The following is a 60,948-nucleotide window of genomic DNA, read 5'->3' on the forward strand; positions in this document are numbered from 1 at the left end:
CCCCCCCCTGTTGACTGTGGGCCTATCTGGGGACGTCTGGGATCCGTCCTTTGAGGGGGGGGGGGTTAGGAGTAGCTGTGCAGCTAAGACACAGCTACTCCTCACACAAGTGGGTCTACAACAGACGCAACCACCATTTCCGGTGGGTCTGCAACAGACTGCGCCATCATCTCCGGTGGGTATGAAACCTACGGCGCCACCACGCACTCAGGTGGGTCTGCAACCTATGACGCCACCACAAACTCCGGGGGGCCAGCAGACGCCACCACGCACTCCAGTGGGCCAGCAGACGCCACCACGCACTCCGGTGGGCCAGCAGACGTCACCACGCACTCCGGTGAGCCAGCAGACGCCACCCCGCACTCCTGTAGGCCAGCAGACGCCCCACCACACACTCCGGTGCGCCAGCAGACGCCCCACCACACACTCCGGTGGGCCAGCAGACTCCACCACGCACTCCGGTGGGCCAGCAGGCGCCACCTCGCACTCCGGTGGGCCAGCAGCAGGGAGCGCCACCATCTTCTCCGGTGGGCCAGCAGCAGGGGGCGCCACCATCTTCTCCGGTGGCCCCAGCAACAGGGGGCGCCACCATCCTCTCCGGTGGGCCAGGAGCAGGGGGCGCCACCATCCTCTCCGGTGGGCCAGGAGCAGGGGGCGCCACCATCCTCTCCGGTGGGCCAGCAGCAGGGGGCGCCACCATCCTCTCCGGTGGGCCAGGAGCAGGGGGCACCACCATCCTCTCCGATGGGCCAGCAGCAGGGGGCGCCACCACCATTCTGTCTGGTGGGCCAAGGGGAGGGGGCGCCACCACCATTCTGTCCGGTGGGCCAACAGGAGGGGGCGCCACTACCATTCTGTCCGGTGGGCCAGCAGGAGGTGGTGCCACCACCATCCTGTCCGGTGGGCCAGCAGAGGGCGCCACCATACTCTTGTCAGCCACAGAGGTGGTCGTTTCATGGGTGACCGCTTCGCAAATGGCAGCGGCGTTCTATTCGCCGTCGCCACCTGACTCTTCCCCGCTGGGTGCGGGGACACTTGGCCTGGCGGCCCACCGCCTTGTCCTCCCTCCACCCTCCCTTGACTTTGGACTGTTTTTTGGGGGGGAGGGGGGTTGTTTTCTAGAATGTCTGGTATCCGCTATGGGAGGGAGGGCTACTGTCAGGCTGGCCCCTGACAGTTTGTGTGTGTTTTAGTTTCTCCTCTGTGTGTAGTATTTCCTGTCTTTTTTTCCTTTCAGCGCTCTTATTTTGTCTGTTTCCTGTCAGCGCTCTTATTTTGTCTGTTTCTTGTTTTTTTCCCTGAGTGCTGTTTACCCTCAGCTGCGACTGATTGGCACTTGGCCACACCTGGAATCAATCAGCCCGCTCCTATTTTTACCTGCTTTTGTCCTCCAGTCAGTGCTGGATTATTGTCATGTTTCGTCGCTCCTGTCGTGTCATTGCAGCGTAGCGGTAAGCTATATTTTGGTAGCAGTTTGTAGCTTACTGTCTTTTGTTCCCTGCTTTCAGTTTGTCTTTGTACAACACGTAACGACTTCTGTTTTCCTGCTCACTACCCGCTAGCTTCCACGCTAGGTCATTTTTGTTTTTGCTAGCTTCCATGCTAAGCTCCTTTTGTTTTCTAGCTCACATGCTAGCTCTTTAAGTTTGTTATCCGCCTCGTGCACGCTTTTTGTTAGTACCCTTTTGTTTGTTCTTGTTCTTGCATTTTAATTAAATCATGTTTTCCCATTCAATGCCTGCCTCCTTCTCTGCATCTTGGGGTTTGTCACAAGCCAACTCTGACAAAATTAACACCTCGTTTTAACTTCAAATGCGTTTCTCTGGTAAGGGGGTACTTGGTTGGAAAAAGTATTTGACAGGAAGTACTTCACTGAAAGACAGTTTCGATAGTCAGAGAGGGGAGATGGCAAAAGAGTTGAATTTGGCTTTAAAGAAAGGTATTGCATCCCAAATTTCATAAAAAAATAATGACAAGTGAAAGGATGTAACTGATATGTAACTGATAAAGATGTAACTACCTAAAACAGAGCTGTGGGGAACACCATTATTAACAATTCCCCTATTTAGCTCAAACCAGAAAATAAGTTGTTTCACAAAAATTCGGAGTATTATAACCTTTTTTAGACAAGGATGATAATCATTTTAGAGACGGTCGTCTGCAGTCAGCTACAAGGCATATGTACTAAATACTCTTAACAACCATTCACATTCACACACTGCCTCTGACAGGGAATCAGTTTCATGCTGGCTGTGTGAAGGTCAGCTGTATCAACCAAAGCGCCATCAGTGACCTAGTTTGCCTTGATCCACACACACATTATTGGAATATGACAACATATTATCCTGCTATATTGTTTTAAAATGATTAGTGATGTTGCATTTCTTGTTAAAAGGTGCTTCCAGACCGTGACGGTAAAAGATGCATGTTTTGTCTAAAAACCCTCTCTAAAACTTACGAGATGAGTGCATCAGACACCAAGCAGAGGCAAGAATGGACAACAGGTCAGAAGAAATTAAATGATCAACCACAAAAGTGTAAAAACAAAACAAAAACAAACACTTAGGTTTATATGTTATCTTCCCACAGCCATCCAGACAGCAATCAGGCTTCATGTGGAGGGGAAGAAGTCCCTCCATAAAGATTTGAAGCTGAAGAGGCGTGAGCAGCGGGAGCAGCGAGAGAAGAGAAGGCAGGCCAAAGAGGAGGAACTGCAGAGATTGCGGGCCCTTCAGGAGGAACGCGAGCGTAAGCTGGAGGAGCTGGAGCTCCTGAGGGAGGCGCATAGGCAGACACAGGCCCTCCTCGAGCAGGACGAAGAGAGGAGGCGGCGGCAGCATGAGCAGCTCCAACAGGCCTTGGAAGTCCAGCTCCGGGAGGCTGAGGAGGTGAGAGTGGAGGTGAAAGCAGCATCCATGAAAAGAAGAAGACTTATTGTTGGTTGTGTATAAAGGCGCGAGTCAGCATGCAGGCAGAGATGGCTCTGAAAGAGGAGGAGGCAGAAAGGCAGAGGAAGAGGATCCACGAGCTGGAGGAGATGCAGAAGTGTTTGGAGGAGGCGCTGCAGCAGGAGATTAAAGCCAGGATGGATGAAGAGGCTTTCCGCTACGCTCAGGCTGGGTAAAGTTACCATTGATACACAGCAGCACCCATTAGGCCAAATTATTTAAAACAGAAAGTATGTTCAATTGTGATGCTCTGTGTGACACACTGTTGTCCATTTTGTGCTGACGTGTTTGCTGGGCAGCAAATGTTTCAAATGAGAAGAGATCATGTTGCGTTATCTTCCTGAGGAAGCAGACCTGCTAGCAGAGGAAGTCACCGCCATTCAGATCTTTTGTGTGCACAGCCAATCATGCAGTGATAAAACACACGGACCTGAATCGGTCCCTCGTCCAATCCTTCTTAAAGATCTGTCTTTAAGCTCAACCATGTGCCTTAAAAGATTTGGAATGTTCTACGCTGGGTGCAGGCTTCTTGCAGACGAAGAGGAGAAAATGAAGGCGCTGATGAACCTACGTGAGGAGCAGGAAGAATATATTCTGAAGACTCAGAGGGAGAAGCAGGAGCTCAAGCAGGAAATGGAAGCCAAGTCGCAGGCCCTGGAGGAGGCCCAGAGACAGTTGGAGGAGGTCAGAGCCAACCGGCACAGGGTAGACCAGGATGTGGTGGTAAGCAAAAAATGTCTTCATAAATAAGAAAATGCAATCATCTATTTTACCTCAATATAAAAGCTAAAAAATATTTTATAATAAACTCGCGTAGTTTGATATAATGTTACAAATCCTCTGTCGCTGCTATGACGACTCAACTTAGTGGACCTGCCTGGACATCTTCCGTGTTTTCTTAATATTGTACAATCTGTGTCAATGTTACTGTTCAGAGCTGTGTGCAAGCATGTCAAACAATGTTTATATTAAGAGATGATTTAGCATTTCCAACATACCTTAAACATTTTGAAATACATACACTGTAACCAAAAAATTGGTATTAATGTATAAACCCCGTTTCCATATGAGTTGGGAAATTGTGTTAGATGTAAATATAAACGGAATACATCCATCCATCCATCCATTTTCTACCGCTTATTCCCTTTCGGGGTCGCGGGGGGTGCTGGCGCCTATGATTTGCAAATCCTTTCCAACCCATATTCAGTTGAATGCACTACAACGACAAGATATTTGATGTTCAAACTCATAATCTTTTTTTTTTTGCAAATAATAATTAACTTAGAATTTTATGGCTGCAACATGTGCCAAAGTAGTTGGGAAAGAGCATGTTCACCACTGTGTTGCATCACCTTTTCTTTTAACAACACTCCATAAACGTTTGGGAACTGAGAAAACTAATTGTTGAAGCTTTGAAAGTGGAATTATTTCTCATTCTTGTTTTATGTAGAGCTTTAGTCGTTCAACAGTCCGGGGTCTCCGCTGTCGTATTTTACGCTTCATAATGCGCCACACATTTTCGATGGGAGACAGGTCTGGACTGCAGGCGGGCCAGGAAAGTACCCGCACTCTTTTACTACGAAACCACGTTGTTGTAACACATGGCTAGGCATTGTCTTGCTGAAATAAGCAGGGGCGCCATGATAACGTTGCTTGGATGACAACATATGTTGCTCCAAAACCTGTATGGACCATTCAGCATTAATGGTGCCTTCACAGATGTGTAAGTTACCCATGCCTTGAGCACTAATACACTCCCATACCATCACAGATGCTGGCTTTTCAACTTTGCGCCTATAACAATCCAGATGGTTCTTTTCCTCTTTGCTCCGGAGGACACCACGTCCACAGTTTCCAAATATAATGTAAAATGTGGACTCGTCAGACCACAGAACACTTTTCCACTTTGCATCAGTCCATCTTAGATGAGCTCGGGCCCAGCGAAACCAGCGGCGTTTCTGGATGTTGTTGATAAATGGGTTTTGCTTTGCATAGTAGAGTTTTAACTTGCACTTACAGATGTAGCAACCAACTGTAGTTACTGACAGTGGTTTTATGAAGTGTTCCTGAGCCCATGTAGTGATATCCTTTACACACTGATGTGGGTTTTTGATGCAGTACCGCCTGAGGGATCAAAGGTCCGTAATATTATCGCTTACGTGTAGTGATTTCTCCAGATTCTCTGAACGTTTTGATGTTTTTACGGACCGTAGATGGTAAAATCCCTAAATTCCTTGCAATAGCTCGTTGAGAAATGTTGTTCTAAAACTGTTTGACAATTTGCTTACAAATTGGTGACCCTCGCCCCATCCTTGTTTGTGAATTACTTAGCATTTCATGGAAGCTGCTTTTATACCCAATCATGGCACCCACCTGATCCCAATTAACCTGCACACCTGAGGGATGTTCCAAATAAGAAATGATGAGCATTCCTCAACTTTATTTGTATTTATTGCCACCTTTCCAAACTTCTTTGTCACGTGTTGCTTGCATCAAACGTTAATCAGTTTTAACATTAAATATGTTGTCTTTGTAGCATATTCAACTGAATATGGGTTGAAAATGATTTGCAAATCATAGTATTATGTTTATATTTACATCTACCACAATTTCCCAACTCATATGGAAACGGGGTTTGAAAAATATATAACTATTTTCCAAAGTTGACAATGTAAGCATTTAGATTGTACGAAACAGTTTCAAATGATGAAAAAAAGACTTTTCAAACAATAACATACGTTTAAAAGTAATACATTAATTTAATGACATAACTACAATATAAGACGACATAAATAATCAATTACTCCTGTTGGAATGCAGTGTTGATTTTATCCATCAACCACCTCAATATTTTTTTTGTTGACTACCTTTTTTGTATGTTGAACAGTTTTACCTTAAAATAGCAAAATTTTAGTCTTTGGCTGCAGGGGCACTGATGGGAATTTGTGAACCAGGGGTACCAACCTGTCAGCAAAATATTTCAACTCATTGAGTTCTTTCCGACGAGACAATGAGATGTGGCCTGCGTTAGCTCCTGTTGAATGTGTTAATAACCAAATGTTGTTGGAGCTAAAACAATTGAACGTGTTACAGTGGCTGTATTTCCTTGTCTACAAATGGGAGAGTTGTAGAATTACATGGTGATCACTTGTTTATTTTCTTTTAATTCTCACCCTGTAGCAGTAGTATTAGTAGTGGTAGTAGTAATTGTGTGACTGTCATAGTAGTCAGTTTTCTGATCACTTCTACAGGCACAGAGGGACCTACCAGTTTGGAAAGTTGCCTGTCGTTCATAATCATTATTAAAGGAAATAAAACAAATTAATTTTTTTTCTATGCATTCTTACTTGTAAATAATCTGAAATTAAAGTCTGCTTACAATGGAGTCAATGGGAGGTCCTCTACTCCTCCCATAAAGACCTCTAAATAACATCCAACAATACAACATTTACATTTTGTGACTTGAATATAAACCAGTGATATTGTTATTATAAGCGTGACCACAGACTAACTATTTTTAGCGGCGTATTGTCACAGACAGCCCACTTTTAATGGCTGCTGTATTGACGTCATGAACTGGTAAGCTGTTTTCTTGACTCAGGGCTGGTGAAAGTTTATTCTAGATCATAAATAATGCCTCTCACCTTGATACAGTAGTGAAAGGATGAGGACATAATCCCGACAAGTTAATGATTTTTGGCATCCAACTTAGACCCGGCAATGGCAAAAAGGACAAGAAAAAACGTTCAGTTTCAACCTCTTGTTTTATTTGCGAGGATTATGAGTAATTTTTCATCTAAATGGGAATATATCAACATCTCATCAATCGGTATCTTAGTGACAGCAGAAATTGTACAGTAGGCGGTGTTTTATTATGTTTGTTGGCTCTCATGATGTATGTAGTGAGCACTGAGTAGTAATCGGTGATGTTGTCGAAGGAAAAAGTGAACGTAAATTGCTTAAATTGAGCAAAATACGTACTGTAAATAATATATGATACTGTGAACGTGCCGCTCACTGCATTACATATATACTGACAGTGTGTATACGAAACCTTGATAGAGGATGGACAGATCTGTATCCCTGTGAATCTGAAGGGGACATGTCCCCCTTTTCCCAATGCCATTTGCGGCCATGGTTGGTTGACAAACTACCAAGGTTTGCTTTGACCCTCTCACAGGCTGCTCAGAAGAAACTTCGCCAAGCGAGCACCAACGTCAAACACTGGAATGTCCAGATGAACAGACTGATGCGACCTATTGGACCAGGCGGTAAATCTCCCACAATGCATTCCTACATGCAATCAGTGCCTTTTTCAAGATGTACAAAATGTGTTGATCCACGGTTTTATTTTGGTTTCTGGATGAAAAAAAAATTCATGTGTTGTTGTTTGTCAAGCAACTTTCCTCCGTGAGTGTTTTGCAGATAATTTGAAAGATAAAATTTGTCAGCTATTTTCCAAGCATGTACATCTTGACTCACCTAAGAAGTAGGGGTGTCCTGATCCAATATTGGTATCTGACTTTTTTACCGATACCAGTTGATATCAGCTTTCAGCTAAAATCTACCATGTAAGTGCTCCAATACAAACAGTCCTGCATTGTGTGTTCTTGTGCAAAGCTGGACAGCCTGTTAATATCTAAATGTCCTCCAATAAGCACACAAGGATGGTCTTTTCTTGTATTTTGGTAAAGTATTTTAAAAAAGGTAAACATGGTAGACTATAGGCTACTAGAGGTAGCTACACAACAGCTAAGCACACAGTAACACACAAGGTATATGTAATACGGGTCCTGAATTGAACAATATTGCAGTCTAAATGACCACATTTTTTAATATAAAAAAGTATCAAATATTGTAAGTTGCATATTACTTACAGATACAAAGTCTCCAAGATAAAAGCTTATCAGAAAGTATCCAGTAACAAATGTGTCTGCGTCATTCAACTTACTGTGTCATAAGTTTATCTTGATGAATTATTGTGGCCAAACAGTGACACGAAAGTAAAATGACCCCTTCTCTTCAACTTAAACACTACATAAGACAATTCCATCCTTAATATTCAATAGGCTAGTGTTTTTATTACCTACCGTTGTTCCCAAAGTAGTTATACTTTATTAGGCCTTTTCTAACATTTCACACTACAAAATGATAGAATAATGTATGATTTGTGCTGATATAGTAGTATTGAATCAATTTCTATATTGGCCAATACTCAAGAGTGTAATATTGATATTGTATTTGAAGTGACAAAGTTGTATCAGGACACCCTTAATTAGAAGTGTCATTATTTCTTGCAGGTGATATAAACATTACATTCTGTGTCATTGTCCCTAGAAAAAAGACCATTGTTGGGAAGTTCCTTGTCAACTTTCCAGATTCCAACCCAGAGAGACCCGGGACTGCATCTCAGAAGGATATCCGGTTCGGAGGATCGAGACGAGGAGTGTAAAGAAAATGTGGACGGACCCGGGTGTGATTTAAAGAGACACAACTCCCACACTTCTAATGGAAAAATGGATATCCCTTAAGAGAACAACTCATACTAGACAGTGTCATCTCAAATTTCCAATTCCGATGTAGAAACTAAAATGACTGTAATAGATTGCTCACCAATTGTAAAAATATACTGACCTCTTTTTTTTTTTTGGGGAAAGTGTTTTAAAATGTTTTAACAATAAACTGCGTTTGTTTGACCACCGATGTTTGACTGTGTGGGACAGGAAACGCCTCAGTGCCTTGTACAAATGAAATGGTGAGCAATTTATCTGTGATGTAAAAATGCTGACATGTACAACTGAAGCCAATTATGCATATCAATATTTCCTATTGAATGTATGTGTGGTGTTTGATTTAACATGTAAAATAAAAAATGAGGAGATGTTTGATTTTAAGTCGTGGACAACACAGTCATTATTTTCACTTTTACGTCAACATGACAAAAATATGTGGAAAAGCAGAGCTGGGATATATGTTAAAATAGTGAAACAATAATAGTTGGATTAACATAAAATATCTTATTGGATGTCATCGACAGTATCTTTATGCATCAAGTGATACCATTTAATTACTTTTTTGATTCCGTGGGGTATGTGTGTGCAACAAAACATGAATGTATACCTTTATTTAAACACAAATATTATAACACCATCAAAAAACAATCAATAATACAATATAACTGTGTATAATAGTCGATTCTGGACATTCCCACATATTGTTTCATTTGGAAGATTAATAGTTTCCTGTTCGCTGTGGTGTAGGTTATAGAATGAATGGATGGTCATTCATCCTTTTTGTAGTTCAGTGGCACAGTTAGACAATGCTTCCATTAATCATTCTTTATCATGCTATTCATTAGTGGCCTAAATGTGTACTGCAGTAGGTTTAGTACGTCAACTGTTAGTAATACTCCTGAGGCTAAGCAAAATAAAAGTTGCATTTTTTTTTTTAAATAAATATTGTTTTTGTAATGTCCTTTTCAGTATCTATTATCTTATTTTCTGTTATGATAAGAAGAACAAAGATGTTTTTGTAATTATTAAATAAACTAAACAAATAACTAAAAATAAGATTATTTTCAACAATAAAGCAGTTATTTGTAACTAAGTAACAAAGGACTGACAAACCAATGGGAAAAATCACATAACCTTTTGGCAGTGGCAATGATGATGCATGACACAATATGCTTTTTTGCATCTTGATCACTGGGGGCCACATTGCAGTTATGGCTGCTCTCAGAGGGCCGCTTGTAAATGACTATAGATGTACCAGGATTCACCTCATGATATTATTACACATTTGCATATGCATTGGATCATGGAATATACTTTCAAACATTCTCTGTAGCTCACTCACCAGAATTTTACCGTATAATTTACTGTGTTTTTAATTTTTACATTTTTTACAGCTTATTACTATAAATGGTACCATAAAAATGTACTAATCAATCAAAGCAACTGAGCGTTCAGTTTGTTACTGTTTATTGTTGTTTTTACAGTGTATTACTCCATGTGGTAAAACAGTACCACCATTTTTACAGTAAAATTCCCGTGACCGAGCATTTTTTTTTTTTTTACCATAAAACGTATTGTTATTTTTACAGTGCACAGTTTATTGGATAACTCGCTCTGGCATCACAAGTGATTTTTTATTTTGACAAAAAAATTTTTGGAATACATGACAATATATTGTTAGAACTACTTTCCAACCTACATTACTTTATTGACATTAACAACATTATCATTACAGAGTCATACATACGTACTTCCAACCTAAATGAAAATAGGTAAGTGCCCATGTTCACCACTGAAGACATTGGAAATATTTGTTGTTTTAAATATATTCATATAATAACTGTATGTTACCAAAACCACCCCAACTACCCTGCTCAGTTGCGTTGTGCTTAGAATGTCCGCCCTGAGATCGGTAGTTTGTGAGTTCAAACTCCGGCTGAGTCATACCAAAGACTCGGCAAAAATTATAAAAAAGATAAAAATGGGACCCATTACCTGCTTGGCACTCAGCATCAAGGGTTGGAATTGGGGGTTAAATCACCAAAATGATTCCCGAGCACGGCCACCGCTGCTGCTCACTGCTCTCCTCACCTCCCAGGGGATGGAACAAGTGGATGAGCTAAAAGCAAAGGGTAATTTCAACACACTTTAACTGTAACTAATGAGTTAACACATGAAATAAATCCGGCAATAATGCACAGAACTGTAGAAGTCGCATTAAACTTAACATTTTCTGATAGAAACACTCAAAAAAATTAGATATAATATTATTTATGTATTTAATATTTTTTTACTTACTTATGGTATATTTGCTTATTTATGATCAATTTATTCACTGTTATGTTAGAAACAGAGATCAAGGAAGAAGGAAAAAGGAAATGGAATAAGACTTCTATGATATGAAAAGGGGGAGGATTATGATTCCTGAGCGCAACCACCACTGCTGCTCACAACTCCCCTCACCCCCCAGGGGGTGGAACAAGGGGATGGGTCAAATGCAGAAAGTAATTTCACCACACCTTGTGTGTGTGTGCCTATCAGTGGTACTTTAACTTTAACTTCAACTAATTAAATACATCTGGCAATAATGCACAGAACTGTAGAAGTCGCATTAGACTTTACATTTTCTGAGAGAAACATTCAAAAAAATTAGATAATGATTATTTATGTATTTAGTATTTGTTTACTTACTTATGGTAAATGTGTTCATATATTTTTTTATGTATTCACTGTTCTGTTACAAACAGAAAACAAAAAACAAGGAAAAACGGAAAACTTATTTGATATTAAAAGGGGTAGGATTAAATTCCCCGAGCACGGCCACCGCTGCTGCTCACTGCTCCCCTCACTTCAAAGGGGGTGGAACAAGGGGATGTGTCAAATGCAGAGAGTAATTTCACCACACCTCGTGTGAATGTGACCATCAGTGATACTTTAACTTTAACAAAATATCGATTAAACTCTTGTGTTCAGACAAGGGAGGTTTTTAGGGCACGTCTGACCTGTAGGAGGCCACGGCTTTCCCGCTTAGGCTGCTGCCCCCGCGACCTGTCCTCGGCTAAGCGGAAGAAGATGGATGGATGGATGGACCCCCAATCTCTATGTTCAAAAACTTGTGCCCAAACATATGCTGGGAGACATATATTTTATTAGATTGGGCAAACATTACATACTCTACGGTACAAACATTCACATACTGTACATATACATTCACTGTACAAACAAACATACATATACTGTACATATACATTTTCTGTACAAACATTCATATACACATTCTGTTCATATACAAGTACATATTTATACATAAACTCATGCACATAATAACGTTTCATCAAACATATATCAACGTTGTTGCCCTAGAGTAAACTGCGTAACACATGGCATATTGACAAAGCTTAACCCATTGTTACTATAACAATCTACAAGATTAATATAGGTTGCCTCTCTCTCTTCCCCTCCATCTTTCGGTATTCCTTTTTTTATTTTTTTATTATTTCATTTTTTTTTTTATATTATCTCTCTAGCTATCATTATGTATATGTATTGTTGCATTTGAACAACTGTATTTTTGAAAATAGAGGTAAACTATTGGTATTGTTCATGATCAATAGCGCTTTTTCTACTGGTATTTGTATTGCTCCAGTTTTGGTGTAAAAATGCTCATTGTCATATTTCATTAACTGCTTATTTGCTATCACTTTTACGATCATATTTGTACATATCGTATGTGCTGGTGTTGTTCTATTGTTGTTGTTGTTGTTTTTGTTGTTATTGTTGTTTTTGCTGTTGTTGTTTTTGTCTCTCTGTCTAATCCCCCTCTTATCCCCACAATTTCCCCCTCTGTCTTCCTTTTTTTCTCTTTCTATCCCCTCTTGCTCCGGCCCGGCTGCACCAAATGATAATATAAATACATTTATAAAGTTAAATTCAAATAAGGCAACAAGAGAAGTATCCTACTCTTTTGTAAAGTAAATCTGAACAGCCGATATGGGCATCTACATCAACTATATGATTTGCCTGAGAAGCTGGACAGGACAAAAAAAAAAAAAAAAAGATTGGACAAAGTAATTCCCATCACTCCGCCTTGGGGAGCAGGCTGGAGTTGTTACTGTTGTAAAGTGATTTGTTTTTTTAAATAAAGCTTTGTTCTTTTTCCATCCATCCATCCATCCATTTCCTACCGCTTATTCCCTTTTGGGGTCGCGGGGGGCGCTGGCGCCTATCTCAGCTACAATCGGGCGGAAGGCGGGGTACATCCTGGACAAGTCGCCACCTGTTCTTTTTCCACAAATGGCAAATGCATTGCAGTATCTCAAGGGGGTATTGAACGTTTAAATGTAGTATCACCGCATATGTGTGACAATTTCTCAGCGCCAAATAAGTGCGTGTTTATTTGCTGGGTTGTTGCAGCAGCGGTGTGCTGACATGTGACGTCACGTGGTGGGTGGGATTTAAACATGGGGGGTACACCGAGCAAAACTGGGAAACAACAAGAAGTCAGTCGGTTCGGGATTATCGGTAAACTCAGTTGACCGACACGGACGAAAATGCGTACCTTGGAAGGTGTACGCGCGCTCGTTTCTCCCCTCTTTCGACTCTATGCGGCCCTTTTCAGCACGGAGGCCCGAGTCCATGTTGAGTTTGTGCGAGCCCTGTGACGTTAGCTTGTGCGGCTAGCTGGCGACTTCAAACAACTTGTCAACAGCGGATCGATCGGCGGTGCAACTCTGGGACTGTTTTCGACACTTGCTCGCTGGAGCACGGCCACGCTTTGTCGGTGCGTCTACGGATTGTGAACCTCCAGCACTTTTTTTTCCCCGGCGAGGTAAAGTGGCGTCGGTGTGTTTGTTAAAGGCACACACACACACACATCTATAGGGGAATGTGGGTCAGCCAGGCTAACATAGTTGTGTCCATCAAGGTTAGGCGCTAACTAGCTTAGTTAGCATGTCGTGCCAATCCTCTTCGACGGCCTCTTGACAGACCCTAAAGCCCTCGTACCTGCTCCTACCATTGTTTATTTTTTTGATTACTATTGCTTTAACTTATTATCCCCCGTAAAAATGTGCTCGCCCAAAGGCAATACCTATAGGTATACAATCTGATACAGATACAGTCTGGTGTGCAGAGATTATGTAATTTCACCTATTTGTGTTAAAAATATTTGATGCAAACCAGTAATTATAATCTGCAAATAAAGTGCTGGTGCTGTCTAGAGCTCGGCAGAGTAACCGTGTAATACTCTTCCATATCAGTAGGTGTCAGCAGGTAGGTAATTGCTTTGTAAACTTCGTATCTACTGTATTTTTCGGACTATAAATCGCAGTTTTTTTTCATAGTTTGGCCGGGGGTGCAATTTATACTCAGGAGCGACTTATGTGTGAAATTATTAACACATTACCGTAAAATATCAAATAATATTATTTAGCTCATTCACGTAAGAGACTAGACGTATAATATTTCATCGGATTTAGCGATTAGAAGTGACAGATTGTTTGGTAAATGTATAGCATGTTCTATATGTTATAGTTATTTGAATGACTCTTACCATAATATGTTACGTTAACATACCAGGCACCTTCTCAGTTGGTTATTTATGCGTCATATAACGTACATTTATTCAGCCTGTTGTTCACTATTCTTAATTATTTTAAATTGCCTTTCAAATGTCTATTCTTTGTGTTGGGTTTAATCAAATACATTTCCCCCAAAAATGCGACTTAATCTCCAGTGCGACTTATATATGTTTTTTTCCTTTTTCATTATGCATTTTCGGCAGGTCCGACTTATACTCCGGAGCGATTTATACTCCCAAAAATACGGTAATAACCTGACTATCACCAGATCCTTGTAGTTCGCGACTCCTCGCTGCGTGTCGCCATTGTAGTTTGAGTCTAACAGTCGCTTTGGCGCTACGTCACATCTATGAAATCCCGCCCAGCGATCCTGATTGGATCATTTTTTTTTGCTATCTTGAAGGAGTTTGCATTGCCCTTCGAGCCCAGATCCTTGTGTGGGTGGAGCTCAGCGGACTACAAGGATCTGGCGAGAGTCAAGTTAGTATCTAATGCTTAAACCAAAAATAAACAAAAGGCAAGTGCCCCTAAAAAGAGCATTGAAGCTTAGGAATGGCTATGGAAAACAAAATTAAACTGAAATGGCTACAAAGTAAATAAAACCAGAATGCTGGACGACAGCAAAGACTTTTGGCGTTCACCAAGTACATCCCTATATGACATGACAATCAACAATTTCCACACAAAGAAGGATAGCGTCCGCACAACTGAAATAGTCTTGACTGCTAAAACAAAGCAGGTGCGGGGAATAGCGCTCAAAGGAAGACATTAAGCTGCTACAGGAAAATACCAACAAAACAGGAAATGCCCCCAAAATAGGAGCCCAAGACACTACATACAGGAAAACCCCAAAAAACTCCCAAAAAGTGACGGCAAGATGTGACAGGTCGTGACACTTACTTTGAGACAAAAGCTATAGTGATGCATGGTTGGTTATGGATTGAATTCATATTCAACAATTGCAACAATTACTTTTTATTGTCAATATCAACTACCATGTTTAAATGTTTTTTGTTTTCAGCTGGTGGTGTGCTTCCGCATTTTTTCAATGATCAAAAATGTGCCTTGGGTCCAAAAAGGTTGAAAAACACTGACCTAGATTCAAATTTATGCGAGCGTGTGTGATTTCAACTAATTGTAGCGAAGGAACTAGCCAACACATACTTTTCATCATGTTTCGTTCATTTCTAGTAAGCTGACAATGGCTGTTTTCCTGGTCAGAGCCAACGCTAAAATGCTATGTAGACTGTTCGATTCCACTAGGGGGCTTCCTGGAAAGTATTGTCCTCACCCACTTATAGAATTGCCCACCCTTTTCTCCTTTGGCCCCCCCCACCTGAGATCAACACAGCTTAGTGTGTACATAGTGCATGCACCCTGTCCCTTTGTACACAGTGCACAAAATAATACAGATGGCCCTTCACTCTTGTCATAGACTGCGTTTACAAGGTTTTAAAGATAGCAGAGAACACACAGAACTTCTCAGCATTCATCCTTTTGCTTTCTGGGAATCTGTACTTGTTTTTGTAATATATTTGCTGGCAAGTGTGTGTGCACCTCACTTGGTAACCGTTAATGTAATGCATCTATGCTTGCTTCTATTGTCACAGTAGTAGAACCGACATTTGAAATTTGTTCTTGTAATCAGCAGTTAGCAGTTTCGAGAATGGAGGCCAATAGTAGTAAGGTTGGAATATTCCGATTAGGAGTGTTGACTTTTTATCAACATATCAAACTATTGAATTTTACAACCTTCTGATATGGTAATTGATAAACTCCACCACTTATTGTTTTTAAATCGTTGTATTTTACTCTTAGGTACATTGTATATTGTTACACTATTAAATATTGAAACTGACACATCTGCTGTCTATGATAGGACCAATTTTTTAGGTCTCAATTTTTTTCTATTAGAAGAAAATATGTTGTGCCCCACTCTCTGTCGTGACTATAAATAGTATAATTTGTTTGTCTATACACATTGTATCCTTATTGACATTAAAGGGGAACTTCACTTTCTTATAGAATTTTCCTGTAATTCACAATCCTAACTCGTAAATAAAAGTCTGCTTATATTTCGTCTATTCCAACCGAAAAGTTGGCACACTTTTACAGCCAACTTTGACCCGGAAATGGTGAAAAAGACACAAAAAGATGCTTCGTTCCACCCCCGTTTTTTCTTTGCGAGGATTATGAGTCATTTTGATCTAAACAGAAATGTGTTCAAATTTTAACAGGAGGCATCAGATAAAGAGCAGACATTGTACAGTAAGTGATGTTTTATTACGTTTGTTGGCTCTCATGGTGTCTACAGTATGTAGTAAAATGATGTTGCTGAAGGAAAATGCGAACGTCTTGAAATTACTGCTTTGCCATATGCTTATAATAACCACAATTTGTCTATTACATGTTATTATGAGTGTGCCTTTTACTACATTACATATATACTTAGTGTGTATATAAAACATTGATGGAAGTGTTTGGTTGTTTTTTTCATGGTTTTATAGGCAGAATAGAGTGATTCTCATAGGCTACATTGTAAGCAGATTTATTTACTAGTTAGAATACATTTTAAAAAAAAAGTGTGCTGGCCTTACATAGGGATTGTGAATTTTAGGCAAACTTCTCGGAAAAAGTGCAGTTTCCCTTTTAAGAAAACAACACCAATCTTTTCTCCTCTCCCGCCGTAGTCACAGTTAAGCCGAGTGCTACATGCGCTTCGTCATATTGTATTGTAGCTGGAGCCTATTCCAGCTGCACGTGGGCGCAAGGGTGGGTACACCCTGGACAAGACGTCAGCTCATTGCAGGCCCAACACCGATAAAAAACAACCATTCACACACTCATTCACACACTATGGCCAATTTACTGTTGCCAATCAACCTATCCCAAGGTGCTTGTCTTTAGAAGTGGGAGGATCCGAAGTCATCGGACCTTCTCGCTGTGAGGCACAAGCACTAACCACTGTGCTGCCTCTCGTCATGTTGTAGAAAGGCAAAAAAGCATCTTCCCCAAGGTCACACGCGCTCCTACCGGCATTGCACCGTGCCCTCCCACGGGGGGCAACCCCACTATTTGAGTAGGACTGGGTTATACACACAACACCAAGTATCGCAATGCCTTTTAAACACAACTTCATCCCGTAAGCCACATGAACTTTGCTCCTCACGCAAGTCACAGAAGTAGAAATAAAGTTGCTACCACGGTACACAAAAACCGAGGTATCACTGTAATAATATTATGACAATAAAATAATAAGGTTAGAATAGAATAGAATGCCCTTTATTGTCACTATACACAGGTACAATAAAATTAAAAGCAACTCCAGTATCAGTGCAACTGTCTACAAATATGCAAAACATAGGAAGGAAATAAAATAAAAATAAGAAAAAGAGCAGACATTGTACAGTAAGTGATATTTTATTACATTTGTTGGCTCTCATGGTGTCTACAGTATGTAATTAAGTGATGTTGCTGAAGGAAAATGCAAACATCGTGAAATTACTGCAGTTCCATATGCTTATAATAAGCAACATTTGTAATTATTACATGTTATTATGAATGTGCCTTTTACTACATTACACATATACTTACAGTGTGTATATAAAACATTGATGGAAGTGTTTGGTTGTTTTTTTCATGGTTTTATAGGCAGAATAGAGTGATTCCCATAGGCTACATTGTAAGCAGATTTATTTACTAGTTAGAATACATTAGAAGAAAAAACGTGTGCTGACCTTACATAAATGATAAATGATAAATGGGTTGTACTTGTATAGCGCTTTTCTACCTTCAAGGTACTCAAAGCGCTTTGACACTACTTCCACATTTACCCATTCACACACACATTCACACACTGATGGAGGGAGCTGCCATGCAAGGCGCCAACCAGTACCCATCAGGAGCAAGGGTGAAGTGTCTTGCTCAGGACACAACGGACGTGACGAGGTTGGTTCTAGGTGGGATTTGAACCAGTGACCCTCGGGTTGCGCACGGCCACTCTCCCACTGCGCCACGCCGTCCCATAGGGATTGTTAATTTTAGGCAACCTTCTCAAAAAAGTGCAGTTCCCCTGAAAGCAACTCCAGTATTAGTGCAACAGTCTACAAATATGCAAAACATATTGCAAAAGGAGGTAAAGTGCACTGTCCAGTTATGAGAACGAATGTTCTGAATGTCTTGTTTAAAGGCCTACTGAAATGAGATTTTCTTATTTAAACGGGGATAGCAGGTCCATTATATGTGTCATACTTGATCATTTCCCGTTATTGCCATATTTTTGCTGAAATGATTTAGTAGAGAACATTGATGATAAAGATCTCAACTTTTGGTTGCTAATAAAAAAGCCTTGCCTGTACCGGAAGTAGGACACGATGTGCGCGTGACGTCACGGGTTGTGTAGCTCCTCACATTGTTTACAATCATAGCCACCAGCAGCGAGAGCGATTCCGACCAAGAAAGCGACAATTTCCCCATTAATTTGAGTGAGGATGAAAGATTCGTGGATGAGGATAGTGAGAGTGAAGGACTAGAAAAGAAAGAAAAAAATAGGCGAGGGTAGTGGGAGCTTTTCAGATGTTATTAGACACATTTACTAGGATAATTCTGGAAAAGCCCTTATCTGCTTATTGTGTTACTAGTGTTTTCGTGAGATTATATGATACCTGAAAGTCGGAGGGGTGTGGCCACGGGTGTGGTGACCGCCAGTGTCTCCGGTGGGAGGAGGTAAGAGAGTCCGCAGCTGCAGGAGGACGCAAGCTCCGCTCATGTCTACGGTAAGAGCCGACTTATTACCACAATTTTCTCACCGAAACCTGCCGGTTGACATGCGGTCGGGAACCCTGTTCCATAGTAAAGCTTCACCTTCGGGAATGTAAACAAGGAAACACCGGCTGTGTTTATGTTGCTAAAGGCAGCTGCAATACACCGCTTCCCACCTACATCTTTTTGTTTTTGACTTCTCCATTATTAATTGAACAAATTGCAAAAGATTCAGCATCACAGATGTCCAGAATACTGTGTAATTTTGCGATTAAAGCAGACGACTTTTAGCCGTGAGCGGTGCTGGAAGAACATGTCCGCTACAACCGGTGACGTCACGCGCATGCATCATCATACGTGTCATCATTACGCGACGTTTTCAACAGGATACTTCGCGGGGAAATTTAAAATTGCAATTTAGTAAACTAAACCGGCCGTATTGGCATGTGTTGCAATGTTAAGATTTCATCATTGGTCGGTAGTAGTGGGTTTCAGTAGGCCTTTAAATATTATACTGTATACATACAGTATATACAGAAGCATTCAGACTGGGTGGAAAGTAAAAATTGCACACAGAGAGGTGCTAAGCTATAAAATCAGTGCCTATGAAAGTTCTTCAAAGAGTTACAAGCTAAAATAGTTGTAATACAGCTAAAATTAAAAGTGAAGTTGAAATCAGGGCTGCAGCCTGCAGCTATTACTTATTTTAGTAATCGAGTCATTGAATAAAACAAACTTATATCATCAATGTGCATTTTATAGAAAATTGTTTAAACAATTTTTCGACTTGCCATTAACTTTATCCTTTTTTCTAATGAATGCACATCATCAACATTACACATTTTACACACACACATCTCAGTGATAGTTTTTGATGATTTCCGTCTTGAATGTAGGATCATCCGCTTCTTCCCAGGACTGTCCTTTGCGCTCACTTTCTTCATTGCCGGGCACAGCTTGATCCCAATAACTTGTGAGCTGAGGCACTTGTACGCTGAGGTACCACTGACTGTATACAATCACTAGATATTGTCAAACATAGCATATCCCATAGCAACAACATACAGTATTGAATAACTTTATTTGATTAAGACAATGCATATTGATCAACATATGAGCAAAGCATCACAGTAAATATGCCAGAAATAGCTGCAATAGCTAAATTTAATCTGTTGTAACTAAGGCAGGCACCATAAAAACACACATTTACAGACAAATATAACACACATTTACAGACAATATCAAAAACATGGACCTGGGGATAGGTTGATTGGCAACACTAAATTGGCCCAAGTGTGTGAATGTGAGTGTGAATGTTGTCTGTCTATCTGTGTTGGCCTGCGATAAGGTGGCGACTTGTCCAGGATGTACCCCGCCTTCTGCCCGAATGCAGGTGAGATAGGCTCCAGCACCCCTTGCGACCCTAAAAGGGACAAGCGGTAGAAAATGGATGGATGGATGGATCATAAATACATCTAATTATGACTTACAATAAATATTGACAATAAAACAATCAATTTATAGGATTAACAGCTGTATCATGATACAGCTTGAAACCTTATATTTACCTCTTATAGAACACCTAATAAACAATCAAATAATCGTTAGTCTTAATAAAAAGTTAATTTTGAAGAACAAATAAAGCTTGTGGAGGGTATTTGGTGAGGATCTCTCGATGCTAAAAATTGCACGATATGCCCTCAACAACAACAACAACACAAATCCATTACACACCGTATTTTTCTAAAGAAAGCTGTCAAAAGTAACTGAACAGGTTTTTCAGTTTATTTGTAAGTTCATAGACACATTGACAAAATGGTCACTGCAAACTTGAGCGTGTTTAGACTAGGCTTTCACTTGAAAAGAGCGGCAGGTTCAGCAGCTGTCATTTTTTTCTTTTTGTTGTTTCTGTAACCTTTTTTTTTACCTGTATAATAAACTATCTTAAGAACTCTACAACTTTTTCCAAAATAGTACTTATTTGATGGAGTCCCACATGTGAGAACAGTGCATACATGTGGCATTTTCACTCTGATTTCACTTGCAGCTGGCTGTGAAGACACTTTTCCCCCAGGGAAAAAAGTTGTTGAAACAACCTGCTGCTGGAGTCGACTCAAGATTGAGTTACAGTTGCAGTGAACACTTTGTCAATATCCGTATGAACTTGAGATAAACTATAAAATTCTGTTTTATTTTGTGTACTTTTCTTGTTCGCTATATCAGGGATGTCAAACATGTTCAATCCGGCCCGCGAGATGAGTTTGTTAAGTGTAAAATTCAGCTACATTTTTAAATTAAAGAAACTGCTGTTCTAAATGTGTCCATTGGATGTTGCAATACTATTTTGGTTAGGTAAGTAAATAGTTTATACCAGGGCGAGCAAGTATACAAAGCAAGAGGTACGTGGTAAAGCCGGGCTGCAACACCTCCCCCTCGACCCAACGTAAAACAAACAATTGGTGATCCCACTTAAAATGCTGCATGAGACACTGCACAGTGATATAGTTGTTTGAAAATTATTGTCTTCTATGCAAAGTTAAAGAAAGTGAACAGTGTGTGATATACTGCAATACTATCACTCTTTTAAGTTTGTATTTTTGGTTTGTTGAAATTGTTCACTCATTGACAATCTTTTATTTTTCTATCGATACACAGTGATGCCTCAAAGGCAGGGAGTAAATCAACCCTTTTGAATAGTTTCAACCTCAGTTTGTATGGTTTGGTCAGTCAGCACAGGATTAATATGTGGAAGTGACAAAAGAGGTAGTTGATACAAAGTTTTTATTTAAGCTTTATTTAGTTTTTGTGCAATCCTGGATAGGCTGTGACTTAAGTTTAATTGCTTTGTAGATACACGTAGATTAAGTGTAATTCATTGTGGTCTTTGTGGTTTTTAAAACTGAACCAATTTTTTCCTTTAGAATTTTCAATTAACTTTAAGTGTTTTGTCAAGAAGATTATTTGTGATATGTACATTTTCAGAAAGTGCTTGTTCTATTTTGGGCCAATGTAAAACAAAGAAAACAATCTGAGGTTATCAAAGTTGCATTTCTAAGTTTTTATGCCATGATTTTACCTGTCCGGCCCACGTGGGAATAGATTTTCCTCCATGCAGCCCCTGAGCTAATATGAGTTTGACACCCCTGCTCTATATACTTGCATATAAGCAGTTTTTTTCAGAATACTTGTACATGGAATGGATTTATGCGTTCTTTTTAAGCGCTTTAAGAACTTAAGTATTTCTTAAACCAACCCAGCAGTACTGTTACTGAATTGTTGAGCATTTTGGAAAGTTACACTTTAGTATAAGTTTTTACAAAAGTGCAATAGTCAACACCATTACGTGTATAAGCAGTTTAATGTCATTCTTGAGAAAGAACTACATTAACTTTGAAATTTCCATTTGTCAACCAGTGGGCTATGATGGCAACATGACAGGAACTTCGTCAGCTTCAACAGGAACCATGGAAGAGTTACAACAGACTGGTTCTGAGCAGCACGACAGGGTCAACGGCTACTGTCAGCCCAAATCCCCTCAGGATACGGCTGATGTTAGGTGGCCGGCGTCAGGTGGGGAGTCGCGGGGTTCAGACAGCTGCGGGGCTGCGAGTGCGTCGGATCAAACGGACCTAGAAGACTTGAAAGCCAATGAGAGTGAAGACAGGGAGGACAGAGAGGAGGAGGACGCATCTGGTCAGAAAGGGGACCAGGAGAGAAAAGAAGGTCCAGATGAAGAAAACAATCACAGCAGTGCAGCATCCAGCTACACGGGTGAGACCTTTTTTTTTTTTCTCAAGCTCTTGTTACATTCTCCGTGGACATGTTGAGCCTCACTATTGATGCTTTCTTCTAAGCAGACCTTTCCCACACACCTTCTCCCTCGCTGTCAGAGCAGCTGCGTCTTGGTCGAGAAGACAGCATAGGCGCTGGCATTAGTGTAGAGTGTAAGGTCTGTGGAGACAAGGCCTCTGGCTTCCACTATGGTGTGCATGCCTGTGAGGGTTGTAAGGTAATGTATTTTACTCCAAATCTCAAAAGTATGACTGCTGTGTGCCCCTCTTACTGTAATATTGTTATTTGGTCCAACCAGGGCTTTTTTCGACGAACCGTGCGAATGAAATTGGAATATGAGCGCTGCGAGCGTTCCTGCAAGATTCAGAAAAAGAATCGCAACAAGTGCCAATATTGTCGTTTCCAGAAGTGCCTATCTTTGGGAATGTCTCATGATGGTGAGTAAGATATGTCTTCTACTCTCTCACTCTGTTTTACACTCATCTGACCTGCAGCCTGCTGATAACCCTCACATTTTGTTTTTGTACTAGTTTTCCCAAAACCTTGCTGTCGTCAGCTTTGACCCATGGAGTAACTGTAATTACTGTAATCATTAAGAATAGCCCTTAGAACAAGTAGTATTCACACCATCATTTATACTGTACCCATTTCCTGCAAACGGTAAAATTTAGTTCATTATTCAATAAATATAAAGAAATGTCACAGAATGTCCGTAGGTGAAATATATTATTTTTATTCATGACAGAAGTTCCTGCACAAAGTTTAAAACACTTTTTTCCTAATCCCACAAACTGTGATACAAATTTCCCTTTATGGGATTAATCAGTTTCATAAATTCAAGCATTAAACCACTATAACCTTAACTTCTGGTTTTGAAAATACCTTGGGGAGAAAGTGTAAATGACTAGGTCATATAGAGGGTCCACAGATTTACACATATAAAACCAACAGGGCCTGTCAAACGGCTTTTTTCACGTGAGTTAATTCCTCTTCCTGTTACACACCTCAGTAACCTGAAGAAATGAAGCCAGGACACCAAACAAACCTGGTCTAGAAGATGTCTAAAATGTTGGGCAAGTTAGCAAGAAACAGAGGAGAAGTTCTGATGCTGCGTTTAGAATAACTGTTATCAATGAAGCAAGGTAATCAAACAGACTATTCAGAAATATGACAGTAAGAGGTACGTAGTAGTTACTCAATGGGGTCGTCTGGAGTAAGTAACACATCGTTTGGTTCACACTCTTTGGAAAAATGGGTCATCTGTGATGTCCATCAATATACAGTACAAGTCAGGTAATTCAGAAGAGCCTTTAAAAAAGACTTAATTCAGGCTTTTCCAAACTTCTAGAATAAAATGGCAATGTGCTTGAATCTGTGTGTTTGCTCAGCAATCCGATATGGTCGCATGCCTGAGGCTGAGAGGAAGAAACTGGTGGCCGGCCTGCTTGCTGAGGAGCTAAACGTCGGAAAACCGGGTGGCTCGGACTTGAAAACTTTGGCCAAACAAGTCAACACAGCGTACTTGAAGAACCTTAGTATGACCAAGAAGAGGGCCCGCAGCATTCTGATGGGAAAAACCAGCAGCACATCGGTACTTTCACTTTTTTTTGCTCTTTACCAATATATTTATATCACATGATCTCACAATCATATCCTTTGCAGAGAAAACACTATATGAATTTAACTCTGATATACTTAAGTCACCTTCTATAGCAGTGTGGATTGAATGTCCTCTGAAAATAAGTCTCACTGATGTCCTGCCCTTAGCCATTTGTGATCTACGATGTGGACACACTGTGGCAGGCTGAAAGTGGTTTGGTATGGAGCCAGTTAGTTCCAGGCGCTCCCCTGACCAAGGAGATCGGGGTCCACGTGTTCTACCGCTGCCAGTGCACTACAGTGGAGACGGTGCGAGAGCTCACCGAGTTTGCCAAGAGCATTCCAGGGTTTGTCGACCTCTACCTTAACGACCAGGTGAGTTGTCCTCACCTTGGGCTGCTCCACACTGCCCAGGGTTTATGTACAGCCTTTGGGAGAAAGAACATCATTGCAATGCGCATGTGTGCTCCTCTTTAGGTAACGTTGCTGAAGTATGGCGTTCACGAGGCTATTTTTGCGATGCTGCCGTCCCTCATGAACAAAGATGGACTCTTGGTGGCCAACGGTAAAGGTTTTGTGACCAGAGAATTCCTGCGCAGCTTACGAAAGCCTTTCAGTGAGATCATGGAACCCAAGTTTGAGTTTGCTGTCAAGTTTAACGCTCTGGAGCTTGACGACAGTGACCTGGCCCTCTTTGTTGCTGCCATTATCCTCTGTGGAGGTAAAAGGGAAGCGACTTCTCATCACAAATATTTGCTCCCATGTTTACTCAACTGCGACACATGTCTCTCCAGATCGCCCCGGCTTAATGAACGTGAAGCAGGTGGAGCAGAGTCAGGACAACATCCTCCAGGCCTTGGACCTCCACCTGCAAGCAAACCACTCTGACTGTGTCTACCTCTTCCCCAAGCTGCTGCAGAAAATGGCCGACCTGCGCCAGCTTGTTACCGAGAATGCTCAGCTTGTCCAAAAGATCAAAAAGACAGAGTCGGAGACTTCGCTCCACCCTCTACTACAGGAGATCTACAAAGACATGTATTAGGCATCTTCAGCACAAACTGCTTTCGCAATACTGTTACAGACTGAATGCATGCTTGTAACAATACACTGTGTTCAGTACAAACACTGTTCCACATAATGTCATGTGCATATTTGTCATCATCGTCAGTACCATAAGCACACAATGTCATTTGTGATCGTGTGATGAGCATCTGGAATGATTTGCTGCAAGTCCTTCTTTTCCACAAACGTCACATAACTGAGAATGGTATGTTTTCTTACCGAAGCTGCTCCCGTTTCAACCTCCGAGCAGTGCTGAGCTGATAGTAGTGTTTTTAGTGAGCTTCCCTCTCACTTTGTCTCAGCGGTTTGCTGGAAAGGGGAAACCTTTCATGTTAACATATGCTGTGCTGCAAAAGAAAACCATCAGTTTGGATGTCAACAGTTCTCCGTTTTTGGTCAAAGCAAAATATGCACAGGTTGCTTTTGTTTACATCATCATTAATCAGTGGCCTCTATCTTTGCCGCAAAGTAGGCAGGATACAGCTGCGTGGAGCTCCCTTTAAATGCAGATCTGTGCAATAAGATATCCATCTGTCAGTTGACATTCAAGTTATTTTGGTTTTATTTCAAATCCTTCCATTCTAATGCGAAACACCTGCTTCAACCAGCCTGTTTGGAATAGTGGCGCTATACATGATCCTCTCAAGTAGAAGGGACAGTCATTGTTTTTAGATAGACATGTAAATTATCACCAACTGACATTTTATGTGTCTTTTTTTTAGTTTACTCATTGTAATTATGTCCATTTGTAATTATGAATTATATTTGTAAAACATGAACTATCACGTCATCTGTACGTATTGGGCTGTATGTATTATTTCTATTCGGTTCACCAAATATACCTTTAAATATGCCTACCAACTCTTCCTGGGTGAGGGATTTCACCTCATACATGGAATATCCTTTAGATTTTTACTTATGAAACCAGAGCAGTATTCCACAAACAGACTCGGCTTTAAAAACCTCAAGCTTTCTTTTGTAGACGGATTTGTCTTTTAGCTGTAATTGAATGTTGCAAGTGTTTCTCATTTGCTCTTGGCCTTCTTTTCGTTATCCATATGTTCCACCCTCATTCATCTTAATCTACCTCTATTGTATGACAATATCTCATTGGATGATATCCACACTTGCCTTAAATCTTTTTAAATGGTTTACAAGCATTTTCTTAATATTGGCTGTTGTGGACAGGAATCGAATAAGAAAGAGAACACCTGAAATAAAGAAAAGAGAAGTTGCACAGTTTATTATCTTTGTAAGAGGTCGGATGCAGAGTCCTGAGCGGTCGGTCTGTAGGTGTCTGGCCAAAGGTGGATTACCAACACATATGCAAATGAGTTACATTAATAAATATCAAAAGGAGACTCATTTCACCAGGAGCTGTGGTGTTTAAGTAAAACAGTTAAAACAAAAGAAGACAATGCATTGGTGAGAAAAACCTGCATGAGGGTACTTCTCAATAACTAAGAAGTACTCTGGGAGGTGAGAAAAACCCTCGTGAGGGTTTTTCTCACCTCCCAGGGTACTTCTCAGGTATTTTTTGGTCAAGATCCCACTGGGGGACAATATTTCTTTCACGCTATACTCTTAAGTTGAATTGCTATTGAGAACTTGATAATGAAAATATATTTTACAAATGATCATTTTTCATTTTTGTGCGAGTTTCTAATGAAGGTGTCTCATTACTGAAGAAACAGGAGTTTTTAACCTATAATCAGCGGATACATACAATTTTACATTACATTTATGCTCATCACATGTTGACACTAAGCACATTACAGTGATTCAAAACTCAATTGTATTTGAAAGACACATAACATATTTAAGAGGTAATAAGGTTCGTTGTACATGAAATGTCAAAACAAAAAATTAACTCCAACTTACCTTTGGTTTACAAAAATCTGAATATTTGCGATTTCCTTTGGTAGGTGTGACTTGTAAAATCATCAATTTTTTTCAGAGGTGGTTGTAGGGTTGAGTAAAGCCCTAGGCGGGGCATTCTACCAAATTAAAAGCAAAGTGCTGTTCCTTAACCTATATGTATTTTACTTACTTTGTAGTATGATTTGTTTAATTAATTGAGATAGTGATAAGATAAATACATACAAGATCATCTTTTGTTGGGTACTTTCTATTAAAATGTAGCTGTCCCCCAATCATGACCCCTACATTTAAATTTATAAAAATACCATTTAAAACGTTTTTTTAGATTGATTTCAATGGTATAATTTAAAACATATGTATGATTAACAGAGGTGGGTAGAGTAGCCAGCAATTGTACTCAAGTAAGACTACTGTTACTTTAGAGATTTATTTATCAAGTAAAAGTAAGGAGTAGTCACCCAAATATTTACTTGAGTAAAAATAAAAAGTATGTTGTGAAAAAACTACTCAAGTAGTGAGTAACTGATGAGTAACCTGTTCGTTTAATGATTACGGCAACAAATAATGCACAAAAACATAAAAATTGCAATGAGCAAATTCAGAGCCAGGAATATCTCTTAAGCAACTAAAACAATATTATAAATTAAATCATATATTAAAATAAAAAAAAATTAAGGCAAATTGAGCCACAATAACTTAACAGCACCATAGGTTCAGTAGGCATTGATTGATTGATTGATTGATTTATTGATTGATTGAAACTTGTATTAGTAGATTGCAGTACAGTACATATTCCGTACAATTGACCACTAAATGGTAACCCCCCAATAAGTTTTTCAACGTTAATCAATTACTTAATAAATGACCAAGTCGAGGTGATCTACCTCATATATACATATACATACAGACACATACCATATATATATATATATATATATATATATATATATATATATATATATATATATATATATATATATATATATATATATATATATATACATACATACATTTATATATACAGTATATAATTTATATTTATTTATTTTGCCGTTTTTGTTGACATGTTAAAGGTGTTTTAATGAATATACATGCATGTTTAACATATAGATTCCTATCTTTCATGAAGACAAGAATATAAGTTGGTGTATTACCTGATTCTGATGACTTGCATTGATTGGAATCAGACAGTAGTGCTGATAACGTCCAGGTTTTCAAATGGAGGAGAAAAAAAGTTCCTCCTTCCTGTCTAATACCACATGAAAGTCGTTGGTTTTTGGCATCTTATTTGTCCAGCTTGCATATTCGTTTTTATACACTTTATAAGAAATAGATGGGCGGCAAACTCCGTAGCTTGCTAGTTTGTTTGCGCTGGCTTTTGGAGACTCTTATTTTGTTAGCGCAGGCGCGATGGAGCGGCACTTTTATTGTGAAGACAGGAACTGTGCGATCAGTCTTCAGGCATATGACGGGAAGTACGGTTTAAATAAAAAGTGTCTTTTTTTCCTTTACACTTTTGATTGATTGGTTGATTGATTGAAACTTTTATTAGTAGATTGAACAGTCCAGTACATATTCCGTACAGTTCACCACTAAATGGTAACACCCCAATACGTTTTTCAACATGTCGGGTTCTACGTGGATGGTCACGTGACCACCTGGCTCTGTTTGATTGGTCCAACGTCACCAGTGACTGCATGTGATTGGTGAAACGCAAGCATGCGTAGATCCTACTTTGAATGCGTGTCCGACAAAATCAAAACAAACAAAGCGTGCATTAACAGATCGATTAAAAAAAAGTAGCGAGTAGCGACCTGATTGCAGATAAGTGGAGCGGAGTAAAAGTAGCTTTTCTTCTCTATAAATATACTCAAGTAAAAGTAAAAGTATGTTGCATAAAAACTACTCTTAGAAGTACAATTGATCCCAAAAGTTACTCAAGTAGATGTAATGGAGTAAATGTAGCGCGTTACTACCCACCTCTGATGATTAAGCTCAAACAGAGGTTGAAAGACATAGATTTATTGTAGTTTTGATTTTTTAAATTAAAAAAGTGCCAAATAAAAATCATGTCTATAGTTTTTATGTCACAAACGAAATACAAGATTTTCTGGGGTGCTAATTCTAAATTCAGGCCACACCCCTACATTCTTGACCCGGAAGTGACATTGCATTATTGCCTATCAGGGCTGCATGGTAAGTAACTTAATAATATAGTTTTTAAATAAATGCGTTTCAAAGTCTGAAAATCAGTGTGTATCTTTAAAAATGGTCAAACACTACATATCTTCAATTACGTAAACGTTTTAAGCTTTTATTCAACATTGTGTTTTTTAGGAACGTGTAACTCTTCAAATGTGTGTTTTATTAGCCATATGCTTGCTAGCATTATTTAATTATGGTCAAAATGAGCTAAAATTGTCACACAGGAAACACATGATAACGTTTTAGGGCTGACATGATAATTTCGGTAGTGACGAAATGAAATGCAAAGTAGTTTAATCCTAGCATATAAGCATGATTTTAATGTACTGTTGGTTTCTATCTGTAATTGTGTAGTTCAGAGAGAGAGAGAATCAAGACACTAACATGCTAAAACAAAATAAAAAAAGTCAAAAAGAAAGGTTGAGAGAACAAGAAGAAACGGTGAAGGCTGACTCAGTTAACACCAATGATATTTGAAGAAATAATAAATGAAGCTGAGATAGGCACCAGCGCCCTCCGCGACCCCAAAGGGAATAAGTGGTAGAATGGATGGATGGATAATAAAAGAAAGGAAGAAGGAAAGTTTAAAGTCATCAACGATTTATTGGCCAGGTAGCAAAGGAAGGCTAACCCTAAACCTGGAGGTCATAAACTGTGTTTACACTGCAAGCCAAAGTGGACAAAGTCAGATTTTTTTTTAGATATGATTTTTTTTTTTTTTTTTTTACAGCTGACTGTTTAAATTATAAGTAACATTTGATCTTTATCAGACTCCAGTATATGCGCACAGGCCCAAATGTGGCGCCAATGTGGCCTTGATGTCACAGGCGCAGTTCGATAAGGGAAAACAAAGGAAGTTGACTGGATTTTGTAAATAATCAATCAATCAATCAATCATTGTTTATTTATATAGCCCTAAATCACAAGTGTCTCAAAGGGCTGCACAAAACTCTACGACATCCTCGGAAGAACCCACATAAGGGCAAGGAAAACTCACACCCAGTGGGACATCAGTGACAATGATGACTATGAGAACCTTGGAGAGGACCACATATGTGGGCAACCCCCCCCCCCCCCCCCTCCACTAGTAAATAATAAATAAACAAGGAAGTCGCTACTAAAGGAGAAAACTTGGCCGCCACAGATCAGCTTTATATTAGGTTTGTTGTGTAGAGGAAGTCGTCAGATGGTGGAAAACAACCGAAGGAGGAGGAAGAAGAGATCGTGCTGCGCACACGAATGACGTAGCTCAACCAAAGATGATGTAAAAGTCGCAAACAGGTTGCTTTGCCGTTTATACTGCAGTCACATTTGAAAAGATCCGATTCAAAACAGATTTGGACTACCTCCTGATGTAAATGGATTATACAGCCCAATATTATACGAAAATATTAGATTTGAAGCACTTTAGAGCGTTTCGACTGGCAATAATTATCCAAACGAATTTGGAGCCAAAGTAATGCACACTGGTTTTCAGAAGGCTGACAGTAATATGCCTGCGAGAGGCAATGATGAGAGGTATAGCAGATTAGTCTCGCCTAATAAGTGGCTGGCTAGCTTCTGTAGACAACAGGGACTAACGTATATTGATAATTGGCCCTCCTTCTGGGGCAAACCTGGCTTGCTGATGAGAGACGGCCTTCACCCTAACCGGGAAGGCGCTATCATCTTGGCTAGGAACATAGATTTCTCGTTGAGTCACATTTGACTAACTGCACTAGAGCAAGCCCGGTCATAGGCAATTACAGAGCCTGCTAGTCAGGGTGAGGAGTGAGTTAAGTTAGAACTAGCCAGCGCCAGGCTGGATAATCCATGCACACATAGCAATTTTTTTAGAATAATACACAACTCACATAATGTTTTTTCTGCTATGACTGTGCCAGAGTTGGACATGCGTTCTACTGAGGTGGCAAAGTATGAAGCGTTCAGTTTATCGCAGCACCAAGCAAACAATCTGAAAATACCAGTCATATCAATTCCTAGATATAGTCGTAGTTTTTCTAAGTGCACTTTGCATAATAAACGCAACATTATTAATATTGATACTACGGATAATTTGATCAAAAACTCTTTAAAACAGCCCCCTACCTATAATATGGGCTTTTTACACAAATTGTCTCCCAAAACGTTATTAGTTAATGATGTTATCAGTGACAACACTCTTAACGTGATCGGTCTCAGCGAAACCTGGCTTAAACCAGACAACTTTTTTGCGCTAAATGAGGCTTTTCCTCCTAACTATACGAATGCGCATATTGCCCGTCCCCTTAAAAGGGGTGAGGGGGTCGCACTAATATATAACGAAAACTTTAACCTTAGTCCTAACCTAAATAATAAATATAAATCTTTTGAGGTGCTCACTATGAGGTCATCCTCTCCTTAAAAGACCTAACCTCGATTCTGACTTAGTGGTAAACTACCGACCGGTGTCTCACGTCCCATTTATATCAAAAATCCTCAAAAAAATTGTTGCAGAGCAGCTAAATGAACACTTAGCATCCAACAATCTATGTGAAACCTTGGGTGGTGAGCTACGTCATTTGTCTGCGCCGGAAAGACGCAGTTGCAAGTGGAAAAGGATACTTCATCACAACCGATTTCTGTTTCTATTTAAGATGACAGAATTTTCCGTGCATGACTTGTTAATCATGCGCATATCAGAATCAGAATCAGATTAGTTTTTTTATTGCCATTGTTTGAGGACGAGTTCACAAACTAGGAATTTTTCTTGGTGCAATTGTGCCTAATAAAACACATATAACACAGATTAGGTAATAAAATGAGCTGTAACTGAGCTATCAGATCTTGTTGTTCTTGTGCCTGATGACCGAGGGGATAAAACTGTTCAGGTGGTGGGTCTGGATGGGCTGTAGTCTCCTGCCTGAGGTGTGAAGTTTGTGTGTGTCATATGCATAATAGGCTATATGTAATATATGAATGTATATTTTGATTCTGAAGAAATAGCAATTGTTGAAGACCAGAATTGACACCGTTGCGCATTTGCTTACATGTGAGTTGAAAATTAAAGCTCTCATAGATCCATGCTGATGTCCGTGTCTCCTCTACTTAACAGCCATAGACAGATTACAACCCTCCCAAATATATTACACTACATACATCCATTCATACATTCCATCCATCCATTTTCGACCGCTTGTCCCTTTCGGGGTCACTGTTGGTGCTGGAGCCTATCTCTGCTGCATTTGGGCGGAAGGCCGCATTCACCCTGGTAAGGTCGCCACCTCATCGCAGAGCCAACAAACATAGACAGACACTCACATTAACACACTAGGGCCAATTTAGTGTTGCCATTATATTACCTTAGTTTACTTTCACATGAAAAAAACCCACACATTTTTAAGGTGTTGCGACGTATATTTTGTTTTGTAGTAGTAGCGACTTCCTCCCAGTCAACATATTTTGTTTTTACTATATCAAAGTGTGCATGCAAGACTCAGTTTTTTTCAGATCTGATTTTTTCCAGCTGATGTGTACGCTGCAAGTAAAATTTGATTTTTATCAGAATCCAATGTGAAAGCCGATAGGCAGCAATGTGGCCACACTTGCATGTGCCCTTTGATAAAGTGAAATTAAAGGAAGTCGCTAATACTGCAAAATAAAATAACATCTTAGAAATGTGTCATTTTTTTACGTGAAAATAAATTAAAGTAATATAATGTATGAATGGATGTATACAGTGTTATATAGTTGGGAGGATCTATATGAGCTTTATTTGTCAACTCACATGTAAGCAAATGCGCAACGGTGTCGATTCCGGTCTTTCTACAATCGCTATTTTTTCTGAATGAAAATACATATTCATATACTACATGTAGCCTATTATTTGCTCACTATTGACAAGTGACGCACTGGAAATTCAGTCATCTTAATCAGAAACCAAAACCGGGTGTTGTGATGAAATATACATTTCCGCTTGCGACTGCGTTTTTCCGGCGCACACAGGTGTCGTTGCTTGCCCAAACCTGATAAAAAAAACTCACATTCAGGTCAGAAGTCACATTTAAGAAAATCACATTCTAATCGGATTCAGGACTACCTCCTGATATGGCCTGAATCTCATGCCTACAAATCAGATTTGAAGCATTTAGGAGTGTGTAGACAGGCAAAAAAAAAGGAATCTGTCACTCGAGGGCAAAAAAAACTGATTTGGTGTGCAGTATAAACGGGGCCGAGTGACATTGGGGCCACATTTATTTTTGTGCGTATTTACACTGGAGTCAGATAAAAATCACATTTTACTTGCAGTGTAAACAGTCAGCTGGAAAAAATCAGATCTAAAAAAAAAAAAGTCTGATTTAGGCCACTTTGGCCTGCAGTGTCAGCCTATCCTCAGGTGCATGTCTTTGAAGGTGGGAGGGGCCTATATCCCCTTTGGTGTGTTTTTGGAGGTGGGGGAGGAAGCTGGAGTACCCAGAGAGAAGAGAACACACACAGTCATAGGGAGAACATGCAAACCCCGCACAGAAAGACCCAGAGCTCGAGAATGGAACCTAGGACCTTTTCCCTGTGAAGGCACAAACGCTGCATCACCGTGCTGCCGCTGAATACTGAACCCACATGGGTACTTATTGTCAACTGATATTAACAGTTTTCTCCAAAAATAAATAATTTTATGTACCACGAAACATAAGTGTTGGCAACATTTCCAACATCAAGCATGTTATAAGTTAATATTAGGCAATAAAGTTGAGGGACTATGATACAACTTTGGAGGTCACTACCGAAACATGTGAAGTTACTACCTAAACTCTTGATGTTTCCAAAGAAAAGGAAGTATATTGACTTGAGTTGAATTTAGTTTGAGTTTATTTGGAACATGCAAGCATACAACATGATACATCACAATTTCCAGTTTCTCTTTTCAACATGTTCGAAAAGGAGTAGGAAGAAGCAGAGCTTATTTAACCCTACCCCTTTTCTTTTACATAACAGTTGCTAAAACTTTTGTTCACTACCTGTTCTCAATGTATTCACAATATACTCCATAAGTAATCCCAATGAAAATAAATAAATAAATAATTGGTGAAGTAAGTTTTATTCCATATGATGAGATAAGTAAGATTATTTTGAGAATGAAAGAATGAATGGGTGAATAAAATCAGAATGTTTATCATGGTTCTTCTTTTTTGTACTTTGTAAACACTTTAAGTTTGAAGAGTTTCTTGAAGTGGATGACATTAGTACATTGTTTGATTGTTTTGCTTAATCCATTCCATAATTTAATTCCACATACTGATATACTGAAGGTCTTAAGTGTTGTACGTGTACAAATGTTTTAAATTACATTTTTCTATAAGATTGTATTTCTCCTCTTTTGTTGAGAAGAATTGTTGTATATTCTTGGGAGGCAGGTTACAGTTTGCTTTGTGTGTAATTTCAGCTGTTTGCAATTCCACTATGTCGTGGAATGTAACACTGTTAGTGAATGAAGTCTACTTTTGTAATTATTTCCCCATATTTCTACACAGTAACTCAGATATGACTTATCAACTAAAATATGATGACACTGATTGGTTAAATGTATGTTCAATTTCATACATTAATAACTATGAAATCAATTTGATCATTTCATTTTAAAAAGAAAGATTGCATGTCGATTTTGAACAATTTCATTAGTAAGAAGTAGAGAAATGTGTTCAAAATGTCATTTTTTATGGGTTTTATTATGAAAAACTTTAATTACATTAAAAAATAATCTTTACACAAGGTAAGTAAGAATGATTTTGACAGAGTAACAATGTTTTATATAAGTTGACTGTGCTTTTTATAGAAATGTGTACTTCTATTATTGTAAAATATAATATATATAAGGGACAAAGTTTTGAAAACAAAAATTACAATTTTTTTTAATATTTCCAACTTCACTTTGAACCAATTCGGTAGAATGGCCCAGGCACAAGTGTGAATTGTAACTAAAATGTGTTGTTGTTGTTGTTTTTAAAGGCCTACTGAAATTAGATTTTCTTATTTAAACGGGGATAGCAGGTCCATTCTATGTGTCATACTTGATCATTTCGCGATATTACCATATTTTTGCTGAAAGGATTTAGTATAGAATATCCACGATAAAGTTCGCAACTTTCGGTGCGAAGAGAAATGCCCTGCCTCTACCGGAAGTCGCAGACGATGATTTCACATGTTGATGGCTCCTCACATATTCACATTGTTTTTAATGGGAGCCTCCAACAAAAAGTGCTATTCGGACCGAGAAAACAACAATTTCCCCATTAATTTGAGCGAGGATGAAAGATTTGTGTTTGAAGATATTGATAGCGACGGACTAGAAAAAAAAAAAAAAAAAAAAAGCGATTGCATTGGGACGGATTCCGAGGTTTTTAGACACATTTACGGTTAATTCTGGGAAATCCCTTATCTTTCTATTGTGTTGCTAGTGTTTTAGTGAGTTAAATAGTACCTGATAAATAAAGTTGAGGGACTATCTTGACGCCAATGTCTCAGGGGAGTCGACGGCAGCTATGGACGGCACAAGCTCAGCTTTTCTCCGGTAAAAACTGACTTTTTAACCACAATTTTCTCACTGAAACCTGCTGGTTGACATTTGGTAGGGATCCATGTTCTCTCGACCGCGCTCTGATCCATAGGAAAGTTTCACCTCCAGGAATTTTAAAGAAGGAATCACCGTGTGTTTGTGTGGCTAAAGGCTAAAGCTTCCAGACTCCATCTTTCTACTGTGACTTCTCCAATATTAATTGAACAAATTGCAAAAGATTCAGCAACACAGATGTCCAAAATACTGTGTAATTATTCCGTTAACGCAGATGACTTTTAGCTGTGTGTGTGCACAGCGCTCACACTTCCTAAAAACCTGTGACGTCTTGCGTACACGTCATCATTACACAACGTTTCGAAGAGGAAACTCCCGGGAAATTTAAAATTGTAATTTAGTAAACTAAAAAGGCCGTATTGGCATGTGTTGCAATGTTAATATTTCATCATTGATATATAAACTATCAGACTGCGTGGTGGGTAGTGGAAGTTTGGATAGCACACACTTGTGTATTCCTTTGAATATTTATGGGAAAGTCTCACCGAATGCTATTTTCCCATGGTTCAAGTTTGTATCCAGGGCATTTTTCTTATTTTTGAACGTTTTAATTATCATCATTGAATTACTCAAATTACAGTCAATTGCGTTCACACATTTTATCTACGAGGGACGCAAATGGATAAGGCTCTTAATACGTTTTTCCGTCACGTGATCAAACAAATATTCCATAGGCTGCAACAGAATGAAACAAAGAGATAGTGGACCGGAAGTTGAAACCGACCTCGCTGTCTGTCTTCAAATGTGGATTATTTGCCATATATGTTCACCAAATGTCTCGAAATGATCAACAGACGTTTTGAAAAATGATATCTCGATCAACTTTTTGATTGCACCCACATTTACTCTTAATACAAAGAGTGCTGACATTCCGTTGGTCACGAGGCTCTTGGACTGCACGTCCCAGAGTAGTTTTGAGAGATAAAAGGTCATATGGATAGATTGCAAACGGTGACGATCAAAGAGGACGTCACGTTTCTATTGGCTCGTCGCTACGCCAATTGGCGAAAGCGACCAACTGCCAACTGTTTAAACAGTCGGTTGGGGGAAGCGGTCAGATCGCATGCACAGCAGCAAGAGCAGCACAAACACACACACACGCGCACACGCACACGCACACACACACACACACACCAGACGGGAGGATTCCGCCATGGATCGCTCGTCCTCAAACCGTAGCGGGGCTATCTGCAGGTAAGCAACATTTATCGCCTTTTTTAGGCTAAAGCAATACATGTTATTTTACCAAAATCGAGAAGCAACCATTTTAAACCGCACCATCGCTGAAGTGGATTTCTGTTTCCAAACGGAAACCAAAAAGTTGAGTCTTTGGTTCGTCAACATCATGTTGAGTGGGCTTAACCGTCAGCACGGAAATCAGACAATGAAGAGTTTTAATTGTTTTTCTTAGGTGTTGTGTCCAACTTGTAATGTTTGGGTGATTAAAAATCTCGTCTAACTCTTGTGTCGAGTAGGAGTCGCCTTAAAATCAAAACTTTGACTTGTTTTAAAGGTTGGTCGTTGCTAACATGTAGCCGCAGCCAAAGAGTGAGATTAGGATTTCCGAGGGTCATTGAATAAACCAACCTCGGTATAAGGGAGTAGATGGTGTTTGCTTCGAAGCGGGAAAAGTTCAGTTACACTCTGGTAGCCATTTTCCTCCAAAACATGGCTTAGTTTTCCCACAATAAAGTCACCCAGTTTCTTTATGTCTAAACGTGGGTGGTGAATTCCAAAGCGGCAAGATACGTGTTGGATTCGTTAAGTTTCAACATGCAGTAACAGAGCTGATATACAGATTTTATTTGTGTAACCACGATTGAAAATTAATTGAATGCTAAGCTTTTGCCTATCTTTGTGTAAAACGTTCATTTCGGATGGCCAGGGAGTAATAACACTGCTTATTCTTAATCAATGTTGCTAATGGCACATGTCGAGATCTGTTTTGATATGTCCCCCCCCCCCCCCCCCCCCCCCACCTTTTTTTGAATTTGTAGATATTTCATAAATGGTTCATGCCGGTATGGCACAACATGCAACTATCGACACGAGTATCCCACTGCACTGTCATCCCAAATATGTAGGTATTTTCAGAAAGGTGGATGCTGGTATGGTGAACACTGCAGGTAATAAAACAATGCTGTTTGATCAATTGTACCATAAAGAAGAACGTGATGTGCATTTCTGAGTAATGGTTTTGTTTCTTGACAAGGTATATCCACCTGCCTCAACCTGAAAGTCATGGGGATGGTGGCGGTCGAAGAGTAACTGCTCAAACTGTCTCCTCCTCCTCTTCTCCCTCCTCATCCTCTTCCTCATCTTCTATCTCCTCCATGGTCCAACCTCCTGCTGACCGAAGGGGGTCAGTGATGTCTGAGATGACGTCGAGGCGGGAACGCCACACTTCAAACACTGGGAACCTTCAAGCGGAGGAACAATTCCAATGTAATTTGTTGCCATTCAGCATTAAGTGTATCCAGACAGATTTTCACCTCTTCCCTTTTTAAACATTTCTGCAGATGCTTCTTACCAAAGATCACCTAAGAACTCAGAATGGGCATCTGCAAGTGATGGCAAAGAGGTTTGTGTGTGCTTTATTTGTGATTTAAAGTTGACCCCAATAGGTTAGAGTTGATGTTTAAAATCAAAGTTTCGTTGTACTTTTGCAATGACAATAAATACCTACCTACCTATGTTAAAAGTCATTTGGACAGGAGGCCCCAACCAATTCCACTGAAGACGTGGGTGCTGCTGCTGCGGCCTCGAGTTCCAGCAGGACATCAGAGGCTTTCCTCAAGAGTCGAGACGTCATCTGTGGTATTTGCATGGACAAGGTGTATGAAAAGATGGATCCAAGAAACCAGATGTTTGGAATCTTGCCCAACTGTACCCATGCCTTCTGCCTACAATGCATTATGACATGGAGAAAAACGAAGGACCTCGGGCAGGAAGTCGTGAAGTAGGTATTGTAGGTGTACCTTTTTTGAAAAACCCCTTTCACAAGTTTAACAGATTTGTGTTGTCTGCTTTAGAACCTGTCCACAATGCAGGGTGAGATCCCCCTTTTACGTGCCCAACAAATACTGGGTTGAAGGCCAGGCCAAGGAAAGTCTTATAGCTGACTTCAAAGACAAATTCAGGTAAGCTGAAACATTTTGACTCCATGATTGGAAACGAGAGGGCATGTGGCACTGTAAGTCTACCCTCATAAAATAGACAGTTGAGGAAAATGCATAAAGCGTAATGTTATAAGACTTCCTCCTTTATTATTCAAATTTGAACTTTACGGTACATATAAGAATGAAGTTTTGTTGCATTAGCTCGTTGTAGTGCAGGATAAAAGAGCAATAAGGTACAGATATAAATAGATTACGGTACAGATTAATATATTGCACGTTTATGGATGTATGTTATATTGTCTTTATATTCCAGCGAGTTAATCATTTTTTGGGGGGAATTGAGGGGATTATCATGATGCGTTTAAGAGTCTTACGGCCTGAGGGAAGAAACTGTTACAGAACCTGCAGGTTCTTTTGCTGAGGCTGCGGAACCTCTTTCTAGAGTCCAGCAGTGAAAACAGTCTTTGTTTGAGCAAAACAAAGTCAATAGTACATGATAACTTTTAAAAAAATCAAACCCTAATATCTAGGGCTGTACTATAAAAGTACAGCTGTTCTAATGAATTAAAATGTTACTATATTGCCTTTGAAAAATACCGGTACTTATTTTTTAACATACAAAGCTGAGGCGCATGACGTGTCAAAAGGCATACACAGAGCGCATACAAGCCAAAGGAGTGTAGAGAGGAAGAATAGCAAAAAAACAGAATCTACTGGTTAATAAAGAGGGTGCGTGAAGTGCAATGTGGAGGTATTTGGGCTGCAAAACTATCAATAAAGGTTATACGCTTTAAAGGCCTACTGAAATGAGATTTTCTTATTTAAACGGGGATAGCTGGTCCATTCTATGTGTCATACTTGATCATTTCGCGATATTGCCATATTTTTGCTGAAAGGATTTAGTAAAGATCATCCACGATAAAGTTCGCAACTTTCAGTGCTAAGAGAAATGCCCTGCCTCTACCGGAGGTCGCAGACGATGACGTCACATGTTGATGGCTCCTCACATATTCACATTGTTTTTAATGGGAGCCTCCAACTAAAACTGCTATTCGGACCGAGAAAACGACAATTCCCCCATTAATTTAAGCGAGGATGAAAGATTTGTGTTTGAGGATATTGATAGCGACGGACTAGAAAAAAAAAAAGTTAAAAAAAAACGCGATTGCATTGGGACGGATTCCGATGTTTTTAGGCACATTTACGGTTAATTCTGGGGAATCCGTTATCTTTCTATTGTGTTGCTAGTGTTTAAGTGAGTTAAATAGTACCTGATAGTCGTAGGTGTATGTCCACGGGTGTCTTGACGCCAATGTCTCAGGGAGGTCGACGGCAGCTTTATGGGCGGCACAAGCTCAGCTTTTCTCCGGTAAGAAGCGACTTTTTACCACAATTTTCTCACCAAAACCTGCTGGTTGACATTCCGTCGTGATTCATGTTTGCTTGACTGCGCTCTGATCCATGGTAAAGTTTCACCTCCAGGAATTTTAAAGAAGGAATCACCGTGTGTTTGTGTGGCTAAAGGCTAAAGCTTCCCAACTCCATCTTTCTACAGTGACTTCTCCAATATTAATTGAACAAATTGCAAAAGATTCAGCAACACAGATCTCCAAAATATTGTGTAATAATGCCGTTAAAGCAGACGACTTTTAGCTGTGTGTGTGCGCAGCGCTCATACTTCCTGAAAACCTGTGATGTCTTGTGTACACGTCATCATTACACAACGTTTTCAAGACGAAACTCCCAGGAAATTTAAAATTGTAATTTAGTAAACTAAAAAGGCCTTATTGGCATGTGTTGCAAAGTTTATATATCAATGATGAAATATTAACAATCAGACTGCGTGGTGGGTAGTAGTGGGTTTCATTGGGCCTTTAAAACGTGCTTCGCCCAAGGTTAGCATTACAGTATTGAGGCAAAGGTGGCATCCAGATCTACACGAGTTTAAAGAGTGACAGGTAATATAATTATCTCACGTCCCTGCTGTGCACATACAGATACGTAGACGCATGCACAGATGTTTGGCTTGTTGCCAATCAGCGCAGTCCAAACCGCTCATCAGAATCAGAGATACTTTATTAATCCCTGAGGGGAAATTACAATTTTCAGCACAATCTCATTCAAGATCAGACAAACATTACAGGGGGACAGAACAGGATCGCTGACGGGTCTGCCAACTTCTGGCGCCCCTTACAAAAAGGTGAGATACAGGTAAACAAGTGAAGGGGGAATGGGAGAAAATATTAAAATAAAATAAAATTAAATCAGTCTAAGCCTGGCCCCTGGAGAGGAGGTCCAGACTGAGGCCAAGGGAAATATAACAAATCTTATAGCCATAGTAGACATTTCATCTAAGGTAAATTATTTTGGACAGTCAGGTAAAATGACTGAATTACTTGCTACATGTCTTATCTGTGTAGTTTTAGCCATAGTATAGTTTTTAGTATTATGATTGTATTTTTCTCAAAGCCAAACCAAGAGTGACAACCATGAATCATGAAGCATTTTTGTCAGTAAAGCTTTATATTCTATTTTAACCTAATTGTAGACTACGACAGGCTATATGTATACGTAAAATTGTAAATTTTGTGTATTTAATGTCTATTTTAATCTCCCAAAATGATTTGAGTGCAAGAGAACATGTTTAATGTAGCATAACCAAGCCAGTATGACATTTTTTGTGGTCCGCTATGTTTTGTAATGTATGGCAATACACCGGTGTCAAGACAACTCTACTACTACATTACTCCTTAAAATCTTTTGTGTGCTCAGTCTTCCCGTGTCCATGGACTTATGGTCTGAATTTTTTTACATTAAGAAAAACATAAAAATATCTATCATAGTGATACTAGCCTTGATGTAGACCCCACCAATTTATGGATGCATCCGGTCATTTGCATTTTGTGTACTAACTATGACAATGCTGACACATCAACCGTTATTACACTACTCTTTAAAGGGTCTTACTGACATACTTGTTAATAGTGGTTTATTTTTTGCTGTAATGTAGTTCAATCTACACTCAAATTACTAAGAACTTGTTTCTTCTGTTGTTTCAAGCTAGCTTAGCTATTAGCATTCCTTTTCCTGGCTTGCCCCTTGCGTTTGTTTAGCCTCGTCCTAATATTTGATAAACTGCATTTCCAAGTATCGTTATTTGCGTGTTCACCTACTTTTGTAGACACCGGTGTCAGTTGAAATTTCCAACTGGGAAATAAAAAGTTTCGACTTTCCAGTAGGGCTGTGAATTTTTAGGCCCCATTTGATTCTTGGGGGTAACTATTCAATTAAAAAAAAGAAACAAACACACGAACATGGCATTTATCGATGCTGGCAAAGTTAGTAATTTTTTTATTTTAACTTGCAGTGTATCTGGAAAGTATTCACAGCTTTTCACTCTTTTCCCCGTTTTATGTTGCAGCCTTACCAAAAGGGATTAAATCCAGTTTTGTCCTCAAAAATAGGTTTGCCAAGCTTGTGGCATTGTCGTCAAAAAGACTTGAGAAAACCCACAAAACATTTTACGATGACATTATGGGGTTTTGTGTGTCGAATTTTGAGGGGAAACAATATTTCTTTTTGCGAAAAGGCTCTAACCCAGTGGTTCTCAAACTTCTTTCAGTGATGTACCCCCTGTGAACATTGTTTTAATTCAAGTACCCCCTAATCAGAGCAAAGCATTTTTGGTTGAAATAAAGAAGTAATATACAGCACTATGTCATCAGTTTCTGGTTTATTAAATTGTATAACAGAGCAAAATATTGCTCATTTGTAGTGGTCTTTCTTTAATTATTCAAAAAAAAGATATAGGAATAACTAAAAACTTGTTGAAAAATAAACAAGTGATTAAATTATGAATAAAGATTTCTACATGTAGAAATAATCATCAACTTAAAGTGCTCTCTTTGGGGATTGTAATAGAGATCCATCTTGATTCATGAACTTAATTCTAAACCTTTCTTCACAAAAAAAAATATCTTTAACATCAATATTTGTGGAACATGTCCACAACAAATCTAGCTGTCAACACTGAATATTGCATTGTTGCATTTCTTTTCACAGTTTATGAACTTACATTCATATTTTGTTGAAGTATTATTCAATAAATACATTTGTGAAGGATTTTTGAATTGTTGCTATTTTTAGAATATTTTTAAAACACCTCAGGTACGCCTTGGCATACCTTCAAGTACCCCCAGGGGTACACGTTAAGTGCAGGGGTGCACTTAACTATTCGATGAATTGACCTATTGATTATTTGCCTAGATGTGTCCTTCACAAATAGGTCTGCCATTGATTATTTATAGCTGCAATAAGTGAAGTGATATATATTTTATGTAGCAATTCTCGTCCATCTGCTTACAAGGTAAATAGTTGAGGCTGCTCACAGATTTGACGTCGCATGACACGATCAACCCTGATAAAGCGCTATTAAAACAGGGATATCCGAAGTGTGAGCCAAGAGACTCTTAATAACTGAAATCACAAAGTTTTGCCTTTTTTAAATTACGCTTTTTTTTTTTTTTTTTTTTTTTCAAAATTCAGGATATAAACATTTCAAAGTGTAAAAACCGAACAGCTAATTTATGTTTTCTGTTGGCCCTTTGACATTTTAGCACAGATCAAGCAAGACTGTTTCTTTTGGTGCAGACGTTTGCATTAATATTCTTACTCAACAGATTGAAACTGTTTTTGATTAGATGGTAGATATCAGGACAAAGGCAGTGTGTGAGCAGTCAAATTGTGCCCCCCATAGTCTATGTACTAAGTAAGCACTTAGTTTGGAGGGAATTTTGTTAGCTTGGACTTTGACGATCAACTTTTACAGATGAAATTTAAGAACATTTAACGTGCAAAACAAAACAAAAAACACGCTAATTTTCAATCCTAATTCTTAATCATTTGGATGAATGACCAATGTAAATTAACACTCTCTCTTGTCTTTTTCTTAGTAAGCGTAGCTGCACTTACTATGCACGATACAAATGCTGCCCCTTCAAGTCGGAGTGCCTTTACCGGCATGACAAGTCTGCACGACGTAGCTCATTTCTGGTATGTATCACACAAACCTCGACTAATCATACTTTGGTGAACACGAGTAACATGTATTTTACTGATTAGTGCAACACGGATGATGATGACGATGACGATGATGATGACGACGACGATGACTACGATGGCGTAGACCTGCTCAATTTCTTCATTGCCATGACTCTTCTCAGTGCTGATGATTACGACGACGATGACAGTGACGATTTTTTATTCCTAGACAATTACAGTTACTGAGCTTTTTCCTTTCTTTTTTTCAGTGTCTGAACCACTGAAATAGGTCAGAAAATTGTCACCCCACAGTTGTAATGACACAACTACTCCTGCCCTTGGACAATTAGAACTATTGGGGCAGGCAAGGGTATTCATACACCATGCAGGTTTATGTGAGGTCATACTATATAGCGCCCGATTTCACTGACTTGCTTAAACCAGAGAGGAACTAATCTGATCTGACCTGCTGCAGTAGACAGCAAACAAGAATTGTACGCACATCCTTACTCAAACTAATGTAAGCCGTCTTGTGAGGATGACTAAGGATTAAGTTTCAGCTATGCCCACCGGTTGTTTTTTTATATACAGTATATATCTTTCTGCAGCCACAGTGATTTAAACTTTGACAGATACATTTACTTTCTTTGCCTCTTGTTAGATTAGAGGGCTCAATACTGAGAGAAATAGATATATGGGTATTTTAAAAGTGGTGTGTGAATGGTGTTTTTCTTAAAAATTGTCTAAAGATTTAAAAAAAAAAAATGTACTGGACTCCTTTACGGTTGATGCCAATTAAAGAATTACACTTGAATAAATTACAATGACATTATTCCCTAGTTTTGGCATAACCATTAAGGGCTAACCTTTTTATTTCTTTTAAAACAAGCTGTAATCTGACACTAAAAATAAAATACTTCACATTTTGTCTCACTGAAAACGCGTCATGCTCTTTTTATTGATACTTGTGTAGTGTAGATGAGGTGGGTGGCCAGTAGATGGGGGTGTGGTGTCCTAAACAGCTACATTCACGAAGAAGAAAAGTAACTAACTCAGGCGGATAATAGTGTTCTAGCTCGAAATGAACGTTAACCATTTTTTGGACCGCTTTGACAGCCAGTCAAAACTGTTGGTCCGGTCATTGCTCTCTGGAGTGTCCGGTGCCCACAGGGCGCTGGATGTTTTCCGAAGGCAGCAGCGGGCTAACTCCGAATTGTCGTCGTGGACCAACTTGGTAGACATGCTTTGTCGAGACGAAGTCGTCAACCCAGGGACGGATGGACGACCTCTTACCGTGTAAGTCAGTGCTGGAAGAAAAAACTTCAGTAGTGGTCATTTCACTTTTAGTTTGACGTAGCGGCTTGGAGGTAATTTTTGTTTTTATTTATCAACACAAGGAATTGTGTAACTTCATTTTAATTTTGAGCTGATTGTTGACATGAAATTTATGCCGACAATTTCACTTATCATTTCTGAAGAAACACCATTGTGTTAAAATAGTGTTAAAATTCAGTTTACACAAATGAAGTCGAAACAAATGTAGTGCCTAAGAAAATTCCGGTAAATTAAGGCGCTCGTGTCTAAGAAAGAGCCAATGTGTTAAGTTTGTAGTCACGTGACGCGGGTTTTGCGAGGCATCGGGATAGAAGCAGTATAATGTCTGCGTGTACCTGCTTGTTTTACATGGCTGAGGGTTGAAAGTAGCATTTGCATTGACAATAGTTGATGGACAAACGTGCGAGCAATAATTTTAAAACTATAATATGCGATAATCCATCCATCCATTTCCTACTGCTTATTCCCTTTGGGGTCGCTAGTGCCTATCTCAGCTACAAACGGGTGGAAGGCGGTGTACACCCTGGACAAGTAGCAACATCATCAGGGGGCCAACACAGACATTCACACTCACATTCACACACTAGGGCCAATTTAGTGTTGCCAATCAACCTATCCCCAGGTACATGTCTTTGGAGGTGGTAAGAAGCCGGAGTATCTGGAGGGAACCCAAACAGTCACGGGGAGAACATGCAAACTCCACACAGAAAGATCCCAAGCCAGGGATTGAACCCAGGACTATTCAGGACCTTCGTATTGTGAGGCAGATGCACTAACCTCTCTTTCACTGTACTGCCCAATATATGCGATCATTTGCCCTATTAAATTAATGCACGACTAGACTACTGCAACGCACTTGTCGGGATCCCCAGCAAGAACACTCAAATTGATGGATTGATTGATTCTTTTATTAGTACCGTATCTCCTTGAATTGCCGCTGGGGCGCTAATTAATTTAAAACCTCTTCTCCTGCGCTTACCAAAAGCATGCGGTAAAAGTAAGCATGCGCTAATTATTTTAAAACCTCTTCTCACTCCAACACTTACCAAAGGTATGCAGTAAAAATTTGAGTGTGATGTAAGCTTGGACCTTAAATCCTACTGAATAGCTCTTAATCTTCTTCCCTTTATGCGATTTCAAATTACCGGTATTGAAATCAGCCTCCTCCATTTTGAAAATGATGACAGGGGAAGTGTCACTCGTGACGTCACGAGTTTGACCAGGCTGTAATACTAAGCATGCGCTAATTATTTTGGTTAACGAGTTTGACCCAGCAGTATTTCAAGGCAGGCGCATACTATATACCCTGCGGCAATTCAAGGAAATACGGTAGATTGCACAGTGCAGTACATATTCCGTACAATTGACCACTAAATGCTAACACCCTAATAAGTTTTTCAACCTGTTTAAGTCGGGGTCCACGTTAATCAATTCATGGTAGCTACAATACATACAGAATAGTGCTGCACGCTAGACTTGCAACGCAGTTCTTGTCGTGATCCCCAGTAAGAACATCCAAAAGCTACAATACATACAGAATAGTACTGCAGGCTAGACTATTGCAAGGCACTTCTTTTTATTCATTTTTCAAAACAAAAAAAAAATGTTTTATTTATTTATTTATTTTCTAATTAAATCAACATAAAAAACACAATATACACTTACAATTAGTGCACCAAACACAAAAACCTCCCTTTTTCATGACAAAAAGAAAAGAAAAAAAGTATCCCCCCCCCCCCCCCCCCCCCCCCCCCGGGCCGCGGGAGAAAATTATTAAGCGTTGACCGGTCCGCGGATACAAAAAGGTTGAGGACCACTGCTCCACACGACACCTCCGTTCCGGACAGACTAACCTATACCAACCTCCGAGGACTAAGCTACGAACATTAGGAGACTGGGCTTTCTGCTCCGCTGTTCCCAGTCTGTGAAACGCTCGCCCTGACCACCTGAGGTCACCTCAGACAGTGGATGCTTTTAAAAAAAGGCTTAAAAACCCTTCCTTTTAAAAAAGCCTTTTTTTTAAATTTTAGATATATGCATACTATCCATCCATCCATTTTCTACCGCTTATTCCCTTTGGGGGTTTCAAGGGGCTCTGGTGCCTATCAACTACAATCGGGCGGAAGGTGGTGTACACACTGGACAAGTTACCATCTCATCCATGTTTTGTACCAGTATATAGTAGGAAAAGAGAACAATATGATGCAATGCTGACGCTTCAGCGGTGTGATTTCTACATAGAGCTACAAAAGTAAAACAACGAAAAACCAACAAATGACCCAACAAAGCCACCAAAAGAGCCAACTGTACGAGGCTGCCCACTAGCTCTCAGACAATGTTCGGTTGCCGTGGATGAGGGAGAATCCGTCCAGCTCGATCAAAATGTCCAATACATGCTCAATCAGCCAGGGGTTGTGAAGCTCGTCCATCCCGATGCTCAACGCTAGCTCCGCAGCCCTATATTTTCCGCCACATCTCCTCCTGTCTCCATGCGGAATTAGTACCTGATTAGTAGGAGTTCCTTATTTGCTTCATTGGGTCACTCAGTAAAGTAGGTTTTGAATTTTCTATCACTGGACTACACTTCAGGATAGGGTAGAATTGACTTTATTCATCCCACAATGGGGAAATTATGTGGTTGCATTGCAGATACAAAAGTCCACAAAATAAGGTAAAAACACATGAAAATAAGAGAGAAACATAAAATAAACAATAAACATAAACAGCATTAAAGGAGCACAGAGCTGATGCAACCAGCTGCCATTTCTGAATTCAACTACAAAAGTCAAACAAAACAGAACCAAAAAATGAGCAATAAATAATAAATATTGCAGACATACGATTGCACCATACTTAGACAAACAACTGAACAAAAACACCATTTAACATCCATATTGACTGGTGGCTTCTCACACTCTCCACCAATTGTCTGCTGGAGTGGGAGTGCAGCACGGCCAGAGACAGGACTAGACTCAACAAAGTAACCAAGAGAGCCGACTGTCCAAGGCTGCCCACGAGCTCTTGGCCAATGTTCAGTCTGCGCGGATGAGCAAGAATCCATCCAGAGAGACCAAAATGTTCGATACATGCTCAATAAGCCGTGAAGCTTTTCCACCTCGACGCTCAGTGCTAGCTCCGCAGCCCTGTTTCTTCCACCACATCTGCCCCAGTTTTTCTACGCGGACTTCGGTGTGGCAGAGAGCATGCAGATAGTCATGCTAGCCAGCTATCCATGAACAAAAGGCATCCCCAAAGGCAGATCCAAAAGTTGAGAAACATGCACCAAAAAACACTTCAGATTTACAATAATACTGTACATGGATATTGAACTTGCAGCTTTGGACCCAAATCCGTCTCTAGAATAACACCATACCGAACCCTTTGAGTTAAGTTATTTTTCATCATTTGGGCTATTTTAACTGGTGGCCCATGAGTTCGGTTCAAGAAACTTGTGTGAACCTCACATTTTATGCTGCAGATTCCTAAAAACACTAGAGTGCTGTCATAGAGATGATCTTTGACTAGCTTTTTTTTTTTCAGAAGGTCATTAAAAACAGCAAAGCACTCTGTAACTCTGAGAAAATTAAAAAATACTGTAGAGGACTCTGATGATCAGGAATATAAAGAATAGGACAAATACGAAGGGAGAAGATCCCATTCCCCAGTTCTTATAGTTTTCTGGAAATGTGGCCTCCAAAATAGTTTAGTTGAACATCCCTGTTAAAGAGCAGCCGATAATACCAATGCTTTACCATATGGGGACATTCATTCCATCCCAAAAGCCAAACAGGACAATAAAATAAAGTTAACTTTTTCAATTAAATTTTCTCAGTAAACTTCAGTCCTAAACAAAAATATCAAACATGTATGTTTTTTGTTTTTTTTACGCTTGTGAAGTCTTTTTTGATCAGAAAATGTCACTGGTTTAAAATGAGTAAAACAACCAATTTATACTAATTGACAACTGTGACATCATTTGATCAAAAGCCCTTCAAGGGGTAAAAAAACATATATATTTGTTCACGGCTGAAGTTGATTGACAGATTTGGCCTAAGAAAGTAAAACAAATATCTGATTCCAAAATGTACTTTTTCATTTGGTTGCTTCAGTAATCAGCTGGTCATCCACCTCATCATATCTTTAGAGATGGACATCCCTCAGATATTGCTCTCCTGGAATCTTATTGTAAGCAGACTGATGCAAGCGATTACAGATATATATTTTGGAATCTTGCAGTTGACACCATAAGAGCCATAATTCAGAAGTGGAAAGAACATACATACACCACACATATTTAACATAGGAGAAAAGTTGGTGTGTTTTATAATTATTTTCCTTACAGTGCAATGTCTAAAATTGCTTTATTGTCCCTCATGTAATTACCATTTTTTTATCTCACATATTCTAGCAAAGCCCTGGTGTGCCTGTTTCCTGCATTGTTCAAACAAAACCTGCTGACGTTCATCTACCTGATCCACTCGCTTCTTCCCAAAGCTGCTGTTCTCCGTCTTCTTCAGTGCCTCAGTCAGGACAGCAGCCCTAGTCCTTGGGTTAGTGCGTTGACGAGACAACTTGAGAGAAATCTGGGCTCCCTCAATAAGGAGCACCTGTTTACTCCAGTATGCCATGGCAGACTTGAAAAGCTTTCCCAGCGATTGGGTGGAGACACTGGAGGGTGGGCCGAGTGCTTCAGCATTGAAATAGAGGAACATCAGAATACGCCTTGTTTGTTGGAGTTGGGGAAACAAAAGAAAAGGAAGGGTAACTTTGATATTCTGGATTCGGATGAGGAATTATTGCAGCAGAGCAAGCGATTGAAGATGGAAGAAAGTAGAAGTGGGCACGTGCATACAGAGGAAGTGAGAGAGGAGAGATTGGATGCAGAGGAACCAGCACATGAAAGCACTCAGGATCATCTGCCTGATGACATTAAGGTACATACTATTTTTACAATTTTACCTCATTTTTATACAACAGGAGAAATATGAGTATTCTGGTAACCTTGACATTTGCAACACGGTCCTAGGTGGCAGAAAAATTGGAAGGAGGTGCTTCAAATGAGATGACTGTACAGGACAACAGCTGTGATTTTCTACCTGAACATATCATGGTAAGATACATGGCTTAATGTCAGTTTTGACCATTTCTACATTTCTTTTTCTAAAACGCAGGTGTTAAAGTCCAGGACCAGGGGGAGATAATATGATTAACGGACGCTGTCCTTGCTAATATTGAGAGCCAATAGATTAAACATGAATTATCTTTCTATGCTGTTGTGCAGACATCTGCTCACCAAATAAAGGAATTGCTGGAAAGCCAGACAGAGGTAAGAAATTAGTGTTTTTCTGTTTTACCGCAGATTTGTCATAACTGTCTGTGACTGTCATGTTTTTCACAGTGGGACCAGAGCTCGACAGATGTGTTTCAAGTGTTTAATGACTGTGACCCCAAACAAGTATGTTCTGTGATCATTTTACATTTGAAAAGAAAAACCCTTTACAGTGGTACCTTAGGTCACAAACACGTTGCGCTCCATTAACAAGGTCTTAACTCAAAACACTCGTAGCTCAAATCAGCCCAACCCATTGAAGTGAAGTGAAATCAATTTGTGGTTGGTCCTCTCAAAACACCACAAGTTGATCATGTGACATGCCTTTTAAAAAGAAAAAAAAAACTTTTAGGCAGGAAATTTGTTTGATAAAACAATACAGTAGAACACAGTGCGAGTAACTACAATGCCTGCTTAGTGGCCTAGTGGTTAGAGTGTCCGCCCTGATATCGGTAGGTCGTGAGTTCAAACCCAGGCCGAGTCGTACTAAAGACTATAAAATAAGGACCCATTACCTCCCTGCTTGACACTCAGCATCAAGGGTTGGAATTGGGGGTTAAATCACCAAAAAATGATTCCCTTGTGCGGACACCGCTGCTGCTCACTGCTCCTCTCACCTCCCAGGGGGGTGGAGATGATGGGTCAAATGCAGAGGATAATCTCACCACACCTCGTGTGTGTGTGTGTGTGTGTGTGTGTGTGTGTGTGTGTGTGTGTGTGTGTGACAATCATTGGTACTTAACCTTTTAAAAGTTTTATGAACTAATGTAGTAATTGTGTTCCATTGTGGTTTTCAGAATGGCCAAGTCCACGCGACTTGTTTTTGTAAAGCTTGTAACTTGTTTCTCTCGTGATATCTGGCAAGACTGTCTCTTTCGTGTAACAATAGGAAACAGGAAATCGCTGTTTATGTTCCGCGCAGACGTATTTGAATGACGGACGGGAAAAGTTTACAGCAAGTATATCTTTGTACCAAATGGTATGGTCGACCATGCAGTTTGCTGAGTCAGGACTGTACAGAACACATTGAAACACGTCAAGCACTGCATCTGTTGTTCATCAATATTTGTATGGATATGTATGTTTGTCGTTTGGACGCGTTCAGCTTGTGTGATGCGGACTGACGCTACGTGTAGGCGATATTGATTAAGGGTTCCTCTCCTTTGCACCAACTTTCTTAGTTGCGATGGTTGGAGGGCAGGATCTAGATCTCATCTCAACGGTCTCATCAAAACTTATGTTTGTTTTATGTGTAGTCAAAGCGGAAACAACAAAGTGTAACACTGTATTAACTCTTTTTGGCTCAGTTTTTTTTTGTGTGTGTAAACGAAACAGGCACAACAATGTGTAACAATATAATTGCTCAAACGGCACAGCCTTGTTACAAATATTACTTAAACCAAAGATAGATATATAGTATAGCAGTAGCAGTTTAGTATATATTTATATAGTCCGTGTCTCCCTAATCACAAGTGTCTCAAAGGGCTTCCAAACTCACATCAACGTCCCCTGATCAAAACCCACATCTGGGTAAGGAAAAATTCTAAAGACCCCAGCTGGGGAAAAAGAAGAATCCTTGAGAAGGGGCCGAGGATGTAGGCACCCACCTTCTGGGATGATGGGCTGCAATTGCTGTCGAGTGGGTATAGTTAATGAATTGTTAAATTAATAGACAATGTGGGAGTCAAGTCCATCAGAAATACAGCAGATAGTCATAGGGCAGGGGTGGGCATTACGTCGATTGCGAGCTACCGGTCGATCGCGGAGGGTGTGTCAGTCGATCGCAAGCAAGGCATTAAAAAAATAGACATAAAAATGAGCAATCATCAATCTTCACCAAGACTTCACTTTCGGGGATCTTGTGAGATGACGCTGGCTGTTGCGAGCTCATTATTAAGAAAAAAATCACTGACAGGACGGAGGGAAACACTTTTTATTTCAACAGACTCTTGGGCCGTACCAGCTGTCAAAACTCTAAAGACCGACAGCACAGTTCCTGTCTTCACCATAAAAGACCTGCTTCATCCTGCCTGTGCTAACAAAATAAGAGTCTTAGAAAGCTAGCGTGCACAAGCTAGCAAGCTACGGAGTTTGATGCCAATGTATTTCTTATAAAGTTGTTGCACCTTTCCTGCTTCCGGCGCCTAGACGGTAGTCAAGGAGTGCAGGGGAGACACTTCTCCAGGGCCGATGGATTCTCGGGGCAACACCCTTCACTTTACCCGGCAGTGGGTCTTCACAATTCCGGACTCCAGGGCAAAATGACAAGTCCAGCGATTAGTTGCAAATCGTCGCTTTTTCTTTACGTCTAGCACACAGTCAAAATCCCACACAAAAACACTAACCACTCCCCCGCCCTCAGCAACCGCTCTCTCCTCTCTCGGCCACACACTCACTGACGTCACTCAACTGCTGTCACACATTAAAGGGCCACACACACATATGCTACTCTCATAACAAAGTGTTTAAAAACAAGTATGCAAGTTGGACAAATGAGATGCCAAATCCAACCACTTTCATGTGGTATTGGACTGAAAGGAGGACTTTTTTTCTCCTCCATTTGAAAATGCAGACGTTATCAGCACCACTGTCTGATTCCAATCCCAACCACTTTCATGTGGTATCGGACAGAAAGGAGGACTTTTTTTCTCCTCCATTTGAAAATGCAGAGGTTATCAGCACCACTTTCTAATTCCAATCAATGCTAGTCATCAGAATCAGGTAATACACCAACTTATATTCTTGTCTTCATGAAAGAAAGGAATCTATGTGTTAAACATGCTTGTATTATCATTAAACACCATTAACTTGTTAACAAAAATGTCTCTTTCATAAATAAATAAATATAAATTATAAATATGAATGAGGTAGATCTCGACTTGGTCAATTGAAAAGTAGCTCGCCTGCAGAAAAAGTGTGAGCACCCCTGTCATAGGGGAATGTTATTCTTCTTGTAATTCAAGGTATACTCACAACTTAAAGCATAACAAAAAGCTGTGACATCTATCTCAAATTACTCGTAAGTTAAGATACTTGTAAGTTGAGGTACCACTGTACAGTCTATTGTATTCTTGTATCAACAAGAGCATCCAAGCAAAGATTGGGATTTGATGATGCAGGAGAAAAAGCATAATTCCACATCTTCTCTTGTGTAAAAAGGTGGCGGTGCTCTGTTCCATGCTGAGTTTGTCTGACATAGCAGAACAGACTCTGCCTAAACTTTGCAGCAGCATACTGGCTCTCTCGCCTGACCTCAGCTTCAGCACGGCAGTGACGTTCATCAAGAACCTCCTGCTGCAGAGGGTACATGCTCACTATTCACCTAAATGTACACAATACTGTCAGGGTTAGAAGTCATTGCTGTGTGCAGGTACTGTCCCTCACAGAGCCAGCCTCCAGATGCCTGGTGACCGTGGTGATGTCACTCTGCAGCCACTACACTAGATCAATGTGCCATGCTTTGATTGGACCGCTTCTCCAGGATGAGAGTTTAGGTGAGGAAACATCACCTCATAGTTCAAGCATACCATAGATTGAATTCTGATTGTTTTTTAGGGAGTGCCCAAGCTGAGCTGCTCAACAAGCTGGTAGAAAGCTGTCTTGATTCCCACTACGCACTTCTTGTGCTTCAGTAAGGCAAAACTTTTAAATATCCCCTACTATGCTAAATAAAAATTTAAAAGATGTTAAAAAAGTAACAGGTGTCCCTAAACCCAGCTTATGACCTTTGAAGGACAACAAGCTTAACCGTTGAGAAAATGTGTATGTCAAACATTCCCTTTTGAAGAAGTTTTGGGAATTCATAATATCAATTAAAAAAAACTCCTTCCTCAAGGACATAATGAACTGCCCTTAGTTAGATGAGCTCAACTTGTTTCTCCAAAGACAAATTTGTAAAAAAAAATTCAACCATTGGCTTTGCTACATATCTCAAAATAATGCCTGGTCAGCTACAGTTTGAAAATGTAGTTTTTCTCCAGTAAATATGTCAACATGATGTTGCTGTAGCTTACATATGTATGCTAGTGATAATAAAGTTTATGTCCTGTGTATGTTGTTGTATGCAATGATATATGTCCTCTATTATGTCAGACAAGTGGGTGATAAAATGCACTTTTTTATAGATTTGCATGGACAAACACCACACTCATTAGCACTAAAGCTACAGACACACAAATCGACATGTTATAGGTGGGGCTTACTAAAAGCTAAAATTCACCATCAAGACTAGACTGTGGCAACACTCTTCAAATGCACTCTTGTGAACTCAAAACATATTTATTATAGTCTAAAAATAGTAGTGAGACTTTTAAATGCTGCATTGCTTGTAACAATCAAAAATGCACTTTTGTTAAATTTGTGTTATTTATTTATCTTTTTTTACTTCCAGAATGACGTTCAAAATATCATGGAGTGAGCCAGTGCTTTCTATTATTCACAGCTTGCTGGACTCCAAGGTTAGTAAATTGATCCTGTAGTCATAATATTCCCTTTCACTGACATGTCACGTTTGTTTTACAGCCTGATATAAATGAAGAACTGTTCACCCAGCTGACTGCCCAGCTGGTTTGCCAGGGTCCCCGATTCATAAAGTCTATGAACTTTGCCAAAATGTTGTTGACTATCCTCACAAAGTATGCCAGCTTTGTAAGTATATTTAATTCCGCTGTGTGTGTATATAAGCTGACTTTTTTTCAACATCGTTTGATCCATCAGTTTTTGATGGTCTGTTTTATTTTCTAGGTGAAGCCTCCAAACAAACAATCCTTATCTGAGTGCTTGATGATCCATGAGACATTCTTAAAAAAGTCTCTCCAAGCAGCATTGAAAAGAATCCCATAAATATGTGTAAAGTTTTCAATAGACATATTATTGTAATGAATATTTACTATATTGTCTACAGGTCAATGTACATCCATCCATCCTTTTTTCTACCGATTGTCCCTTTGACGGAAGGTGGCGTACACCCTGGACAAGTCGCCACTAAATTCAAACTCCATCTATCCATCCATTTCCTACCGCTTATTCCCTTTTGAGGTCACGGGGGGCGCTGGCGCCTATCTCAGCTACAATCGGGCGGAAGGCAGTGTACACCCTGGACAAATCGGCACCTCATCATAGGGCCAACACAGATAGACAGACAACATTCACACTCACATTCAAACTCATTCATCTTTATTACCCTGTAAAGACTGTGATGTTAGATACAAAAAGGACATTGATGTTACCTGCACCCTGTGTTGAGTTGAATTTGAGTGTATTTTGAACATGCAAGCATTCAACATGATACATCACATTTTCCAGTTTCTCTTTTCAACAGTAGCATGCATCTAGAGACCGTTTACCACCTGTTTTGGACCTGTGAAAGCACTCGATCTCTATGGCAAGGCATCTGTCCTTTCATCTCGGACAAAATTTATGACGAATTTGTAATTTGTCTTAAAGATGTGCTATTTGGGGTTACACAATATGAGAAAAAATGTGAAGAGGAATTTTACCTTTGCAACCTCATTATACTATTGGCTAAGTTTTATATTCATAAATATAAGTTTCTCCCACCCTGTTATTTGTGCCTTTAAAAAGAGTTAGAACTTTACTTTAAAACACTATCAACCAAAAAGCTGTGAAAACGATGATACTGTGCTCCAAATTTAAACTATTTACAGAACTTGTGTGAGCCTATTACTACATATATATACTTTACATCGTACTATAATTACTTTATTGAATTAACAACAACCTGGTACTGTTTTGCACTGTCCTTGTTAATATATTTGTTTGTAAATGTTCAATTTTATAAATAAAGGTATATATTAAAAAGCACGTCAGTGACGCTTGATGATGACGTCACATACTGGACCCTTTTTCAATACGCAATTTCCTCCCACTCTTCCTTTCTAACGTAGCGAGACAAGAGGGAGAAGCTTCCATCATGAGGTACAATGCACATTTAGTCAAAGTGCCATTTCGATTGCTTGTCCACTTATATACGTTTTTACATACGAATGTCAATAACGGCAGCGTTTTCCCTTTGTAATAGGCAGACCTTTTAACCACTTTGCAATAATTTTTACCACCAGTAGTTTTATCGGTGGTGGTGTCATGTTAAAATCCTAGTCCATCCACTGTCATCCGACCCATTAAAGCTCACACTTCGCTACATAAAACATTAAGTAGTAGTGAAACTTCACGGTTTTTGTAATATGAATAGATTTGTGCGGTTTTGACTTGTGTAATACGGTCACCACTCGAAGCTAATACGTTAGCTAACACATTAGCTCCGAGAGTCGCCTCGGTTCTCTCGCTGCCGTCACTTCCAATACTTTTAGTCACACTTGAACATGTTTGTATTAGTTTATTTCTTCGGTCAGTGGTCAACAAAATAAACGAACGGTTTTACATTCATAAATTGACACTGTTACAGACCGAAAGGGTTTACGCTGAAGTTGAGCACTTATTTCGCCTTACCCGATAAATAAATTCAATTACATGATGAGCTTCGTAGAAAAGTGACATTTCCTATACACCACATATTATAAATACACATTGTTTACAATATAAACAGTGTTTTAAAATACACACGGTAAATAAATAGACAAACAGCTGTGAAATATCCCTGTACACGTGTTTGTTAAACATTTGTACCAATAATATACTATATACAAACATCTCCATTTTTGTTTATACACCACATTTAGTTTTGTAACTATCATTGATCATAGTACTAACTACTGGTGTTGATTGCAGTAAGGTTTCCAGAGAAACGTTGTCTGATGCTGTCAAAGAGGTCCTGCAGAGCTCCAAGACTAAGAAGAGAAAGTAAGATATCTGACATTGTGTTTGAAAAATGTGCTGAGGTACTAACTTGAGATTTTTATGTAAAGGTTTGTGGAGTCGGTGGAGCTGCAGATCAGTCTGAAAAACTATGATCCCCAGAAGGACAAGCGTTTCTCTGGCACAGTCAGGTTTGTCCCACCCAACCTTTTCCTTGATTGCATCCAGCCCTGTCTGAATGTTAAAAATAGGACTTAATTGAGTCGTAGTGAGGTCCAGACAGGCTAGGGGCAGCCATGGAGAAGTACTCTGGGTAGTCTGACTAAGCTGACCTAGCTTTGGCTGGTGGAGGCTAGGCAGACGGACCCCTACCCTGGGTCTTAAAACATGAGGGGAGGCCTAAAGGGATTGAGCTGTTTTAGGTTCATGACCTCAGGTCGACCAATGTTCAATTTAATATGAATGAAGTAACCTGGACCGCTGTCATTTTGGCGGTATGGGTAAGAAACCTTTCTCTTTAACAGAGGAAATGGATCACGTGAATTGTGAGTAATCTTTTTTTCTATTGCAGGCTGAAGACTCTCCCCAGGCCCAAATTCTCTGTCTGCGTTTTGGGAGACCAGCAACATTGTGATGAGGCCAAAGTAGCCAGTCTGCCACATATGGATGTAGATGCCCTTAAAAAGCTCAACAAGAACAAGAAGCTGGTCAAGAAGCTTGGTGAGGACTTTGCTTACACCTCAGGGTCGGGCTCAGATGAAAACAAAATTCTTATACATGAATTTAGTACGATAGTAATAGACACATTTCTATAGTGTTAATTTGTCCATGTTTTAACAGATGTATGATTAGCCTGCTAAAGATGACTGTAGCAACATCAACTTAACACAAAGATTTGGTGAAAAAGCGATCTCGCTCCGTCGTGAGTAAAATAGGATAGGGCGAATTTAACAAAAGCGTAAAATGCTCACAATAACTTTGAAGACATTCCAGAAGTATGGTTTGTATAAGTATAAATGTTTTCGTTATAGTGTAGAGTACATCATGCGTATTGTGCATCTTTATATCACATGATCCATAAAAAATTTTTGTCACTTCTGGATGTGTAAATCTTCATTAATGTTTATCATAATTAAAATCAGCACACTTAATGGAAGAGAAAGTAGTTGTAATTGCCCGTGTATCATAAGGCAAGACACGCATGTGTGCAGCCGGACAAAATGAAACATTTGTGTTTAAATGTATTTGTTTTGTCAAATAAATGTTAAAACATGAGATAATGTCACACATTGCACTGTTTTACTGCATGTGCTGTTTATGAGGCAGTAGACGTGGTTGATGCCTCGGTCTTACATGTCCACCCGTGTGCATGTAACTTACACCACAATCGCTTTGAGAACATACATATGGACATTAAGAGCTGTGAGCACAATTATGTTTGTGAAATATTGACAGTGTGTAACTATGCAATAGGATACTGTACATGGAGCCTGTAATCTGAAAGTATGTTCTTCAGAAGACTAGGTATGTTCAACCCCTGACAAAAATTTTTTCAACCAAGATAAGCTGATGTTTTTACATTTCACTCATTACCAGAATTTAAAAACAGTTATTTAACTAGAATATGTATCACAATATAATCAACCAGGAATGTAACGATATCGAAATTTCATGGTATTAACGCCACGGTATGATAATATTGTGATCAATGTCCAAAAAACAAAAATATCAAAGTGTACAGTGAAGTGCGGGAACATCCACAGTCTCTTAACTTAAACTTTCAGGGAGGCAGTGTCCTCTACAGTGGACATGTTTAGTTTATCAATTTTAAAAATGCACTTTCTCAGAAAAGTTGGTTCACATTTACACTTTTAGTAATGTAAATACTTTACAATTTGATGTTTAGCTTTGCTCGCTTCATCTTTTCCACGTGATGTAGCTTATGAAGACCAGTGTGCAGCAGGTGCTCTCCCTCAGCACTAAGCGCCTTGATAGTCTGTTTTTGCTTGGAACACTCGTGACGAACGTGGCACGTGCCTCTGCCACATTGTTTTTTGCAAGGATTTGTCTCTTAGCAACGTACCTTTTAAAAAGTTAAGAACGGGTTTCGAAAAATACAATTCCCCTACTACAAAGTGACCCACATTCTTCTGCACTGCACAGAGGATTCTGGTGGATGTTTATTTTCAGACCTGCCACAGTAAGAGCCAGAAAAAACTAAACTCCGAGGTTTCCATTTGGTACTGTCACACATCATGGCATTATTGAGAACATTTTTAAACTAATACCGCCCTATCTACAAAACTGTTGCATCCAATACCGCCGTATCTACAAAACTGTTATGTCCCTACTATCGACTGATATGGAAAAAAGTAATCGCAATGTTTTTTTATATCACCAAGTTCTACTCCAGGGAATTATTTATATCAAGATTGTTAATGTTTGCTTCTTTTATAGCAAAGAAGTACGACGCCTTCCTGGCCTCAGAGTCTCTGATCAAGCAGATTCCTCGTATCCTCGGTCCTGGCCTGAACAAGGCCGGAAAGTTCCCCTCGCTGCTCACTCACAATGAGAACCTGAACACCAAAGTGGATGAGGTCAAGTCCACTATCAAGTTCCAGATGAAGAAGGTACGTATGTAGCATCTGACGCTACTGGTTCCGCCCATCTTGTAGTTATAAACTTGACCCAACATTTGTGTTCAGGTACTCTGTCTGGCTGTGGCTGTGGGCCATGTGAAGATGACCGAGGACGAGTTGGTGTACAATATCCACCTAGCCGTCAACTTCCTGGTGTCCCTGCTCAAGAAGAACTGGCAGAACGTGCGTGCCCTTTACATTAAGAGCACCATGGGAAAACCTCAACGACTGTACTAAACAGTTTTTCTATAAATAAAAAAGTGGAGATTCTCAAACAAAGATAGTGTGGGTGGTTCTTTCTGGGTTTTTATGAAGATTTGAATCCTGATATCTAAAAAGATCCAGTGAATTGGACACTTATAGAAAATAAAGTACTGTATTGATCAGCACCACAGTTCACTCACAATAAACATTTACCGGTAGGTACTTTTACATGTGAATAATATAAATACAGTCTATTATACAGCATTATTCACATGTGAATTAACAAATACAGTCTACTATACAGCATTATTCACACGTGAATACTAAATGTATATTATACAGCATTATTCACACGTGACTAACACAGTTACTATACAGCATTTTTCACATATGAATAACGCAGTTACTATACAGCATTATTCACATGTAAATAACAATGTATATTATACAGCATTTTTCACATGTGAATAACAATGTATATTCACATGTGAATAATATAAATACAGTCTTAGACATTTGAGTACAGTCAAAAAGGAACATGCATTATACAGTTTGACTGTCAGTATGATGGATAATGGATGT

General features: G+C 39.6%; 5 protein-coding genes and 1 long non-coding RNA gene across 7 annotated transcripts in view; 5 read left to right on the top strand and 1 right to left on the bottom strand.

Moving 5' to 3' along the window:
• Positions 1–8,842, top strand: part of LOC133554576 (differentially expressed in FDCP 6 homolog) — a 31,523-nt gene extending 22,681 nt beyond the window's left edge. Inside the window, exons 6-11 of the mRNA XM_061903500.1 lie at positions 2,396–2,504; positions 2,590–2,888; positions 2,954–3,120; positions 3,473–3,671; positions 7,129–7,219; positions 8,286–8,842. Coding sequence (XP_061759484.1) covers positions 2,396–2,504; positions 2,590–2,888; positions 2,954–3,120; positions 3,473–3,671; positions 7,129–7,219; positions 8,286–8,479 — 1,059 coding nt within the window. The 3' untranslated portion in view covers positions 8,480–8,842. The remainder of the gene's footprint in view (positions 1–2,395; positions 2,505–2,589; positions 2,889–2,953; positions 3,121–3,472; positions 3,672–7,128; positions 7,220–8,285) is intronic.
• Positions 1–13,333, bottom strand: part of LOC133554578 (uncharacterized) — a 28,791-nt gene extending 15,458 nt beyond the window's left edge. The window contains exons 1-2 of one of the 2 annotated variants that reach the window (XR_009807149.1): positions 13,020–13,333; positions 10,457–10,580 (exon numbers count right to left, since the gene is read on the bottom strand). This is a non-coding gene — a long non-coding RNA (uncharacterized LOC133554578). The remainder of the gene's footprint in view (positions 1–10,456; positions 10,581–13,019) is intronic. The other variant, XR_009807150.1, reaches the window with a different exon arrangement.
• Positions 12,901–26,489, top strand: ppardb (peroxisome proliferator-activated receptor delta b). Its single transcript, XM_061903501.1, has 8 exons — positions 12,901–13,289; positions 22,216–22,572; positions 22,659–22,810; positions 22,892–23,030; positions 23,982–24,184; positions 24,361–24,567; positions 24,670–24,913; positions 24,987–26,489. The coding sequence occupies exons 2-8, from the start codon at positions 22,233–22,235 to the stop codon at positions 25,232–25,234; spliced, it is 1,533 nt and encodes a 510-aa protein (XP_061759485.1). The 5' UTR covers positions 12,901–13,289; positions 22,216–22,232; the 3' UTR covers positions 25,235–26,489.
• Positions 26,490–36,910: 10,421 nt separating this feature from the next.
• On the top strand, positions 36,911–45,025 carry mkrn4 (makorin, ring finger protein, 4). Its single transcript, XM_061903502.1, has 8 exons — positions 36,911–37,120; positions 37,924–38,052; positions 38,139–38,371; positions 38,446–38,507; positions 38,629–38,885; positions 38,959–39,066; positions 43,998–44,097; positions 44,167–45,025. Exons 1-8 carry the CDS (start codon positions 36,990–36,992, stop codon positions 44,329–44,331), a joined length of 1,185 nt encoding a protein of 394 aa, XP_061759486.1. The 5' UTR covers positions 36,911–36,989; the 3' UTR covers positions 44,332–45,025.
• Positions 45,026–45,095: 70 nt separating this feature from the next.
• On the top strand, positions 45,096–56,572 carry fance (FA complementation group E). The gene is made up of 11 exons (XM_061903503.1): positions 45,096–45,381; positions 49,829–50,354; positions 50,447–50,530; positions 50,702–50,746; positions 50,819–50,875; positions 53,909–54,052; positions 54,120–54,243; positions 54,305–54,380; positions 55,140–55,206; positions 55,271–55,396; positions 55,493–56,572. The coding sequence occupies exons 1-11, from the start codon at positions 45,167–45,169 to the stop codon at positions 55,589–55,591; spliced, it is 1,563 nt and encodes a 520-aa protein (XP_061759487.1). The 5' UTR covers positions 45,096–45,166; the 3' UTR covers positions 55,592–56,572.
• Positions 56,573–56,596: 24 nt separating this feature from the next.
• rpl10a (ribosomal protein L10a) lies at positions 56,597–60,441 on the top strand. The gene is made up of 6 exons (XM_061903504.1): positions 56,597–56,686; positions 57,497–57,568; positions 57,634–57,714; positions 58,095–58,243; positions 59,981–60,153; positions 60,229–60,441. Exons 1-6 carry the CDS (start codon positions 56,682–56,684, stop codon positions 60,397–60,399), a joined length of 651 nt encoding a protein of 216 aa, XP_061759488.1. The 5' UTR covers positions 56,597–56,681; the 3' UTR covers positions 60,400–60,441.
• Positions 60,442–60,948: the final 507 nt, after the last annotated feature.

Source organism: Nerophis ophidion, linkage group LG06 (assembly GCF_033978795.1).
Source record: "Nerophis ophidion isolate RoL-2023_Sa linkage group LG06, RoL_Noph_v1.0, whole genome shotgun sequence".
Lineage (NCBI taxonomy): Eukaryota > Metazoa > Chordata > Actinopteri > Syngnathiformes > Syngnathidae > Nerophis > Nerophis ophidion.

Bases quoted from the DNA above. Each gene is read 5' to 3' on its own strand.
- ppardb (XM_061903501.1), top strand. From the start codon at position 22,233: ATGACAGGAACTTCGTCAGCTTCAACAGGAACCATGGAAGAGTTACAA. The intron at 22,573-22,658 runs GTGAGACCTTTT...TCTTCTAAGCAG, and splicing joins TGCAGCATCCAGCTACACGG to ACCTTTCCCACACACCTTCT. The intron at 22,811-22,891 runs GTAATGTATTTT...TGGTCCAACCAG, and splicing joins ATGCCTGTGAGGGTTGTAAG to GGCTTTTTTCGACGAACCGT.
- mkrn4 (XM_061903502.1), top strand. From the start codon at position 36,990: ATGCACAGCAGCAAGAGCAGCACAAACACACACACACGCGCACACGCA. The intron at 38,508-38,628 runs GTTTGTGTGTGC...CTATGTTAAAAG, and splicing joins CTGCAAGTGATGGCAAAGAG to TCATTTGGACAGGAGGCCCC. The intron at 38,886-38,958 runs GTAGGTATTGTA...TGTCTGCTTTAG, and splicing joins CTCGGGCAGGAAGTCGTGAA to AACCTGTCCACAATGCAGGG.
- fance (XM_061903503.1), top strand. From the start codon at position 45,167: ATGAACGTTAACCATTTTTTGGACCGCTTTGACAGCCAGTCAAAACTG. The intron at 54,053-54,119 runs GTACATGCTCAC...TGCTGTGTGCAG, and splicing joins AGAACCTCCTGCTGCAGAGG to GTACTGTCCCTCACAGAGCC. The intron at 54,381-55,139 runs GTAAGGCAAAAC...TTTTACTTCCAG, and splicing joins TACGCACTTCTTGTGCTTCA to AATGACGTTCAAAATATCAT.
- rpl10a (XM_061903504.1), top strand. The intron at 58,244-59,980 runs GTGAGGACTTTG...CTTCTTTTATAG, and splicing joins GAAGCTGGTCAAGAAGCTTG to CAAAGAAGTACGACGCCTTC. The intron at 60,154-60,228 runs GTACGTATGTAG...ATTTGTGTTCAG, and splicing joins TCAAGTTCCAGATGAAGAAG to GTACTCTGTCTGGCTGTGGC.